Genomic DNA, 72089 nt, shown 5'->3' on the forward strand with positions numbered 1-72089 from the left:
GACACGAGTTAAGTCTGCAAAAAAAGCATCAGTGACGCTCTAATGAAAAAAGTTAGAAGGCTAAATACATTGCAAAGTTAAGGAATCTATTCTTTGGGTAGACAATCCTTAACGTTTCGAAAATGTCAAAGTTTATAATAGGACAGTGACTCAAAAAAGAAACAAAAGAGAAACATCTCGAGGTCAGAATATCGTTAGTTATGATGACCGTGCTTGGAAGTCACATGTAAAACTCTTTCTGCCGTGTTCTGAATTTAGATAACAAAAACGAAAATAAGCTTTCACGAGCGAACTTAATAGTATTGCATGCAAGTTTAGCGCACGAAATAGTAAATAGAAAGCATCTCACTGATACTAAGGAAAAGAATACGCATTTGCGTTATCACATATCTTAACCCTTACCATGCTGAGTTGTTTTCAGAAATTGTCTAAATTTCGAGTATTTGCAAGAATATGCAAATGATATGCAAATGAGCTGTAGCCTGATGCTGATGCATACTGATTACAATAAATCTAAAATAGGTGATCACGGGGTGGGGTGGTCGGGGTGAGGAGGCGGAATTTTTTTGGCGGGAATTTGCCCCAAAGTTGGTCCTCGGGCACAAAAAGCGTCAATTTTGACCTTTTTTCGTTCTTTTTCTCGACCTGTAAGTCCGAGAGATGCTAATAGATGCATCCATCTGTAGTTTACATGTAGCGTGTACACCAGTGAACACTTTTATCACAACAGTTGTTAGGTCGGAGTGAAACTGATCTGGGTTCATCAGTGTAAAGAAGGTCATTTGCACCAAAATTCACCAAATTTCGGAATTTTTCCAATTTTGAACTTTAACTGGACTTGCAACCGGAAGTAGTCATTTCCTCGGCGTATTTTGATAATAGACACGACCAGTCGTTATGTGCCTTTAGGTTAACGGTATTTGTCAAGGTTTCGGTCCTCTGAACTCCGTGATTCAGACCTTGAAGGTAAGCCCACCCCTCCAAAAAACCCAATTTTGTCCGATATCAAATTTTGAAGTTCGTTTTTGAGCTCAAAATGAATATTTAAAGTGAGAAACATAGTTGAATTCGAATGTAAAACGGCCTACATTGAATGTTTTGACTTCGGATTCATTGACATTGGCCTTTGACATGTGATCTATAAAGGGAAAGAATCAAGACGTGTAGACTAGTTGTTCAACACAATGAACACATTTTTTAAAACCGTACCATAGTAAAAATATGTAGATGCTATAATGTTAAACTTTGAAAAATTGAATCACAATTTTACAATAAACTAACGTTCCTGTTAGTAATCTTTTCCAATTTTTTTTTTTAGATATATACTATATAATATCAATAAACACGAACGTCAAATATTTGCGGATGGACATTGTATTTATCGAATGAATCTAAATCATAACATTCCACTATATATGTGAATATATTACTATACAAAATATAAGCAAAGACTACTTAATCCATACTAAAACAGTATAAAATAATCAACATTATGGTTGTAATTAAATTTTGTTGTGATTATTGTAAATTATTTTTTACGGTTGTTGTGAGCTGCAAAGATTTGAAATAATGCTTTATGTAATCTATTATTGAGAATACACAAGTATTTTTATTTACGACCGTTTAAAATTTAAATATTTAATAAATTCATCTTACTTTTCGTTTTATGGATATATTACAATACAAAAAAAAAAATACTAATAAAACCTATTAAATACTAAAACGGGATGAAATAATAAACGTAGAAATATAATAATTATTGTTTGTAAACATTTTTTTTGTAGGATTCAAGAATTTATTTAAATCTTATTTGTATGTTTCCTTTACAAATAAATATTTAAAAATATCAAAGCCGAGTATCTAGTCATATAAAATATTTATTCCTTAATTGTAGCTCTGAAAATATTCTGATTTCAATCATTGTTAGTTTCTTCAGAAACATAAATACAGTATATTAATTTGGTAGATATTTCTTTCATTCCGATTGAATTAAATAAGTTTGATTAGAATATCATCTTTCTGTTTTCTGATCTAATATAAATAGTATAACCAGAATGTTCTCCACGTAAGACTATGATGAAATGCACTGTCAGTATCCCGTGGTTAAATCTTCAAACATAATTAGTTTACATATTTTCGAGACAACGTTATAATTGACCCAGATATACACACAGTATACAGTGGTCGTTTTAAAACAAATATAATTGCTTCGTCAAGGGCCATCAAGGGACCATATAAAAGACGTAGATAACAACCTGTTTAGATCTGTATAAATGACCGAAAAATTTCGAGACGTTCCGAGAAACTTATTCTGACTTCCGGCTGAGAGATATCGAGTGGCCCATAGACACAATCCAAAACTCACCAATATATAAGCATGAACCCCTCAGGGGGTTCATGCAAAAATATGACAACATGACATACGCTAATTGGATAAACGCCGAGAAGATCGAAATGATTTCAAAAACACATGTACCTTTTGAGCAAGGGAAAATTCCAACAGGGACCCATTTCAGCTACTTGATGCAGGGAACTATTTTTAGAATGAAAGGACATTTCCAATTATAACAATAAAAATAGATTTACGCAACAAGTGAAAACAGATAAGGGTAAATAACGCAAACGGTAGCAAACAAAAGGGTTGAGAACTCATGGTTTTGGCATATAATTGGGTTTTCCTTTGAATTAATTGGGTTATTGAACCCTGCAATGGACAATTGCATTGGGTTTTCTATTATTTGTATTGCGTGATCACGCAATTACGCAGCTTATCTGGAGCTCTGCCAACACAGCAAGAATGGAGATGTGTAAAGGTCAATATATAAGAGATGTTTAGAGGTCAACATATAGGAGATGTGTACAGGTCAATATATAGGAGATGTGTACAGGTCAATATATAGGAGATGTATAAAGGTCAATATATAGGAGATGTGTACGGGTCCATTTATAGGAGATGTGTACAGGTCAATTTATAGGAGATGTGTACAGGTCTATATATAGGAGATGTGTTAAGGTCAATATCTAGGAAAGGTCAATATATCGGAGATATGTACAGGTCAATATATAGGAGAAAGAAAAATCACAAAAATACTGAACTCAGAGGAAAATCAATTCGGAAAGTCCATAATCACATGGCAAAATCAAATAGCAAAACGCATCAAAAACGAATGGACAAGAACTGTCATATTCCTAACTTGGTACAGGCATTTTCAAATGTAGAAAATGGTGGATTAAACCTGGTTCTATAGCGCTAACCCTCTCACTTTAATAACAGTCTCATCAAATTCCGTTATATTTACATGATGCGTTAAATAAACAGTCACAATTAATAAAAAAAGGTCAAAATATGGGTACATCAGTCATCATCGTATAAAATTTTTATTAGGAACAATTTAACAGAACACAAAAACATCTACTATCTACGAACACATTGATTGATTTGAGTGTCTGACGTCAGAACTTTTTTTATACGTCACATACATTTGTTGTTCAATGTGCATACAAACAATTTTAAAATATACTAGTACATAGGCAATGTAAGCATACAGGGTTAAAAAATCAAAAGTATGTAAGAATAAATTATTGACCCCCTAAGGAGTAATTGTCCTTTATAGTCAATTTTTAACAATTTTCATAAAATTTGTAAATTTTTACTACCGGTAACATTTTCAACAGAAGCTATTTGGCCAAGTTCATTATAGATAGTGATAATTGTAAGCAGCAAGAATGTTCAGTAAAGTAAGATGTACAAACACATCACCATCACCAAAACATTATTTTGTCATGAATCCATCTGCTTCCTTTGTTTAATATTCACATAGACCAAGGTGAGCGACACAGGCTCTTTAGAGCCTCTAGTTTTATGCATTAAAGACATATAAGTAAATAATTATAAAAATTCATCCAAATCTATCTAAATACGTTACTGTAAATAGTTTGAGCATGTCACTTTTTCTGTATGCTCCGTTCTTTAACGCCAATCTGAAAGTGCGTTAATTTAAGGGAATTGCAAATATTTGCCTTCACCTAGAGCGCTTCTATCCAAAAAGAATTGCCGTATATGTCCTATTAGAATCGAAATAATTCATGGGGGCTCGAATATATCTAGATTTTACCACGGGTTGTCCCTTTATGCCGATATATTGCTACTAAGGTGAGGGAAATTTATAATTTCAAAATTAAAATCATCTCGTTTGTCATAGATTCTGGTACTGAATCTATGACAGATGTACTGGAGATGTGTAAAGGTCAATATATAGGAGATATGTACATGTCAATATGTAGGAGATGTGTACATGTCAATATATAGGAGATGTGTACAAGTCAATATATAGGAGATGTGTACAAGTCAATATATAGGAGATGTGTACAGGTCAATATATAGGAGATATGGACAGGTCAATATATAGGAGATATGTACATGTCAATATATAGGAGATGTGTACAAGTCAATATATAGGAGATGTGTACAAGTCAATATATAGGAGATGTGTACAGGTCAATATATAGGAGATATGGACAGGTCAATATATAGGAGATATGTACAGGTCAATATATAGGAGATATGGACACGTCAATATATAGGAAAGGTCAATATATAGGAGATATGTACAGGTCAATATATAGGAGATATGTACAGGTCAATATATAGGAGATATGTACAGGTCAATATATAGGAGATATGGACACGTCAATATATAGGAAAGGTCAATATATAGGACATATGTACAGGTCAATATATAGGAGATATGGACACGTCAATATATAGGAGATGTGTACAAGTCAATATATAGGAGATGTGTACAGGTCAATATATAGGAGATGTGTACAGGTCAATATATAGGAGATGTGTACCGGTCAATTTATAGGAGATATATACAGGTCAATATATAGGAGATGTGTACAGGTCAATATATAGGAGATGTGTACCGGTCAATATATAGGAGATATGTACAGGTCAAAATATAGTAGATGTGCAAAGTTCAATTTATAGGAGATATGTACAGGTCAATATATAGGAGATATGTACAGGTCAATATATAGGAGATATGTACAGGTCAATATATAGTCAACAAATAGAAAATAACCTCATATGACTTCACAGGTCTACATTTTAATGTATCTGGCCTTAAAATTTAGGATTATTCATGTTAATGAAATAACTAAGAAATAATTCATGGAAGCCAAAGATTGTTTAAAATTTACACATGGCCTGGGCCGTGATATTCGAATTTTAGTCAGAGCCTTGGCGAGGGGTAAAATTGAAGAATATCACGCTCCAGGCCATGTGTAAATTTCAAACAATCTATGGCTTCCATGAATTATTTCGATTCTAATATGACAAATATGGTGATAAAAAACTGAAGCGAGGTTGGCAATGCTGTGTGTGGGGCTGTTCTTTTTTACTCCCTGTTTGATAAAGCTCAAACATTCTAATAAATCTGTAGCTTGCATGAATTATTTCGTGAATAACCACTTGAAAAAATCTTTTTAATTCTTTCAATTCTCAAACCCAACATTTGCCATTTTTAGCTCACCTGGCCCAAAGGGCCAAGTGAGCTTTTCTCATCACTTGGCGTCCGGCGTCCGTCGTCCGTCGTCCGGCGTTAGCTTTTACAAAAATCTTCTCCTCTGAAACTACTGGCCCAAATCAAACCAAACTTGGCCACAATCATCATTGGGGTATCTTGTTTAAAAAATGTGTGGCGTGACCCGGTCATCCAACCAAGATGGCCGCCACGGCTAAAAATAGAACATAGGGGTAAAATGCAGTTTTTGGCTTATAACTCAAAAACCAAAGCATTTAGAGGAAATCTGATATGGGGTAAAAATGTTTATCAGGTCAAGATCTATCTGCCCTGAAATTTTCAGATGAATCGGTTAACCTGTTGTTGGGTTGCTGCCCCTGAATTGGTAATTTTGAGGAAATTTTGCTGTTTTTGGTTATTATCTTGAATATTATTATAGATAGAGATAAACTGTAAACAGTAATAATGTTCAGCAAAGTTAGATTTACAAATAAGTCAACATGACCGAAATGGTCAGTTGACCCCTTTAGGAGTTATTGCCCTTTATAGTCAATTTTTAACCATTTTTCATAAATCTAAGTAATCTTTTACAAAAATCTTCTCCTCTGAAACTACTGAGCCAAATTAATCCAAACTTGGCCACAATCATCTTTGGGGTATTAAGTTTAAAAAATGTGTGGCGTGACCCGGTCAACCAACCAAGATGGCCGCCACGGCTAAAAATAGAACATAGGGGTAAAATGCAGTTTTTGGCTTATAACTCAAAAACCAAAGCATTTTGAGGAAATTTGACATGGGATAAAAATGTTTATCAGGTCAATACCTATCTGCCCTTAAATTTTTAGATGAATTGGACAATAGGTTGTTGGCTTGCTGCCCTCCAATTGTTAATTTTTAAAGAAATTTTGCCGTTTTTGGTTATAATCTTGAATACTATTATAGATAGAGATAAACTGTAAACAGCAATAATGTTCAGCAAAGTAAGATCTACAAATAAGTCAACATGACCTAAATGGTCAATTGACCCCTTAAGGAGTTGTTGCCCTTTATAGTCAATTTTTAACAATTTTCATTAATTCGGTAAATTGATGTAAATTTTTACCAAATATTTTTCTCTGTTACTAATGGGCAAGGTTCATTATAGATATAATTGTAAGAAGCAAGAATGTTCAGTAAAGTAAGAACTTCAAACACATCACCATCACCAAAATACAATTTTGTCATGAATCCATTTGTGTCCTTTGTTTAATATGCACATAGACCAAGGTGAGCGACACAGGCTCTTTAGAGCCTCTAGTTTATTTACATGTTTTTTACGTAAGCTTCCGTCAAATCCAAAGTTGATATTTTGTTACTAAGGAGTCACCATGTTGACTTGCTGAAATCAGTAAACCTGCAATTCATGCAATAGAATAGAAAATAAAACAAAACCTACCTCAAAAATCAGTTTTAATACAATATCATACGAATTTCGATGGTTCACACATCACACACACATTGATATGTTTATAAGAAACATTCATAACATGTACGATGAAGTATTTTTTAGTCATACTTCATTATTTTATATATATCGTGCTTACACAAGTAAATATGATTTATATTTATTTTTCACAGATGCTTTAGATGATGGTACAACCTTACTTATAAATTAGACTGACCTCAGAGGTACATAAGTATTTATCTTATTATTATGTATTGTATAATATATGTTTTTAAAGACAAATCAATTCATAAAAACCGCCTCATTGATCTTCAAGGTGTTGTGGTATTGTGTTCAACTTTAGTGTGGGAGGTGGTAGGTTTGAACCCTGGACAGTTCAACCAAAGACTTGAAAATTAATATTTGCTGCTTCTCCAAAATGAGGTAAATCAATACTGAGTAAGTAGTTTCCACATCTGTCATACACCCAGTTCCTGTTTTCACATCTGCCATACAGCCACTTCCTGTTTTCACATCTGTCATACAGCCACTTCCTGTTTTCACATATGTCATACAGCCACTTCCCGTTTTCACATCTGCCATACAGCCACTTCCTGTTTTCACATCTGTCATACACCCAGTTCCTGTTTTCACATCTGCCATACAGCTTCTTCCTGTTTTCACATCTGTCATACAGCCACTTCCTGTTTTCACATATGTCATACAGCCACTGCCTGTTTTCACATCTGCCATACAGCCACTTCCTGTGTTTAGTTTTAGTTTAAACATATTTATTTATAGTGGATTGGGAAACAAGTTTTGCAACTTATATTAATCCCTTTCCACTTTGCGGATGCGAGTGCTGCCTTGTAGCGGCATTAGCCTACTCTTTTTCGAAATCTACAAGGGTGTCTTTAACGTGCAAGAGATATGGCTCTCTCTTAACACGGGTCAGCCATTTATCGTCCCCGTCCGACGGACTATCATCGTTTCCTCAAGACCATACTCGCAAATGGTGTCAAGGGAGAGCCGAAAATTGAGTTCCTGAAATTTCCATCCCAAACGGGAATCGAACCAGGAACCTTTGTGATAGTAGTCCTATGCACTAACCACTACACCACGGCTCTCATACTTCCTGTGTTCACATCTGTCATACACCCAGTTCCTGTTTTCACATCTGCCATACAGCTCATTCCTGTTTTCACATCTGTCATACAGCCACTTCCTGTTTTAACATCTGTTATACAGCCACTTCCTGCTTTCACATCTGTCATACAGCCACTTCCTGTTTTCACATCTGTCATACAGCCACTTCCTGTTTTCATATCTGCCATACATCCACTTCCTGTTTTAACATCTGTCATACAGCCACTTCATGTTTTGTATCTGTCATACAGCCACTTCATGTTTTCACATCTGTCAAACAGCCACTTCATGTTTTCACATCTGTAATACAGCCACTTCATGTTTTCACATCTGTCATACATCCACTTCCTGTTTTTATATCTGTCATACATCCACTTCCTGTTTTCATATCTGTCATACAGCCACTTCCTGTTTTCACATCTGTCATACATCCACTTTCTGTTTTCATATCTGTCATACATCCACTTCCTGTTTTCATATCTGTCATACAGCCACTTCCTGTTTTTCACATCTGTCATACATTCACTTCCTGTTTTCATATCTGTCATACATCCACTTCCTGTTTTCATATCTGTCATACATCCACTTTCTGTTTTCATATCTGTCATACATCCACTTCCTGTTTTCATATCTGTCATACAGCCACTTCCTGTTTTCACATCTGTCATACATCCACTTTCTGTTCTCATATCTGTCATACATCCACTTTCTGTTCTCATATCTGTCATACATTCACTTCCTGTTTTCATATCTGTCATACAGCCACTTTCTGTTTTCACATCTGTCATACATCCACTTTCTGTTCTCATATCTGTCATACATCCACTTCCTTTTTTGATATCTGTTATACAGCCACTTCATGTTTTCACATCTGTGGTTCAGTCACTTCCTGTTTTCATATCTGTCATACAGCCACTTCCTGTTTTCACATCTGTCGTACAGCCACATCCTATTGGTTGATAGTTTGAAATTATACAACACTCATTGTACAATGAAAATTTCTTTTTCTTGGCTTCTATGGAAGGGAATGATTTTATATTTGATGAACAGCTTGAAAATGTTGATTTGTAGAATGTTAGCAATTTTTATGCCCCATTTATGGACATTATGTTTTTTGGTCTGTTCGTCTGATCTTCCGTCCGTTGGTCCGTCTGTCCTGCTTCAAGTTAAAGTTTTTGATGAACTTAAAGTCCAATCAACTATAAACTTGGTACACACGCTCTTTATGATATGATCTTTCTAATTTTAATGCCAAATTAGAGATTACTCCCAGTTCATGGTCCACTGAACATAGAACATTATAATGCGGAATGGGCATCCGTGTACTTAGGACACATTCTTGTTGTTTATGCTGTGCAACTTCTTCCTGTTACCCAATAGTTTGAAATTATTCAAATTCATTGCATAAAGAAAATGATCATGAAAGTTCATGTGAAGAATAACAATGATACACGTATCCCTAGACTAAAGAATAATGATATAAACAATCACAGTTTGTCCAAAAGCCTTCAACAAGGAGCAAAACCCATACCATATAATCATCTATAAAAAGCGTTGGTATGATAAAATGTGAAACATTTCAAAAGAAAAAATCGACAGCCTACTACAACAATGAAGGAAAAACGAATATGGTACACAGCTTCAAACTAAATCCACTATGTTATTGGTCCTGTCTTTCAACAGGCACATACAGTATAAAAAAATGATTGAATTTAATGTGACTGGTCTAGTTGATTATTGATAATGTTTTAAGAAACTGTTACTTGATATTTTTTATGTGTTTCTTAAATGCCGACCTTTTTATAGAAACGATCTCAAAATAAGGAGTTGTGGTATGATTAACAATGATACAATTATTGCTAGACCATAGGACAAAGATATAAACAATTATAGGTCGTTCAACAGCCATCAAAAATGAGCAAAACCCATACCATATAATAATTAGGAGATGTGATATGATTAATAATGATACAATTATTCCTAGACCATAGGACAAAGATATTAACAATTACAGGTCGTCTTATAGCCTTCAACAATGAGCAAAACCCATTCCATATAATCATGATAATCATCTATAAAAAGCCTTGGTACGATAAAATGTGAAACATTTCAAAAGAAAAATAAACAGCCTACTACAACAATGAAGGAAAAACAAATATGGTACACAGCTTCAAACTAAATCCACTATGTTATTGGTCCTGTCTTTCAACAGGCACATACAGTATAAAAAAATGATTGAATTTAATGTGACTGGTCTAGTTGATTATAGACAGTGTTTGGAGAAGCTGCAATATGATATTTAATATTGTTCTTTATGTGTGTCTTAATGCTGGTAAATAGAACTTTTGACATTTTTAGGTCTGGGAAAGTGCAATAGATGTTCTGGTGTTCGATGGAAAAAGTCACACCCTGCTTGTAGAATACATTTGTACCTCATTTAGGTATGTGATTAGATTTTTAAGGTTTTGAGTTCAGTTCATTAAACTTTAAATAGTGCAGAAAAGTTGAGATAAATGACTGTTTCAATGCTATAATATATTATTTGAATGAAATAAGAAGATAAAAATATTAGGTCAGTATTTTACCACTCATAGTGATCATGTTTCTATTGGCAATAACACAAATACCTCAATTAAAACTCAACAGTATATATTGACTATAATTCTTCTTTCCTATTTTTAGGCTATAATGGAACGTTGGAATAAGGTAAGATTTAATTAATAGTCTCCTTGTCATTTGTAGTTTTGTTCCCCATTAGGCCAAACAAAAATATATGTGTGGTTCCAGTAACCCTGCCGTCCCTACTTTTTCGGCTTAAAAATAGCCTACTCTAAAGATTTTATTGTCATTTTTCATTAAGCACTGTTAAAGTCAGAATGTTGCTCCCATAGACTCAATGTAAAAAAAAACATAAAATAAAAAAAAAACCCTGCCTACCTACCCTAACTTATTTTCAGATGTAACTGGAACCATACATACTTTTTTATTTGGCCTAAGTGTACAATTAGATACAAGTATGTGATAACTTGAGATAAAAACTAGTAGAATTCTAAGTGAACTAACAAACTACTTATTCCAAAAACAAAAACAAATACAAAACTGGGACAAAGCAAGGTGAACTCAAAAACATTTCTACTCATTACACTGGTGACACAAACAGCATTTGAATCAGTATTCAGTAACTAAACAAAACAAACAAAAATGAAGTTTAAGAAATTTAGCTAATATGTTTCAAGTATGAATGTACATGATGTAGAAGGGGATGGGCAGCTTTTGAGGGAGGTGGGAAAGGGGGGGGGGAGATTTTTAAAGTGGGAGATAGTGTATTATTTATGTAGTACTTTCAGAATCCTTGTTTATTTGTAACTCTAAGTAGGTCTATAGAGTTATTTGAAAAAAAATATTGGGACAATTTTTGTACATGAAAAAAAATAAAATACAGAAGTTATCTCCCCTTGCCATTGTTAAGTTCATGTGAGTTGAATAAGACTGACTGATGCAACACACTTTTTGTCTTGTTAGGTTACATTCTCATTGCCTTATTATATCCCACATCTACATTTATTCAGTCTACATACATTTATATATATGTATCTCTTTAAGTTAATAGAGAGATTTCCACTAGCTGATATGAAAAAGGATGAGAAAGTATCTAGGGGCAAAGTGAAGGAAACACAACTACATGTCTTTAAAAGGCAATTAAAGGACTTAGTAAATGAAAAACACAACTACATGTCTTAAAAAGGACAAAAGTAGGGGCAACTGAAGGACTAAGTGTAACACATGTCTTTAAAAGAACAAAGGTCAAAGTCCAAAAAATACTACTAGAAAGAAAAAATCAAGGATATGCCAAATCTAGTCCATGATTCTATAAAAAAAAATATTTTTGAAGGTTAACAATTTTGTCGAGGCTGCGACTTAAGTCGCAGAAAGCTCGACATAGGGATAGTGATTCGATGGCGGCTAACGTCTTAAAAGCTTCATGTTTTAGAAGGTTGAAGACCTGGATGCTTCATATTTTGTTACAGATGCCTCATGTTATGATGTTTCCGTCAGTCACATGTCCATATCCTTAACCTCATTTCCAATAAAAAAAAAATTTTTTGTAATGTTAAATTCTCTCTTATTATAAGTAATAGGATTACTATATTTGGTATGTGTGTACCTTGCAAGGTCTTCATGCCCGTTAGACAGTTTTCACTTGACCTCGACCTCATTTCATGAATCAGTGAACAAGGTTAAGTTTTGGTGGTCAGGTCCATATCTCAGATACTATAAGCAATAGATCTAGTATATTCAGTGTATGGAAGGACTGTAAAGTGTATATGTCCAACTGGCAGGTGTCATCTGACCTTGAACTCATTTTCATGGTTCAGTGGTTACAGTAAGGTTTTGTGTGTTGGTCTGTTTTTCTTATACTGTATGCAATTGGTCTACCATATTTGGTGTATGGAATGATTGTAAGGTGTACATGTCTAGCTGGCAGGTGTCATCTGACCATGACCACATTTTCATGGTTCAGTGGTCAAAGTTCAGTTTTTGAGTTTTGGTCTTTTTATTTAAAACTTTATGCAATATGTCAACTATATTTGTTGTATGGAAATATTTTATGATGTATATGTCAATCCCACAGGTTTTATTTGACCTTGACCTCATTTTCACAGTTCATTGCTCAGTGTTAAGTTTTTGTGTTTTGGTCTGGTTTTCTTAAACTATAACCAATAGGTCAACTATATCTGTTGTTTGGAAGAATTGTTTGCTGTACATGCCTTGACCTCATTTTCATGGTTCATTGGTCAATGTTTAGTTGTTATTGGTTTATGTGACAGTTGTGATAAAGCTTTTTATTTAGGACTATCATCATAATATCAATGATAGTAAAGAAGGTGAGACATTTCAGTGTGTGCACTCTTGGTGTTTTTCTTGATAATATAAAATGCATAAATCCCAACAATTATATGTTATTAAAAGAATTCCTCTCTGTCTGTTATTTGAAGGAAGGAAACTACTGATTTATGTAGTCATTGCTAAACAGAAGAAAACATAATTATTACCTAATTTAACAGTAAGGACATTCATTACAATCTATTTTTATTACGGTTTACTTACAGAAACTTACTACAGCTGCTGGGAATATATATATAGAAGCTTTAAAATTATGTCTACAGAATGGTGCAGACATTGATTATCAAGATTAAATGTAATTTCTATGTTATACTTACAGAAACTTCTTACAGCTGCTTTGAAGGGAGATATAGAAGCCTTTAAATTAAGCCTACAGAATGGTGCAGACATTAATTATCAAGATGTAAGTAAAATAGTAACATTCAAAACTACCTTATTTTAATAATTCATAGAAAAATCATTTGAAGATACAGCCTTTTATGGTACATGAACAAAAAAAGACACAGAAATACATGTAACTTAAAATTAAAGCACAGTGAAACAGTGAAAACTACAAGTAACTTCAAAATGTTGAATATTGTACATAAACACACGACAACAATTTACTTTAGAACTATAATAACAGAAGTATAAAAAATAAAAAACAAGTTGCTTCAGAACATAACAGATTGTACATAAGCAGTATAAAACAAACAAAGTTCTAAAAATTACTTCAGAACAGAACAAATTGTACATAAGAAATATAAAACACACAACTATAAATTACTTCAGAACATAACAGATTGTACATTAGCGGTATAAAACACATAACAAGTTACATCAGAACATAACAGATTGTACATAAGCAGTATAAAACACTCAACCACAGGTTACTTCAGAACATAACAGATTGTACATCAGCAGTATAAAATATACAACTGCAAGTTACCTTAGAACATAACAGATTGTACACAAGCAGTATAAAACACATAACAACAAGTTACTTCGGAACATAACAGATTGTACACCAGCAGTATAAAACACACAACTACATGTTACTCCAGAACATAACAGATTGTACATTAGCAGTATAAAACACATAACTACAAGTTACTTCTGAAATAATATAATAATATTTATCGCTATTTTGTGCATTTTTCCTTTGATATTTTTTGGTGATAATTTTCATACCATGCTACTCACTTGAGATGGAAATGTATTGCTAGAAACTAAGGAACCACGTGGCGTTGCTAATGAAATTGACATGAAATTGACAACGTTGTCATAGGTAAAATAGCGATAAACAGATTATCATTGGTCATCTCAACTCGATTGCTTTTCTTGCTTTCGCCGTGACTGGCTCAAGCGAGAAAATTAATCTTGTTGAGATAACCAACGATAATCTATAAATCTGTATGGAAACTGATATCTATATCATTATACTGAATTCGATATTAAATCAAAATCTGTTTTTAATTTAACAGTTTTAATGAGAGAAAAAAAATGCATAAAGGTATTTTTTTTCTCTCGTTAATTGTTTTTGTTTGTTTTGAATTATAGTTGATAAAGTTCTTTACAAGACCATTTTTTACACCAAGGTTTAACAGCAGAAGTAAAACAAATATCACACATGTATGTTATTGCTTCACTTTGACCACATTCCTTAATATATACAAAATTATATTGTTAATTAGACAAGAATCATATAAAGTGGGGTCTCATTTTGTTTGTCTCCTTGTACTAAATCAGGAAATGTAACTATTTTTCATATTTCTTTGAAAAATTTACTTTTCAAAAAATTGATCATTATTCTGAATCATGTTAATCAGACAGATTTAATCATTATATTAACAAATACTTGTTAGAATTATATAAAGTGAGATGTCATTTTACTCAGAGAATTGTAATGAATCCATTGATATAAATATTTTGTTCATTTCTTAAAAAAAAAAAAAATTAACATGACAGTTCTAATGGAAGTTTTGACATCTCACAAAAAAAACCAGTTGTTTATTTGTTGTTTATGTACAATATAAATACAAGTGTGACTGGTCATTGTATTCAGTTTTGACCACTGACTCATGTGATATATATTTTGTTTATATTTATTACACAACATTGTCCAGTTTATCAGACAAGTTTTGATGTCAGTTGTATTATTCCAGGGTAAAGGATGGACAGCATTAATGGAGGCTGCCAGTGGAGGACGCCTTGAGATCTGTCGTCTTCTCATTGATAGAGGATGTAAGATCGACATCACAGATGTATGTTATCTACTTAGTCTGATCACATTACTATTAATCTACACTAAAACATGTTGTTAATTAGACAGTTTTAATAAACAAATATTTGTAATAATCATATAAAGTGGGGTCTCATTTTGTTTGTTTTGTTCTACTGAATCCATTGATATAATTATTTTACACATTTCATGTTTCTTAAAAAAGATATTTTATTAAAATGAATAATTATACTGAATCTACACTAAACCCTGTTGTTAATTAGACAGTTTTAATGAACAAATATGTGTAAGAATCATATAAAGTGGGGTCTCATTTTACTTGTTTTGTTCTACTGAATCCATTGATATAATTATTTTACACATTTCTTGAAAAAAATATTTTTTTAAGATATCAGGTTTAATGGAAGTTTTGACATTTCACAACAAAGCATGTTTATTTATTGTTTATATACAATATAAATACAAGTGTGACTGGTCATTGTATTCAGTTTTGACCACTGATTCATGTGATATATATTTTGTTTATATTTATTACACAACATTGTCCAGTTTATCAGACAAGTTTTGATGTCAGTTGTATTATTCCAGGGTAGAGGAATGACAGCATTAATGATTGCTGCCAGTAGAGGACGCCTGGAGATCTGTAGATTCCTCATTGATAGAGGATGTAAGATCGACATCACAACAGTATGTTATCTACTTAGTCTGATCACATTACTATTAATCTACACTAAATCATGTTGTTAATTAGACAAGTTTAATGAACAAATATTTGTAATAATTATATAAAGTGGGGTCTCATTTTACTTGTATTATTGTTCTGAATCAGAAAATATTACTCCTTTTCATGTTTCTTGAAAAAAATATTTTATTAAAATGTTTATTATACTGAGTCTACACTAATTCCTGTTGTTAATTAGACAGTTTTAATGAACAAATATTTGTAATAAACATATAAAGTGGGGTCTCATTTTGTTTGTTTTGTTCTACTGAATCCATTGATATAATTATTTTACACATTTCTTGAAAAAAATATTTTTTTAAGATATCAGGTTTTATGGAAGTTTTGACATTTCACAACAAAACATGTTTATTTATTTTTAATGTAGAATATAAATACAAGTGTGGCTGGTCATTTTATTCAGTTTTGACCACTGATTCATGTGATATATATTTTGTTTATATTTATTACACAACAATGTCCAGTTTATCAGACAAGTTTTGATGTCAGTTGTAGGATATGTTGTATATTATTGATATTGATAACAAAGTATTGTACATAATAGTTACATGTTATTTGGTTATATTACAGAGCAGTGGATTCACAGCTTTACATTGGGCTGCTGTGAATGGACATCTACAGACCACAAGATGTCTGGTAGAAAGAGGTGCAAGTCCCTTGGTTACAACACTTACGGTAATATTTTATAGTATATGCCCAGTGTTTAACTATTAAGTAATGAATCACTAAAATGATGTACGAGATATGGTTGGATTCTATTTAAAGGCTATAGTTAAAAGTCATATGATTATTTAAATTAAACTTAAAATATGAAAAAGTTTTATAGACTTGAATGGCTAAATTTTACTATAAAACACATAGACTATCATACTGGCTGTAATTAAAGTCAGTGTAAACAAACAAATTGTTAAAAACACGTTCTCATCTAAAATTAGAAATTCTCATTAACGGTAATTTGTCATACTTCGTACTCAAATAGGTCGAATTATTGCTCATAAGACAATCTTATGCAAGAAAGAGAAAAATAAAGGAAAAAACACATTTTTCTTTTATCAAGCACTTGGAAATCGTGAATCTGGCATATTTAACACCTGGTGTATGCTAAACTGAATTGTAATAAATTAACTTGCATTTCTCAGGCCTGTATGCTAGCATACGTACCTGGTGTATGCTAATGTCTACATTTAATTAATACATTGCATTTCTCAGGTATGTATGCTAGCATACGCACCTGGTGTATGCAGAACAGCAAATATTGAATCAGATGTTGTATTTCACAGGTCTGTATGATAGCATACGAACCTGGGTGTTCAAAAAAATCCTTTGCGTCAGTATAGTTGTGGTTTTACTTTATTGCCGATTTCGAGTTTTAAAAAAAACTAAAAGCCTACCACTGACCTCTTTATTTTCTCCCGTTCACGTTGGTAAACAGAAAAGCGTTAATTTGCAAGGCAAACCGGTAAAGCGTTCACTGTTGTAAATCTATAAATGAAAACCAATTCTAAAGTTCCATGACTATGATCGCTTTATTGACCTGACAGTTATCTGTTTTGTTTGCAAATTAAAATTACGGAAAATGAGGCGATCATAATTTGTACAAGGTTCGAAGTTGTTGACAAAAATTTATATGACGTCAGGGACCTTCTGACGTAAGGCGGAGGGATATAGACGGATAGCCTTGACTTACACAAGTTACTTTACCAGTACACTTAATTAAAATAATAGCAATTGATTACAAAACAACCTGTTTTGTTTATACTTGGTATTGGTAATTATTAAAAAGTCAAAGAAAAAGGACTATTTATCTGCGGAGTCACGCACTCCATCTAGATGACGTCATTTATAAATGTATACAATTTGAATGATCAATGAAGGAGTTCCCCTCACGGAGAAGAAAATGGACAAAAATACGCTCTATTATCTTGATTTGAATAAACCAGAAGCAAACCAGAATGTCGGATGTATTTATGGTACGTAAACCTAGCTGTTTTTGTACATTTTTCACTATTTCCCTCTTTTTTGGAGGTCGGCTTGAATATGTAGTACGTACAGTCCGTACACATACAAGAGGTAGAATCTGAGGGGGTGCTATGCCAGTGCTTTGTGGAAAAACTTTAGTTGATTTATTGAGGGAAACAGTACTGAAGCGTCCATCTCTAAAGAAGTCATGCAGTGCCCTCCCTATCTCATCCCCCTTATGAAACTTCTGGATATTCATGCCTTATTCTTACAAATTTTAGGGAAACAACTGTCCCAGGTAAAAAAAAAGGGGGAAGCTGAGCGCTCACATGTTAAAACCGGCCACACTATAGTAGTCTTTATATGCCTGACTATTGAAGTTTTCATTGGTTCATATTTTTCCGGGTTTTCTTTTTCGTAAATTGTTTTGCTATACATTAACATTTCTTATTTTTCATGTTGGGTCCCATAGGCGGATACAAAGGGTACCTGACCCCACCCCCCTCCCCCCGCTTTTGTGGGAATCATTTGGTTGATTATATAGGAATTACTGAACCTTGGCTGGAACCCCCTCCCCCTTTATGAAAATATCTTAATCCGCCACTAGACTGTTTAAATCAATACTGTAACAGGGTAATTTATGACCATCTTTTTTTAAGATACTTCAGATACTTTATTTCACTAATAGTTGTGATAAGGCCCCCTTAATGTTACAACAATAGCACTAAGATTCATCCCTGTATTGTTAATGACCAATAAAACAAGGAGATTTCATTGGCAAACTTTTTATAAATCTACATATTATTACGTGTTAGTTACAATTTTAATAGCTGACTACTAGCATGTATACAATGAAAAAGAAAACGTAGCTTTGACCGTCTTTTGTTTAGCTTTTTAGTTTTTTTTAGAAAAGATGTAATTCAAACAAATTATACATAAATTTATTGCAAAAGGATTAGAACAGCACATTTCAAGAGTGTTCAAATTGGAAATATGAATGTTACTAAGGAAATGACATATTTTTAAAATCAGTAATTGTGATATAAATGTAACGCTAAACGGGTCTTTGTTCTGTGTATTTTTGACAGTCATTACTTTGGATATATATCTGGGATCTAATCCTTCTTGCCCGTTTACATAAGGAAATAGCTATTAAATATTTCACCATATATGTATATATAGGCTCACTTCAGTCTATATACTAGTAACGAAGTCTGTTTAATGTTCACATGTTTAATCATATAAAAGTACATGTATATATGATATATTTAAAAGGTTCACAACCCAGGTTCACAGTTATAAATTCCAATACAAAACGTTACTTAGTTCCAACTCTATAAAACAACATGTTACTTCATTACAATCTATATCGCAACTTAATTGTTACTTCAAGCTACTACACCAATATAAGTGATCAATACAAAAAGTTTCTTACAAAATCGTGCTATGAACCGCTGTCCTTAAAGCTAAATTAGATTAAACCTTGCTTTGATAAACGTCCAAATGTTATTACATTTCTACTGTGCAACTCATGTACCGTACAAACTGTCACATTTAATAATCAAGATGCAAGATCATTCAACAAATTAAGTATAATTGACCATCAAATCTTTGATGTAGTTGACCACGCCACATCAATGTTAAATTTGTGAAGTGTAAAATATTTACTCGCATATATATATGTATATAATATGTAGTTTCCATTTCTCGTTTCAGCATTTTTCAAACATTGGCTATACCTTTCATGTAACTATTTATGTGTTGCTTATGAATTTAATTGTAACACTTCTTAGTGACCATACCTGTCAACTGACCCGTATTTTGCGGGTGTGACCCGAGATTTTCACAATTCTGAGGGATCACCCGGGACACCCGCCGGGTCACTGAATAACCCGGGAATTCCGAAAGTGACCCGTTTTCACCTGGATTTCTAACCCTAGAGAATGATTTTATAAGTGATTCTCTTTGAAATACCGGCAAATTCGTAATTCTTTCATCAACAGAAGTTCAGCCAACTGTGTAGACTGTCAAATTAAGTAACTCATCAAGTGCATGGCTTCACTTGACAGCTTTGGTGTCAAACACACTGTTAATTAACACCAATTACCTTAGCTTTAGGTCGTAAATAAATTTCACTGTCGTCACGTTTTACAAAAAATTTTCAACTGAGTTACTTCCCCTTTTTTGTCACCATTCAAAATTGTTCCTTATATTTACGTTTTTTGGGGTAAAAAATATAAAATCTACTACAAATAGAATTTAAATACATATTGAAATATAACTTTTCATTCAATTCATACCTTAATACAATTATAAAAAAAAAGTTTAAAATTATTTTTTTCATCTATACTTCTTTTAAATGTTTAACTTTTTTTTCACTATACTCTAATTATGAAGGATAATGGGAACAGCTGATGAGCAAAGACTAAATAGCCAGTCACAACTTTCTAAAAATATGAGGGTGAAATACTATACATATCAGGGGCGGATGCAGGAATTTTCGAAAGGGGGGGTGCTAACCCAGGGCAAAGGGGGGGTGCAGGGGGTGCAAAACATATGTCCCGATACAAATGCATTGATCGGCAAAAATAAAGGGGGGGTGCGCACCCCCGGAACCCCCCCCTGGATCCGCCACTGCATATAGAAAATGTAGAAATGTCAATAATTACATTAACCAAAAGAAGAGGAGAAAGTGTCACAAAGTTATCAAAAGCTTTTCAAAGTGCAATGAAATAATGATTAATAAGGTGAACATGTTTTGGAAACTTTTATTTAAATTATAAAAAAAATGTCCCCTAATTACTGAAATTCAGCTCGAAAAAGTTTGTACGCGCTATGACCTGAGATTTCATTCTTCAATGCAGGTCATGACCTGCATTTTCATCGTCACAGGTTGACAGGTATGAGTGACTGGAGAGGTTAAACCAATGCCTTCCTAGAAAACTATGACACCAATGAACAACACCAGTCTTTTTGCTGTTCCTGCTAATAATGTATGCATGGCTTCACAAGAAAAGGCATCAATTCTTTGGCTTTCCTGGTTGAAGGATTTGTTTTTACAACTCCAGTGTATACACAATTGTTACCATAGTATATAGTTGGTTGACCGTTATGGAATAACCGTTTCACAGATGATATCGGATATGTTTCTCACGTCATAACTACAATCCCCTTCCCTTTTCATGAATTTGACTTACTGTAAAAAGCTAGTTATCGGGTTTGTAAAAACATGAGCAACCCGACGGTGCCACTGTTGGACATGTGGAGCAGTATCTGCTTACCCTTCTAGAGCACCTGAGATAATAGTTTTTGGTTAGGATTCGTTTTGCTCAGACTTTGTTTGTTTTTCTATGCTGTTTTTTGTGTACTTTAATTTGTATATTTCATGTCATGGTGTTGTCAGTTTATTTTCGATTTATGAGTTCGACTGTTCCTCTGGTATCTTTCGCCCCTCTTGCAGTCTATAACTTTGAGAATGATGAAAAATGATAGTTTTGCAATTCAAAATATGAATACAATATAAGGCTGGTTAGAATGCAAACCATTCAGCTTGCTTAATATCTAATAAGTGCCACCAAATATGCAGACATTTAAGACTGGGGGCAAACCATACACAATAACACAAGCTTACTGAACACCAGCTTGGTTTGACAATACTAGAATGTATGTAAAACTGCAATTCAATAAAACATAGATTGGTATACAAGCAACTAAAGCTTGTATGTTTCCATGCAAGAAAAAAAAAAAATTTTTTCACCGTACACCAGTGTTGTATGCAAGAATAACGTGAACTGAAAATGTCAAACAAATATGCAAACTTTTATGTTCCAATGGGTATAGGATTATATGTTGTTATGCCGACAATCAAACTCATGAAATCCATTGTTTTACAAGGGTTTATTGAAAAGCGGGTTGGTATACGAGAATAAACCCCTGAGTGTTGCAGTTAAGAATTAAGAGCTTTCTTTCAAATTCAAATTCAAATGAAGTCGAAGGCTATACATAAGTAATTCCTTACATCCATGGAATTCGACCTTTTCATTTCACTATCATACACATCTCCTTATTTCTAAGGGAGGTATGCAAACATAAGTAATAATAAATGTTACTACTCAGAAAATACTTAGCATTCAGGCATACAGTCTTGCCAATACAATCCAAAATAAAATTTTAGAATCCATGCAGGCAAACATTATAAAAAAATCGGTTTACATATCCCAGGTTCGTATACAGGCATACAGACCTTAACTATACCAAAAAAAAAATATATATAAGGTTCTAAATACACCAGATTTGTATGCAGGAATACAGACCTGACACATACTTATATACGCAGAAAGTGAGAGTTTAACATACACCCGGTCGGTATGCTAGCATACAGACCTGACAAATACTAGTATATATGCATAGAGTGAGAGTTTAACATACACCAGGTCGGTATGCTAGCATACAGACCTGACAAATACTAGTATATATGCATAGAGTGAGAGTTTAACATACACCAGGTCGGTATGCTAGCATACAGACCTGACAAATACTAGGATGTGCATAGAGTGAGAGTTTAGCATTAACCAGGTCGGTATGCTAGCATACAGACCTGACAAATACTAGGATGTGCATAGAGTGAGAGTTTAGCATTAACCAGGTCGGTATGCTAGCATACAAACCTGAAAAATGCTAGTATATGCATAGAGTGAGAATTAAGCATTAACCAGGTCGGTATGCTAGCATACAAACCTGAAAAATACTAGTATATGCATAGAGTGAGAGTTTAGCATTAACCAGGTCGGTATGCTAGCATACAAACCTGAAAAATGCTAGTATATGCATAGAGTGAGAATTAAGCATTAACCAGGTCGGTATGCTAGCATACAAACCTGAAAAATACTAGTATATGCATAGAGTGAGAATTAAGCATTAACCAGGTCGGTATGCTAGCATACAAACCTGAAAAATACTAGTATATGCATAGAGTGAGAGTTTAACATACACCAGGTCGGTATGCTAGCATACAGACCTGACAAATACTAGGATGTGCATAGAGTGAGAGTTTAGCATTAACCAGGTCGGTATGCTAGTATGCAGACCTGAAAAATACTTGTATATGCATACAGTGAGGTTTTAGCATACACCAGGGTTGTATGCAGGCATACAGACCTGACAAATACAAGTAAGAGAAAAAAGACTTAATTTAGCATTCTTTTCATTGAAACATCTGAAATAAAGATGGGTAAATGCTATGTTATGTATATATTTCAAAAATGACATAAAAGTATAACAAAAATGCAGAATGAGTATCTTTTTAGGGTTTATTTACTTGAACTATTTCCTTGGTGTTAAAAAAATTCATTCTAGCATCCTATGAAAAAGGTTTATGATAAAATAATGAAATTTTGGTTCGCATTTACAAAGAAAGATCACAAATCTTGCCAAAAGATGACAAACAAATATCATTAATGCTATACAGTGAGTTTTTAACGCGAAATATATCAATAATCACAAATGTTGTAGCCTTCTCACACAAAAATAAGTTAAGTGGCATATGAGAATTTCTAATTTTAGATGAGAACGTGTTTAAACAAAACTTACACCAATCCGTTGTCATGACAATTATAACAAAGACTAATTACTAGACAATATTTGTATGTTCAATAACGGGGAAATAAAAATTGTTTAATAATTCTATATTGTGTTGGCACTTTGAAAATAATTTGAAAGAGATGATCCTATAAACACTATAATTTTTTTTCTTCAAATTTCTGTATTTAAATTGTGTAGTGGCAGAGATACCTATCATCTTTTTCATAATTTATTTATTTCCTTATTTTAACAATATCAGTGATAACTCTAAAAACTATAAAATGCTGTAAAATAACAATATAAAGATATAGGAGGGTAGAAATAGGGTATACAAATAGAGGAGGGTGTGGATGGGGTATACACATATGGGAGGGTGGATAATTTGAAAGAGATGATCCTATGGAGACTGCAATATTTTTCAAGCTGTCTAGTGGCGGAGATAAATGTCATCTTTGTCATAATTTATTTATTTCCTTACAAGATTGATCGTTTATATAAATATACAGTGTTAATTTCCATTGTTTAACCCAAGCGTACATTTTAGATAAATAATTTGAATGAAAACTACGGTTTCTAATTTGTGCATTGGGATTAAAAATTCGATATGTATCATTACTTTCTTTAGTTTACAACTCTGTCTTGTATTGTTCTGGTCGTACTAATTCAAATATTCAATTTCATGACTGTAGCATGTGTTTCCATAAGTTTACCATAGTACTATCATATGGTTGGGTTAAAAATTAATGGTAAACCCTAGATTTTAGTGTTTGAATGTCTAAACTTACTGTTTTCATTTATTGACATAACTGCACGACTCGATTCTCAATTAACAGTGGTAAGATAATCGTTGCAAAGAATCATGCTCAAACTTAAGTGAAAGACGAGTTTAACTTTGCATTGTTGCGAGAGTTTATATTCTTTGTTGAAGGCAATTGTAGTGACCTGCAATACAAGTACCATTCAATTGAGTTTAGTAATATGTCTTCTGTTTCTGTCTTTGCCCTAGGTTTTCTATATTTTGCATGTGTAGTGCATCATGACATAAGACATTGCTACGTGTACCATAATGAGCTTTCGTGCAGGACTGCTGTGTGTATATTTTACATGGAACTCTTGATCAGACTTTGACTTTTTGACTCCTGACCTACATGTATGCACGTTGGGTGTGTCATCATGTTGCAGTGTGTTTCTCGGTATATTACCTTGACCTCAAAATATAGTTTTCAATTGACCTTGCTTTTGAATATGTGGCATGTAGATGTGTTGTCATAAGATGATGAGTCTATTGGCACGAGAAACTTCATGAGAGCTTGACCTTTGCCCTCAATGTAAAACTTGTATATTTTGTTTGAATTAAATGGAGATTTAACTGTATGATTGGCACTCGTATTACATCTTCTTATATATATATTAGATATATAGATATATTGATAGTTTTGTGTACCACGATGACCCTATTCTCAAAATCCGCTTTGTATTGGTTTTTTTGGCAAGGATCTCTTGACCAGACTATGACTTTTTGACTCTTGACCTTTGCATATTGGGTGAGTCTCTTGGTATGATTACTTTGACGTGAAGTCAGGAGTCTCTGGTTTTTGTTAGTCTTGTATGTTTTTAATTGTAAGTTAATTTTTATGATTTGGAGTTTGAACTGGTACACATATTGTTATGGGCCATCTGAAGCCTTCTTCTGGGCGAGGGATTTTCTCGCTTTGTTGAAGACCCATTAGTGGCCTTTGTCTGCTTTCTGCTATTTTGACATGGTTACTGTCTCTTTTACAGCTTCCACATTTCCATTCTCTATTTCTTAAAAGAATGTTTGGTTCAGATGAAACTAAATCCTTTAATTAGGGCCCCACCTTTAGGCGGGTCACCCTATAGTGATCAGTCTGTCCGTCCGACCGTCCGATGATTATGATTTCATACTTTATACTTTACATGTTTATTAACCACCACCAGAGGGCGTGTCATGATGTATGTACAACTTCACCGGACCTATTGTGCAATAGCAAGAAATCTTCAATTGCACAATATTGTGCAATGACAAGTATTTTCAATTGCACAGTATTGCGCAATGGCAAGAAATATCCAATTGCACAATATTATGCAATAGCAAGAAATTTTCAATATTCTTTGAAAATTTGAGTTATCTTTCTTTGTCCAGAATAGTAGTTGAATCAACTTAAATCATTGTTTTATACAATATACAATGTATATTCACTTTTACTACCAACTGATAAATTAAAACAATCTTTACCATTCAGTGATAACAAGCACTTTTTTTAAATTTATGTATTTAAATGAGTAGTTATTGTTAGGGGCCATTAGAAATTTTAATTGAGATCAGTTTTGGAAAAAGGGAAAGGGGGATGTGAAAAAAAAAATTGGGGGGGGGGGTTAAATTTTTCTCATTTCAGATTTCATAAATAAAAAGAAAATTTCTTCAAACATTTGTTTGAGAGGATTAATATTCAACAGGATAGTGAATTGCTCAAAGGCAAAAAAAATATTTTAAGTTCATTAGACCACATTCATTCTGTGTGAGAAACCTATGCTGTGTCAACTATTTAATCACAATCCAAATTTAGAGCTTAATCCAGCTTGAATGTTGTGTCCATACTTGCCCCAACCGTTCAGGGTTCAACCTTTGCGGTCGTATTAAGCTGCACCCTGCGGAGCATCTGGTTCTGTCTCTGCTTCCTTTTGTCCATACGTTCGTTCTACCGTCTGTCTGTCCCACTTCAGGTTAAAGTTTTTGGTTAAGGTAGTTTTTTATGAAGTTGAAGTCCAATCAACTTGAAACTTAGTACACATGTTCCCTATGATATGATAATTCCAAATTAGAGTTTTGACCCCAATGTGCAGTCGAATAAACATAGAAAATGAAAGTGCGAGTGGGGCATCCATGTACTTGTTGTTGTTATATATTATATTAATATTTGTATATAACATGTACAGTTACATATTTATATAATTTTCATCCATTTGTTTATCATTCTATTCTAATATTCTAATAATAGTGCAGTGCAAGTGCATAGTGAACACTCTTTTGTAATAATTCGAATGTTCTAATAGATTGAATTTGAGTACAAGGCATTCATATTTTCCTGCGAAACGTTCTTAGATATTCTTTCACATGCATTAACTCAAATTTTCGGTATTTTTGATTTGTTATTGATATATTATATATATATTTCTCACGACAAAACATTTTCATATCATTTATCTATGTTAATAAAAATTATTTTCATGAAATTGACATATATAATAATAATATAACAAGCGATAAGGAATGATATTTTGCGTTATGTTAACAGTCAAAGACGACAGTCACGTGAGTAGAAATGTCTGTGGCAACAACGAATACACCGCCGGATGTAAAAACAAACATAACTTAAATTGTGTCTCTGATTTTAATCTTAAATAAAAATGTATTTGTAGGAATAATCCTATGTAGAAATTTATATTGGAAATTATACAAATATTTTTCAATGTTAGTATGCAGTTCATCCTTCCATTTTAAAAAATGACAATAACTTGAGGTTAAAGTATATGAATCTCTACGAAATTATAGCACAAGGTTCCATACCAAAATAGGACGGATGGTATTGATTTGGGGGGTTATTGTTTTAGTTGTTTAGAAATTAAGGGTCATAAAGGGGCCGAAAATTTGTCGCTTTTTCCACAGGGTTCTATACCTCAAAAGGAATGTGGGGATTGATTTTTGGGGGTCATGGACAAACCGCTTAGGAATTAGGGGCCAAAAAGGGGCAGAAGAACAAACTTGGATTTTCTTGTTTTTGGACAATAGTTTGAGTATAAGTTTATGGGTCACAATGAAATTATACCACAAGGTTCCATACCATAAAAGGAATGTCATTTTTCATGAAACTGAAGGCAAAATTAATTCTTCCTTTCTAGACATGCTAGATGTCTTGTATAACAATTAATAAATTATTCTTTTTTGTCATTATCTCCAGAGTTCTAAGTCTAATATTTTTAAAGAGTTTTGTACATTTTTTTATCAATCTTTTTTATACATTTTAGAGTCAAGAAAATTTTGACAAATTTATAATTTGTCATATTGTAGAAATGAATTTAAAACAGCAATGATTTTTTGCAGCAGTACATAAAAGGTGACAAAACCGCGCATTCATAATACAGTGGAGATCAATCTTGTCGCTAATACTACCCACACACATTTCAATCACCTCCCTTTTGATTGCATAAAAGACTTTAAATTAGTTTGTATATGAATTGTTAATTATACAGAAAATAAGTGTAGGTTGATGTAAAAGTCCGACAACACAATCAGCTGACTTTTGAATTCACAATGACCATGCTATTTCTAATTGAATATTAAAAAATACCAATATCTTATAACTTAAATTCGGTCGGTAGTTTTCTGCAGGCACTCCGGCTTCCTCCACCAATAAAAACTGGCCGCCACGAAATAGTCCAAAAGCGGTGCTTAAAAGTGGTGTTAAAACACCAAAAATCAAATCAAAATTATAACTTAAATTCAGCTTCGCCTTTGCAAATTTATGTATAACCACCTTTAAATAAAATCTCTCAGGGTTACGAAGATATTGTGCTGAATTCAGAGGAAAGTTTGTTCGGAATGTTTGTTCCATCGGAAACAAGTCATAACTATGTTGTAAATTGATCTCCTTTATATTTTTTTCAAATGAAACACCATAGAATGTGCAAGTGATTTATTGTCTTCTGGAACTGTAATGTGTTAACAGCTTTCCTGCATGTGGTCATTTTAACCATGTCACAATTCAACAGGAATTAGGCAATTTCACAGTTAATTTTATTTTTTGTCAATAATTGCGCAGTATTTGCAGCATCTGTTGACGGTGCCAACTTTCCATTGATTTGTATTTAGAGCACATTTTAGCCGAATCATATAAAGTACTGATGAACACCGTCTGAATATTGTCAATATAAAGTAAAACACCACTCAGCTGCTACTGGTCCTACTAATTGTAAGATACTTGTTACAGAAGTCTTCTTTGTTGCTAACAGATGAAAGTAATATACATATTTGTCTGTATTTCAGGGTAAGACTCCATACGATCTAGCAGCAAAAGAAGAAAAGGGGCAGTATAAGGAAATGATGGAATACTTACAGGTACACATGCTTTAGAAATACAAATGCTTACACTCAGAATAAAACAATATAAAGCGATTTACAAAATGTAGAGATAAAAAACTAAATACCATAAAAAGGGAAGACACACAAAACCATCTTAGGTGCAATAGAAGGGTAAACTTAGAAATTTTACATTTGATAGTCAAAATTTCTCATTACCGAATTAAAAGACGAATTCAAAGTACACTAGATTTTTTTTTATGATATTTGAGGTATCTCTGGGTCTGGTAGTCATCAAACAGTGGCTATTAACACTGCAGTGAAAAAGTAACAACATACTGATGCTAAGCCTCTTTTTTTAATGACTTTCCTTTTTGTCGAGCCTTCGACTTTAGTCGAAAAAGCGAGACTAAGCGATCCTATATTCCGTCGGCGGCGTCCACAAATATTCACTCTGTGGTTAAAGTTTTTGAAATTTTAATAACTTTCATAAACTATCCTTGATTTGTATCAAACTTGGACAGAAGCTTGTTTATGATCATAAGATAGTATCAAGAAGAACATTTTGTAAAAATAAATTTCCACTTTTCCATATTTTACTTATAAATGGACTTAGTTTTTTTGCCAGAAACAAAACATTCACTCTGTGGTTTAAGTTTTTAAAATTTTTATAATTTTCTTAAACTATCCTGGATTTTTTACCAAACTTAGACAAAAGCTTGTTTCTGATCATAAGATATTATTCAGAAGTATTTTTTGTGAAAAAAAAATTCACTTTTTCCGTATTTTACTTATTAATGGACTTAAAATTGAGAATGGAATGTGTCAAAGAGACAACAACCCGACCAAATAAAAAACAACAGCAGAGGGTCACCAACAGGTCTTCAATGTAGCTAGAAATTCCCGCACCCAGAGGCGTCCTTCAACTGGCCCCTAAACAAATATATACTAGTCCAGTAATGAACGCCATAGTAATTTCCAAATTGTTAGTTTTTCTTTCAGTTAACATTACATACAGTCTGCAGTTAAAGTTTATAAAACATTTATTAGATTCATAAACTATCCTTGATTTTTTTACCAAATTTGGAAGCTTCTTTCAATCAAAAGACAGTATCGAGAGGGAAATTTTTTATTGATGTTTTTCCTCATTTTTGTTGAGTCTGCAATTAACAGCAAAAGTAGGCGAGACACTGGATTCCGTGGAACCCTTACGAATTTTTATATTTGATCCTATATACATGATATAGAAATAGAATATAAATTAATTGGTCCACACCCCAAAAGTTTAAATTGTATAAAAAAGAATTTTATTAGAAGCAGCTTAAGCTTTCCATAAATAAGTTCTTACAATGTTTGATAGATAGGGGCAAAAGGAAGCTAAAAGGAACTGATCCATTTGTTTAAGTCGGATTCTTTTGCAGCCTTTAGAATAATAAAAAAACAAACTTTGTGAGGCCTTCATAAAACAACATGATACCGTTTTCCATGTGTCAAAGATATGTTTCTTTTCTGCCTTCATCAGGTAAGCCAGGCAATACAACTTCTGAAAGCTTAAACAATTGAGTGAATGAAAATCAATAGGACCCGTAAAACAACAGCCAAGCTCATCTTTACAAAGGATAAATAATCTTAATCTTTAAAATAAATCGGTGCCTTCTTTATTTTTTCTTGAAAATTATTCTGTTTAAACCAAGTAAATATCTTTTTTGTTGAAAAATGTTTTACAAGGAACAGAATCAGGAATAAAGTAAATGTACTTAACATTTTAATAGTTCTTAAGTTTTATGACGTCAATTTCTATTATTTGATAGTATTTTCTGTTCACACCACACATTATATATTGATACTTCATAGCCCATTACTAAAAGTTGAAAACCTAAAACTATAAAATGTGTGAAAGTATGGAGATTAAAAAAGGTTTAAATTGCCAGTGAAAAAATCCTGATAACTTTGCCTGATGGAGTTGTCACCTTAAGGTTTACTTTATCTTCTTAAATAGATAAAAGGAAACCTGAGCATAGGTTATTCACATTGGGAACATAATGATTAGAAAAAATTAAATACAACACTTCCATGACTTCATAAATTTCATGGATTGCAGGCAATTTTTATACGCCCGTCAAAATTTTGACGGGACGTATTATCGTATACAAATGTCCGGTGTCCGTCCGTCTGTCCTTCCGTCTGTCTGTCTGGCGTAAACATGTCACACCGTAACTTGAGAACGACTTATCTAAATTTCATGAAACTTATGATGGTCAAATGATCTGTATACTTTTTGGTGAAAATAAGATTTAAACTTTTTTGAGTTACTGCACTTTGTAACTAAAACAGGGGGGTGTTTTTTTTTCACATGTTGCACCGTATCTCAAAAACGATTCTTGATTATTGCTTAAAACTTTACTCACTTCTTAGTTATATTTATCTCAATATCTATATACTTTGTGGTGATGATTCAACATTTCATTTTTGAGTTATTGAGTATTTTGTAAACGAGGGGGAGGTTTTTTTTACATGTCGTGCCGTATCTCAAAAACAATTTATGATTATTGCTTAAAACTTTACACACTTCGTTGTTATATTAATCTAAAGATCTGTATACTTTTTGGTGATGACTCAAAATTTTATTTTTGAGTTATTGAGTATTTTGTAAAAAAGGGGAGGTTTTTTTTTACATATCACGCCGTATCTCAAAAACTATTTATGATTATTGCTTGAAACTGTACACACTTCTTTGTTATATTAATCTAAAGATCGGTATACTTTTTGGTTTGATTCAAAATTTTATTTTAGTGATATTTAGTTTTTTGTAAAAAAAAAAACAAGGTGGGGGGGGGGGGGGAGGGGGGAGGGTTGAGGGGTTCACATATCCCACCGTGTCTCAAAAACAATAAATGGTTATTGCTTAAAACTTTCTCAGAAACTATTTATGATTATTGCATAAAACTTCCACACAAGATGTCGGGCGTATCATGCGCTCATGGCGCAGCTGTTTGCTGGATTTATCTTCATCAGGAAATTTCAAAGCCAAATAGTTGAAAGCCAAGGTTGTATTTAGGAACCGAAACAGTTTAAGAGGTTTATGACCAAAAAGGACCTAAAATAATTAAAGCTTACTGTGCATGTTGTGATTCTAACTTTTTTGTGAAACAATATTATAGGACAGCTACAATGTTTTCATATTGACTTATCATAGTTACTCAATACCAACATAAGAATAATTTAATAGACTTACACTGTTAATTACGTTTCTTAATTTAATAGGAACTATCAAATCCAATTTTGACCAAACTCAGACAGTTAAATAGAAATGAGTTCCAGGATCTTGTAGCTCTCGGAACATTTGCTTCCTATGAAAACAGGGTTTATTTGTCTGGGCCTTGTAACATTGGGAAATCGTCGCTTGCAAGTATTCTTATCGGCGAGGAAATTCCAAAGAAGTGGTTTTCAACTGATGGACTAATTATTCATTTTGGAAGAAATGGCATCGACTTACAACAACGAAAGATGATTCCATTGGAAAGAGGTCTGTATTATATGTTTAACCACTAAACAATTTGCTCACAGTCTGAAAAGACCATATTTTGTGCTCATTGACAATCAATGACTTGACAAAATATCGACAGTACTGAACTTTAGTATCTACTTTACTTAATAAATCTAATTAGGTACTTGATAATTGTGGTAAAGTCTAAATATGTTCTCGACCAGTCTTGGCCTTTTTCGTCCTGCCTCGACATGTCTCGTCTCAGTTTAATTATTGTTGTTGAATTTGGAGGTTTGTTCTTCCAACAGACTATTGGAATCCCAATGGGTACAAATTGAGCCCCTCTACTTGCAGATTTGTTTTTATACTCCTATGAAGCAGAATTTATCCAAGTGCTTGTACAGAAAGGAGAAAAGAAATTGGCCCAGTCTTTTAATTTCACCTTTCGGTATATTGATGATGTACTGTCTCTTAATAATAATAGATTCAGTGATCACTTACATTTAATATATCCAAGTGAACTTGAAATTAAAGATACTACGGACACAGACAAACGCGATGGTTTTAATTTTCCTATAGTCAACTTTCCATTTCTGTGTAGCAACATTCCCACAGCATCGGCATATAGAGTATATGTGTCTCAATTGATAGGTTACTCTAGAGCTAGCTCAAAGTACGTTGATTTTGTTGAATTAGGAATACTACTTTCTCAAAAGTTGCTAAGACAGGGCTATGAATCACTCAAATTAAGGTCATCACTCGAGAAATTTTATGGTCGCCATCATGAGCTGATTGGCCATTATGAGCTGATTGGCCATTATGACAAAAGTGTGTCAGAAATCATATCTGATATTCATCCTCAGTCATAGTAACCTTAGGTCATTACCGAACTGAACAAAGAAATAACATGACGGGTGCTGTATACGGTGCTGGAAATGCTTACCCTTCCAGAGCACCTGATTTTACTCCCAGTTTTTAGTAGAGTTCGTGTTGTTTCTTATTTATTATTTATAACTGTTGATGTAAATGTCCTTTTGTTTTATGAGTCTTTGTTTACTCCTTGGTTTTGATTGTTATATTGTCTTTCTATATTTTTTTCAATTCAACTTGAATTCTCAGCAAAATCTACAGCTACATGTATATTTATTACCGGTATCTATTAATTATCTATTGATCTTACACATTGCTAGGTTATTTTGGTAGTTTATTTTGTTGCTGTCAAATTTAAATATTATAATTATAGGTACATGTACCTCTCTAAATTTAACCAAACTTAAATTTAAGCTTTTTTTTTACCTTCAAATTTCATCTTTATTAGTTATCAAAGGTATCAGGATAATAGTTGAGTACGCCACATGCGCTTTTTGTCTACGTAAGACTCATCAGTGTCGAAAGAACAAAGTTGAAGAGCATTTAGGATCCAAATTTCAAAAAAATTGTGCCAAATATGGCTGAGGTAATCTATGCCTGGAAAAAGACAATCCTTAGTTTTGTGAGAAATTTGAAAAAAATGACCACATAATTGATATTCATGTCAATATTCAGGACCATATGAGTATTTGGACCATACGCGTATGGTAATGACTGTACTGGTATATACTAGTACGCATATGGTCCGACCATAGGCGTAGTACTCATATGGTCCGACCGTACGCATATGGTCAGGATAATCAACAAGTTTACAGTTAATATTTATCTCTTCATAAGGTATGAACCTTCTGGTTGTCACGTCAATAAAAAGACAATATCAAGGGTCAGAATATTATATTATAATGATAAAAATTAACCAGTTTTATGTATTTATTTTACTCTCTAGTCACTATAGTAAACACCCTTAATACATTACCGATTTGTTATGACAATTGAATGGCAATATGTCGACTTGGGGAGATATTTCCAAAATTTCCGAATGACTGTTATGTATGTCTCAGGACCTAAGTACCACTGCACGAAGCTGCTACACATCCTTAAAATGCTTTTTTTTTACTCGAAAGCAAAAGGTTTAACTGCAAAGGATCGTGCAGAATCAAGACCTGCAGAAAATTTTATAGTACCATGTGGAAGTAAATGTCATCCTAAATGCAAGATACAATTAGCGATGAAAAATAATTGTGGCATCAATATTTGGTCACCGTGTTATGTTGCCTTTGCATTATAATATACATTTTCATGTAATCTCATTGGTTTATTTTTTAGATAAAGTAAATTGTATTATTGAAACGTTTCTTATAAAATTGAGAATGGAAATTTGGAATGTGTCAAAAAGACAACAACCCTACCATAGAGCAGACAACAGCTGATGGCCACCAACAGATCTTAATTGCAGCAATAAACCCCTGCTCCCGGATGAGTCCTTTAGCTGGGTCCTAAACAAATATGTATACTAATGCATATTTGAAAAAAAATGCCTGTATGGCTAAAATTTCATATGGTCCAATCCGTGAATAAACAAACAAGTATATACTAATATAGTCTGATCATACAAGTATGGTTGGAACATATGCGTATGGTCGGACCATATCATTATACGCATATGGACTTGACCAATCACATATGGTTAAAATACTCATATGTTCTGGAACATCAAAACCGAAGTGTTGACTACTGGGCAGGCGATACTCTCGGGAAGGAAACGTCGGTCAGTAGTGGCATCGACCCAGTGGTGTAAATAAGATCCAGGATTAAAATTGAGTACACCAGTCGCGTGTTTCGTCGACATAAGACTCATCAGTGACGCTTATATCAAAATAGTTATAAAGCCAATCAAGTACAAAGTTGAAGAGCATTGAGGATCCAAAATTCCCTTGGATAGATAAATTATGTGCAACACAGTGGACATTTGAACTCAGTTATTCTAATATCTAGGTGTCATTAAAATAAAATTATTTTGTAAGGCTTTCAAGAATAGGTTGACATCTATTTATTTTTAAATGTCCAGGGTCAAATTATTGCTTTTCTCATGCCTCTTCCTTATATTTTTAACCTTGTTAGGTAGTGGTGATGTTTTAGCAAAACTACTTCTCGGGAATCCAGAATTAAAGAAACAACCAAGTCTGCAAGATGAGAGTATAGAAAAAAATCCAGGTGATCCAAAGTCTCATGTTAAAACAAAGGGAAATCAATTAAATCTATCGAATGTAAATCTGGGTCCTTCAAATCAGGAACACATGTCATCGAAATCCAATCAGGAGACATCAAAAGACTTCAAGGAACAACCAATCCATACTGCTAATTCCATTCAAGATGACTTATTGGTAAAGATTAAGAAAGGTACAAATATCATGAATATAGCACCATCAGATCTGGTCGATTTTGGTGGACAAAAATCATTTGATATGACCCATCAGTTATTTATCCAGCACAGGGGAACGTTCATTCTGATGTTTGATGGACGTAAAGGCCTTTATACAGAATTAGAAGAATATCCGCAAGGAGATGTTACTGCAGCATGTAAGTGGCTTTGAATAGACAATTGGATTTTGAAATACTCTAAGAGATTATAATATAATGTAATTAATTGGACGTTTCTGTATTGACCCTGATATAGATTCGAAGTTATGTGTAGTAAACAAGATACTGAAGGGCCAATATAGGAGATCGAGAATCTATAACATTTACAATACAGAAACACCGAGTTCATAAAACTTTTATTAAATGAGTTTGATTCACACTTTTCGCAGTCACGATTGATATATTGTCAACAGTGTTGTCATTCATGATTCCTAGTCCAAATTCGTCAGTCTTAGAGTAGCTAGATTGTGTCTAGCAAATTAAAAGGAGATGAAAAGAATAATTCAGACAGTTTAACCATTTATTCCACTGCATTCTGATAATGATTGATCTACGGAAATGAAACAGTGATAATAATCAAAAGTTTAATGTTAAAGGCTGTAAAATATTTCCGTCCTAAGACATTACAAAACAAGAAACATCATTTAATTTATTTGTGCTATTTTAAGTCAAATTTCAAACTATATCTGTATATAAAACAAATGTATTGTATCCAGAATGATAAGCAAAATGTTATTTTAAGAATAAAGCGCTTCTGCAGCAATCAATAATATTTGTATTTCAATACTATAGTTAACCAATTATTTGATTAGTTTTTAAGAGAAGAAAAGTAACATGAATTTGAATCAATGTAATCATGGTTAAAATGGCAAGCTTTATACAGTTATATATATCCATCATGATAAAATATATTATTGAGAAGTCTGCAGAAAAATCAGAAAATAGGTTTGGAAAACCTCTGTACTGTTAATCATGAAAATTCAAGCAATTTGAAATAAAATGAATCTTTTGGAAACATTTTATTACTTGGTTTACTGTTGTAGCTATTCTGGAGCATTGGATTAATTCTGTATTGACATACTGTAACAAAACTGAAGATAAAATGCCAAGAATTTTGTTTGCTGCCACTCACAGTGATAGCTTCTCAGAGGTTTGTCTGCCTTTATTATTCATTTTCCCATCTTACTTTTCAACACACATATGCAAAATTTCAGTGACAAAACTGTTTCTCCTGCCCTATTTTTAAATATTTAACAATTGAAACAATCAGGCACTAAACTTAATTCTTGTTTTTCAAGGACCAAGTTTAAGTTAAGGGCCCAACCTATATTGGTCATATTAAATAATACTTAAATGTACTTTTCATATACCAAAAACAGCCTTTTTATGTAATCATATATATATATATAGATATAGGAAGATGTGGTGTGAGTGCCAATGAGACAACTCTCCATCCAAATAACAATTTAAAAATTAAACCATTATAGGTTAAAGTACGGCCTTCAACACGGAGCCTTGGCTCACACCGAACAACAAGCTATAAAGGGCCCCAAAATTACTAGTGTAAAACCATTCAAACGGGAAAACCAACGGTCTAATCTATATAAACAAAACGAGAAACGAGAAACACGTATATATTGTACATAAACAAACGACAACTACTATATATATATGAAGCCCTTAAGCCTTAAAAAAGATAATCTGTAATAATTTTAAAATTTCGAAGTCAATGCCATTAGAACTACATGAACTACATCAGAAGGCAATCATCCTTAAGCATACATTACAACTTTGATCTAAAATTTCCAATTTCTTGTATACATTCCAGTGAAAACAGTACTAAAATACTCTGAATTAATAGATATAGGAAGATGTGGTGTGAGTGCCAATGAAACTCTCCATTCAAATAACAATTTAAAAAGTAAACCATTATAGGTTAAAGTACGGCCTTCAACATGGAGCCTTGGCTCACACCGAACAACATGCTATAAAGGGCCCCAAACTAACTACTAATGTTGATTTAACAGTTTAGACGAAAACACTAAACACTTATAAAATAATATTTTGAAAAAACATGACTTTGCATTGAAAACTTAGTCCTTCGATCAAGTTATGGTTATTGAAACGAATTCTCGCTTTAATTTTTCCACTTTGATAAGACAAATAAAGGCAAAAGTAGTATACCGCTGTTCAAAACTCATAAATCCATGGACAAAATCAGGATAACAAACTAAAACTGAGGAAAACGCATTAAATATAAGAAGGTTTCTGTTGTGGGACACTTTTTGGTTATATCGGCGGGAAACAGAAGAAAAAGTATTCATTTCAAAATAGTTTGCAGTAACCAATTCAGCATTCAAGAGGATAAAATAAATTCATTTGCATAGTCTAGAATCTGAAATACGTTTTAAAAGAGCTAAAACTGAAGATTTTGACTCATCGGTTAAAATATTTTATTTAATTGTTTACAGTGTTTGAAAATATTATATTTATTTTTGTGATTTTAATTTTTAAATTCAGAGCTGTCCAAAAATATTTTTGTTTTCGTGAAATAAAAAAATGTATTCATTTCATTGTTATGATTGACAGGATGAGAAAAAGAAACTGGTCCTTAAATTCAAAGAAGATCTGCAGAAAATGTTTTCCTTACACAAGCTTCATGAACATATCATGTATGACAATGTCTTTTTCATGAATGCAACCGATGCAGCAGATCAAGATATTGAGCACTTGAAGGATACATTAGTTGATATCGCCTTTCAGCAGTCAACATGGGGACAACAGATGCCGATTGTTTGGGTGCCTCTTGATTTACAAATATCAGATATGAGAGCAGATGGAGTAAAGCTGATAACAAAAGAAAAACTTTTAGAGAGAAACAAATCTAATAAAGAATTTGCTCTGAATGAAAGAAGAGTAGACGATTTCTTACTTGTTCAGCACTCAATCGGAAAGCTGTTGTATTTCGATGAACCTGCTTTAAGAGATTTCATTGTCATTCAACCTTCAGCAATGGTCAATATCCTGAGAGCCTTTGTTACAGACAAAATGTTTTGGCCAGAAAAAGGACCCGTCCGAGACATACTGGAAAATTTATCATCTACTGGAGTTCTAAAGAAGACAGACCTGTTTACTCTTTGGTCACAACCAGCTTTCAAAGAAATTTTGACGGATGTCAGAACTAAGGAATATATAATCCAAGTCCTCCTTCATCTAGATATCCTTGTAGAACCTAAACGCTACACTGAAAAAGACGCTGCTGCAGACTTATTTCTAGTACCCTGCATTGTGAAGCAAAAGATTCCAAAACAAATGCAGAGAAATGCAACAGATGACAGAACACTGTGCATAGCTTATCATCTTAAGGAGACAGTGGTTCCATCTGCTTTGTCGTTCAAACTTATAGGGGCTGCAATAAATATCTGGTCTCTGAAAGAAGAGGACAATCGTTTTTGTCTTTATTTTCAATCTGCGATTATGGATGCTGACAACAGAAATGAACTTCATATTAAGGTTGAAGGTCAGAGATTATTTGCATACCTCGTCAATGATGTGTCAAAACAGCTCATATCACCAGATCTAGCAACAACAACACAGGAATGCCTGACTTTGGCACTTGAACGAATTCTTCAGTTTTACCCACGTTGTTTTGGTAAACAAAGTCACCATTCCATATCAGATCTGTTTGAAATAGAAGTTGGAGAAATGTGCAACGGTAAAACGTGTTTAGTACCTTTGACAGATGCAAGAACAAAAGAAAATTGGATATGCAAGAACAAGAAAATACATAAAACAAAATGTCCTTTGAATTGGGTTTTTGAAAAGGTTAGTAATATCTTTATGCATCCTCCTTTTTTAGAAGTTAATTAATCATGTCTGACAAACTAATGAAGCTTCCATATGGTTCCTGATAATAGTTTTACCAATATTAGTTTTACTTGCCAGTATTCAGTATTAATTCTAATTTGTGTTCAGTACTGTTTTGATGTAATAAATGACAGCACTAATAGTATATGCTCTCATGATTTCAAGAATACGATTTGTCTGATCACTTGTGCTGTTGGGTTCGAGAGCATCTTGTTGATATTTACTGATCATATCTCGTTATGCATAGATATGTGAGGCACTTAATATTAAAAAAATAAGTAAATTATGGGGAGAGTTGCTTTAATCAAAGTTGAAAGTGAACAAAACACTCTATAATCTACAGTACAGTATGCATACAACTGCAGTAGTCATCATCAAATCAAAAGCTTCTTTATTAGATTAAGGAAATCCAGCTTGTCACAAAAACAGTGGTTAACATAACTAGCTGGATGATGAAAATGGTATGTGTGAACTTTAAAGTTTTGTATTCCTGCAACAAAAAATACTAATGAAACAAGGGATACCATTGAAAATCAAAGGGTTGAGTAAATATTTACCAAAACATGCTGGTTGCAAACTAAAAGCTGATCAAGTGTATTTGTTTATTTTCAGAATAAGAAGCATTGTGACTCAAATTGTAAAGGTAATAGAATAAACAATAAAAGATAACATTATTCTAGATATGGTCTGAGACCACAATTATTTCGTAGTGCATATCTTTTAGAACATCAATGAAAATTTTAAAAATCCCACCTACCCTTTCTCAATGAAATTTTGACAGTGTGTTGTACTACTTTTGGGACAAATTATATGAAAACTTCATCGGCTCTAACTCAAAGTAAAGACAATTTTATGTTTAAGGTGTCTTGCAATCTTTTGACAGCTTCCGAAGTTGTAATATTTAACCTTTTTCAGCTGGACCAAATCACTACTTTCCTTAAAAATTCAGGACCAAATTTTTTTTACAGTTTAATTTCACCCCCTTACTTGCAATTTGAGGCATTACACATGGACAAATTAATTTGGAAGGTGTATAAAAATTAATGGCAAGTAACTCTCTGTCAACTCTAGGTACTATATTTGTAGACAACGAAAATCAAGGGACGACAATTGTGGTCTCGGACCATATAAATAATAAAGCAAGATATAAGATATATTTGGTGTGGTTCATATTATTGAAAAACTGTCGTTTTATAAATAATTGAATTCTATTAATTATGTAACAGTGTTGTTATGACTTTGATGCACAGGCATTTTCTTATTTTGGTGTTTTTGATTTTTTTATGATTTTTGATTTTTTTTTATATTTGGTTTGAAAAATATTTAAATCAAAACACTGCATGTACTACTGATGAAACAAGTTTTGCAAAAAGAGCAACTTTCAGCTAAAAACATTTTACTAAAATAATGAAAAAAAAAGTAAAATAAAGACACAATGTCAACATTATTACTATAGCTATTGTATCCTCATTTAGCTAAACAACTAATTTACTCTTCCAGGTCCTGAAACAAAAACACTGGACTTGAAACCAGATAATCATCATTTCGTGCAACTAGCAAGAACAATCGGTATTGGGGACTTCTCCAACTTCTTTATAAAACTTGGAATGGAAAAAAATGATCTGGAGAACTTAAATTTTCGTTATTTTTCAAATCCTATGGATTTTATGTTGATGGGGCTCTTTGAATGGAGGGATAAAACAGAAAGTAACCAAATGAATGCAACATTCAGAAAACTGCAGATGGCACTGACGGCTATTAAAAGACAGCACTATCTGTGTCAGGTTGGATAAATAAAATCATTTTTTTTTGTCTGACTTAATTTTGTTACACTGTTGTGTTACTTCTGTGTGTACATTCATCCGCCCTTCCAATGACGTTCATTTTTTGTTGCATGTTTCTCAGGAACTACAATACCAGGATTTCTGAAATTTGGTTTCATATTTTATGTAAGTCACATATACTGTGTGATGTGTTTTCAGATTAATAACTTATACATTCCTGTTTATCGATCATTTGTATCATTTAAAGATGTTAACCAATTTGAAAATGTTTGTCACATTTTACTCGGAAACTACAATACAAGGATTTATGAAATTTTATTAAGTCACCTAGTATACCGTGATTCTCCGCTGAACAAATTTTATGTTTACCATGTTCTTTTAGTGGCAGGATATCAATAGTAAGAGGTAGCTCACAGATTCACTTGTTATATTTGTTTGTGACGAATAAAGACTTTTTCACCAATCAAATCATATGGTTAAGTAGATGGTACATAAACATTTATAAGATAATGCTAAGGAAAAAAAAAGATCGAAACGTCAGGTAAATACATATTGTATAAAACACATCACACCGCCTGCAATGAAGTAATAAAGCTAAACAATGCAAGACTGGTACAATGTGTTTATATTTCATGAAAATATAAATTACACTTTATTAATTGTGTTTCTAAAGCACTTGATTTAAGAATAGTGTATAGACTTAAGGTAAAAATGTAACAATTAAAGTCCTTGCAACAGTAAAGCAACAATAATATCTTCATATATGTGTAGTGTTTTACAAAAAAGTACATCAATTATTTCTGCATTATATGCAATGTCATTATGTTCCTGCATTTCAATACATATATGCGTTTGCCTATGAATAATAATATGCCTTGAATCCTATAACACCAATGTTCCTATTTGGCATCACAGGACAACATGACAATTTACATTTTTATAGAATATGTATCGGGTTTTTCTTGGTTTTATATTTGATTTTGATACTATTAAAGACTTTAATTCAATTTTACCTCTGACATATTTCAGGTACACAGAGAGGATCAAACTTTAACAAGTAGGTGTATTTGTATAATTGAGTGGCTGATTCATTACAAAAAATATTTATCTTTAATTTATGGCTTCGAATCTTGCTTTATATAATTTCCTCAGTAATAGATTAACGTACCTGCATTTGGCAAAATTTAAGGATTATTTGGTCTTCAATGCACTTCAACTCCATACTTTATTTGCTCTTATTAATTTATTAGAGCCTTTCTGGTTATTTTAATCATTGCATATATGGTGAATTTATTTCTACTACACACAAACAAAATGAATCATTACATTTAAGTTTCATGTATGTTGATTTATTAACTAGATATATTCGATCATTTTTTATTGTAATACTTCAAAATAAGGATAAAAGATTGTTAATCCTGGTACCTTTAATAACTATTATGTCTTTGCCGCACGTTCCAAAAATGGTTTCTGTTCTCTTAACTTAATGTTATGAATCTTATTTATAATGCTCATTACCACTAAAAAAATCAATTTTGAATTTTGGTGACCAACGTATGCATACAAAGCTTTAAAAGTTTTGCATTTCGTTTTCTTTTTTACTGTGCCACAACCAAATGATATGAAACCGAATATTTATTACATGTACCACAAAACACATATCAAGTTTGAAATGGGTTATTTGTTTTGGCATTACTTTTGCTGATTAAGAGTTATGTTCCGTTAAAGAAGATACATTGCCAAATGCTTTGTTTCCTTTCTCTAACTTCAGTTTCCCTCAACATGTTATAAGCCATTTTCATGTATAGAATGCTAGAAAACTCAAATCAGGAACAAATTTTGGTAGTGTTACTGTTAACGTTCTTGATTTATGTCCCTTTATAATGCTTTATAATGCTATATGCAAATGGGGTATCATCTATGTCCCATGGACTATTCCACATGATAATATCATGTTTTGATATGACATTCAAAAAATTCCAGTTTCTTTCTGTCTTTTTTTGTTACAGAAATAGCTAATGTTGGCCTACAAGATGAACCTTCAGATGACGTAATTAATAGTTTGACAGAAAAACAATTGATAGGTGATTGCATTGTTCACTTAGGCATTGAATTAAAACTAAGCATTAATAGCATTAAGGCGACAATAAAAAACAATCCAAGGGATGTTTATGGTCAATTTCATGATCTTCTCATCAAATGGAAATCTGGCCAGGTAAAGCCAACAATCTACAGACTAATGGTAGCACTGAAAAATGTTAAAGCGTCTGATGGACTAGCTTATGTGATGAAAACGTATGATGTTGAGCCAAACATTAATGCCAGTTTGGTAAGTAGATAAACACATATACAGGAGAGTCTTAAATTGGTGAAATTAGCAAAAAATGTGTATTAATATCCCCATAGAAATGGAAAAGGTTATATCAGGGATTCAAAGCAATTTGGAAATTTATCTGCAAGACTTGTTTATACTATAAAGCTTGATCTCATATGTTTCATAAATTCATTTACTACTAGTAAAAAAATCATAAAATATCTGCACTCATATCTTGCTATGATACGTTCAGAAAAACTATCAGTTACAGACAAAAAACATTAAGAGGTACATAGACGTATTCTTAGTACTCAATAACTCCAAAAGGTCATAAAACATGTATTGATTGCTGTTTTAGATGACTTCAAATTATGTGGTATGATTGCCAATGATGCAGCTCTCCAACAGGGACTAAATGACATTATACTTAACAAATATAGTGCAAAGTGCAGCTTTCAATAATGAGCAAGTTAACCTTTATCTGTCCTTTACCTTGAAATATAGCACTTTTAACTCATCATATATGTAAATTGTGATGTGCCCGTTCTAAATTGTTTTCTTATTTGTGGTCCAAACGCACATAAAGTATTTATGAACAAAAACTCAAACATGAGAAATAGCTCGCCTAGACAAGTGCAGCAAAGTTCCATTATCTTATAATACAACTATCTTCAAATCGCTTTGCCAGCACACTAAGACCGCTGCAGCTTACATGTCTTACAAACATATCTACAATGAAAAATAATGAAATATAATCTTTTAAATCAGAAACAAGCATAATGTTCTTTTTAAGATCTGCAGAAAAAACGTAATGCGTAAAAACATACAGTAATTATATACTTATACAAAACATGTTCACAGGGTGGAGGGAATTAAAACTTTACTGCACTAAGACTGAGCTTCCAAAGGTCAAGCTATGAAAATAGTAAAATCACAAAAAAAACTGAACTAAATTGAAAATCTAATCAGAAAGTCCATAATCACATGGCAAAATCAAATGACAAAACACATCAACAACGAATGGACAAGAACTGTAATATTCCTGACTTGGTACTGGCCTTTTGCAAATGCAAATGGTGGATTAAACCTGGTATTATAGCACTAAACCTCTCTCTTTGAAGACAGTCTCATCAAATTCCGTTATATTTACAATGATGCGTGAACTAAACAGACATGATAAATAAAATAGTCAAAAATGGATTTTCAACGTAAACTTTTACCGCGAATGACCAGTCTGTGTTGTCATATAAAGAACTTTAAACTCTTAACTTTATTAAGGTGACTTATTGTTATGCAAAATTAATTTAAATATTATTGTAAACATGAATAAATATGCATAATATAACAACAAACCCATGTGTTATCGATAGTTAGTAAATAAATTTATGTTTGCCAAACTTTCAATTATTATTATTAACTTTAACCTAAAACCCAAAGTTATGTCTTAGTGTTTTGGTCTACAAGCATACTCACCTTTATTTGTTGAGATTAATTTAAGGTGTATACCGGTATGTCTATCTGGTAGATATCATCTGACCTTTACCACATTGTCATGGTTCATTGTTTGATATAAAGTTTTTATGGTTAGAAATAATTTCTTGTCTCTAATTCTATGGAAATATATCCCTTTCCAAACCAATTGTATAAAACAAATTAACCAATGTGTGGTTGCCTGTGATCTCAGAAGATGATTGGCTGAGTTTTAGGGTCATAACCTTTCTCAGCTCATTGAACGAATGAAAATGTTCTAATAGGTGTTAATGAAATTGACAACTTCGTGGAAAGTAGAAGGGGATTTTTTTACAGAAAAAAAAGGAAAATGTAATCATTAGAGAAACAGATTATTACATAGTTACGCGTGGATTATCGGATTTATCCAATCTCGATAGTTAAATTTTAATTTTTAAAGTCCTCGCCAAGGCTTGGACTTTAAAATTGACAATTTAACTATCTCAATTGGATAAATCCTATAATCCACTGGTATCAATGTAATAATCTATAGGTATACTATAGGCAAAAGGTCTACTATAGTTGGTGTATGGATTCAAAAGTGAACATGTATTTCCGACTTTGTTTATCTGACCTTGACCTCATTTTCTTGGTTCATGTAAATGTTATGGGATACTTGTCGTAAAACTGTATATTTAGGTCTATCAAAGTTTTATAGTAGAAAACACATTAAGGAGTCTTGGGTCAAACTCTATGTATGCTTGTTTATTCTACAGGAACAGGAAAAAAAGCAGTTTGACCCTAGTTTATCAGGTAAGTTTGACATTTTATTTATTTAATTTCTTTGATTTTAGTTTGGTTCAACGAAATTTATATTTGGTCTACAATTTGATTCAGAAGAAACATCGACATAGCTAGATAATACAATTCATTCTCTAATTACCACCACAATTTGATATTAATAAGTATTGTAATTTTCATTGTTATTAATAAATGTAATATACTAGAATACGCATGCAAAATCACGGTCATTCAGAGCGCGGTTGAAAGTATGTTTAGTGTTGTAGAATGATTTTTTGTACAAACAAATAATGACTGGAGAAATCCAGGAAACATATCAAAAGTCATAGGTACTTGGGGAGAGGAAAACTGTTTTCTACTCTTCCTTTTTTTCCAAATCCCATTTTTGTGTTTTCTATTAATTTCAATATGAACATACGTTAAGTATATTACGAACTTCCTCTTGTGTTTTTGGTCATCTGATGAGTTAAGCCTTTTTCAACTGATTTTTATAGTTCGTTCTTATGTTGTACTGTTATACCAGTGTCTCAGGGTAGGGGGAGTGTTGGGATCCCGCTTACATGTTTAACCCCGCCACATTATTTATGTATGTGCCTGTCCCAAATTAGGAGCCTGTAATTTAGTGGGTGTCATTTGTTTATGTGTTACATATTTGTTTTTCGTTCATTTTTTTTACATAAATAAGGCCGTTAGTTTTCTCGTTTGAATTGTTTTACAGTGTCTTATCGGGGCTTTTTATAGCTGACTATGCGGTATGGGCTTTGCTCATTGTTGAAGGCCGTACAGTGACCTATAGTTGTTAATGTCTGTGTCATTTTGGTCTTTGGTGGATAGTTGTCTCATTGGCAATCATACCACATCTTCTTTTTTATATTCATTACTATAAATAAAGTGTGTTTGCTTTTTACTATCAACCTCAGTTTACTTATCAATCCACGGTGGTCATTGTTTATTTATATAGACCCTCTCTATTAAATATATTTCGTGATACGATGAAGTTTTGTGAAAGATTTTATGACTTAAGAATTTCAGAAAAAGGTATCAATAGTCATGGGTACTTTGAAACAGGAAAATTGTTTTTCTAGCCCGGCTCCTCCTTTTTAGCTCACCTATCCCGAAGGGACAAGTGAGCTTATGCCATCACTTGGCGTCCGTCGTCGTCCGTCGTCTGTCGTCGTAAACTATTTCAAGAATCTTCTCCTCTGAAACTACTGGGCCAAATACTTTCAAACTTTAACTGAATGTTCCTTAGGGTATCTAATTTATAAATTGTATCCGAAGTTTTGATCTATCAACAAACATGGTCGCCATTGCTAAAAATAGAACATAGGGGTCAAATGCAGTTTTTGGCTTATAACTCAAAAACCAAAGCATTTAGAGCAAATCTGACATGGGGTAAAATTGTTTATCAGGTCAAGATCTATCTGCCCTGAAATTTTCAGATGAATCAGACAACCCGTTGATGGGTTGCTGCCCCTGAATTGGTAATTTTAAGGAAATTTTGCTGTTTTTGGTTATTATCTTGAATATTATTATAGATAGAGATAAACTGTAAACAGGAATAATGTTCAGCAAAGTAAGATTTACAAATAAGTCAACATGACAGAAATGGTCAGTTGACCCCTTTAGGAGTTATTGCCCTTTATAGTCAATTTTTAACCATTTTTCGTAAATCTTAGTAATCTTTTACAAAATTCTTCTCCTCTGAAACTACTTGGCAAAATACTTCCAAACTTTAACTGAATGTTCCTTAGGGTATCTAGTTTGTAAATTGTATCCGAAGTTATGATCTATCAATAAACATGGTCGCCATTGCTAAAAATAGAACATAGGGGTCAAATGCAGTTTTTGGCTTATAACTCAAAAACCAAAGCATTTAGAGCAAATCTGACATGGGTAATATTGTTTATCAGGTCAGGATCTATCTGCCCTGAAATTTTCAGATGAATCAGACAACCTGTTGTTGGGTTGCTGCCCCTGAATTGATAATTTTAAGGAAATTTTGCTGTTTTTGTTTATTATCTTGAATATAATTATAGATAGAAATAAACTGTAAACAGCAATAATGTTCAGCAAAGTAAGATCTTCAATTAAGTCAATTTGACCAAAATTGTCAATTGACCCCTTAAGGAGTTATTGCCCTTTAAAGACTTTTTTCACAATTTGTTCATCATGTTGACTTACTTTAAAAAAATCTTCTCCTTTGAAACTTCTGTATCAATTTCAGCCAAACTTAGGCTAAATGAGTTTCAGAGTATCTAGTATAAATTTTATATTTTATTTCCTTGTATGTCAAGAAACATAGCTCATATGGCTAAAATAAAACATAGGAGAAAATGATTATTTTTTTTGGCTTTTGGAGAAAATAGGACGATCCAAAAAACATTTAAATAAATTGAAAAGCCAAAATAATCATTGATGAGAAATTTAACCAAAAGAATTAAGGTGAGCGATTCAGGCTCTTGAGAGCCTCTTGTTTCTTTTCCAAAATGCCCTTGTTTCTTGTTTTTTTTTATTCATTTCAATAACGCTAGCGTTTGTCTGTATATTATGAACATTCATTACTATAAATATATTTTCTTTTTACTATCAATTCCCCGTTTACTAATCAATCCACGGCGGTCATAGATATATTGTAGAGAACCTCTCTATATAATCAACTCTGTGATCGCCGTGGTTGGTAACCTTGAAATTCATAGAAGATAGCAAATGCACTTTATTAGTATAGGTATGTTCAAACACAGAAAAATGCAAACTGGAAGTCTAATCTCACTTAAAATTCCGTCCAATGACGGAAAAACTATCCAGACACATTTTTTCGTTTTCCTCCCAAAATAACCCATACGGAACTTATCATAAGCAAGGATGACAAATGCGACTATGGATGGTACATATAGGACATAGAGGTATAACGATAAATTTAGTGTGGAAGGAAGAGAAATGACACACAAAATGAGGTCTCCTCATTTAATAGTATAGATAAAAAGATTCACAAATATAAGCGTGTATTTCAAGCTTTGCAAGTACAGTATTGCCAACTTTGAACATGTTTGTCTTTTTGACTATTTTGATCAGAGCGTTATTCATGAGTCTTAAGTAGATGAAACACGCAAAATCAACAATAAGCAAAACCCATAACGCATAGTAAGCTACAAAAGGGCTAAACATATCAAATTTTAGTCGTGCAAACGAGATTATTAACGGTCTATTTTGCTTCAGTGAACATCATATCTCTGTTTTTTTCGGAATCATTGTCAACCTCATCAAAAGTCTATAGTTGCATAATATGAAATTTGAATAGGGGGAATATTTGCTCTAATGGTCAGATCAGAAGTATTTTTTTTAGCATTACCAAATATTTGCTGGATTGTTGCCCCAAAAGTAGTCTTCTTTGTGATACAAATCATGTAAGCATGCTGTTCAAATCATGTCTAAGACAAGAATATACACTTATTTAAAAAGAAATTTGCTTATCACAAGTAACTTGAAACCAGACAAACAATAGTACACATGAGTCGGTGACATGACACAACATAGAAAACTAAAGAATAAACAACACAAATCCCACCAAAAACTAGGGATGATCTTAGGTGCTCCGAAAGGGTAAGCAGATCCTGCTCCACATGTGGCACCCGTCGTGTTGTTTATGTTTAAAGTAGGTACCAGGACTTTGAATTTTCTTCTTTTGAATAGTTTCACATCTTCTGATTTTTGGGATTTTTTATACTTTTCTGTTTTGTTAATTACCTGTATTTAAGGCCTTGCTTTGACCTGTAATTTTTTATCTATTTGTCCTTTGGTCGATGAATAGTTGTCATATTAACACATATGACCACATCTCCTTATTCTCTATCATATCTATCATTAATTTTCAATGTGTTATCTTATATCATTTCATATTCCAAATTAGACCTGAGGGATATTTTGGATCAAATGATGACAAAGTTAGTGATATCAGTGGATGACAGACGCAGCATTGAACAAAATACTGATCAGGAAAACACCATGCTAGATATAGTGATCAAAAGGGGAGAGCCTAATAAATCTATGTGTATTGATGTTTTAATGCAAAATACTGGATACGAAGATCTAGCAGAAAAATTGATGTCTGATTCATCCAGCTCAGTGCCACCACCTTATAAAACAGGTAAGATCTGTATGTGTCATCATTAAACATTAGAGATCCCTGGTGTGCATTTGATCCTTTCATCAACATTAGAAATAGCTGTTTATTTGTTACACTTATGACAATACAAAAAGAGTCGAATTATTGTAACATCCTACAAATTATATTTCATCTCGGCTTGCAATTTATAATATTTTACCAGATTTGGAATATTTTTTAAAATAAAATCAATTTGCATTTGTTCATGTGTACACTATTTGTTCATGGTACAATGCATTTTCTGTAGCATATTTCAGACTATTTTAAAACAGTGTTATTTATCACTGTTTATGTAGTACTGTTCCCCAATTGTGTGGCCAACAAATTTACAATATTAAAAGGAACCTTGTTCACTAATTGATAGTAAGTGCTACTGCATCCAGAATGCTGCTCATTCTACCTTTTTAGCTCACCTGGCCCGAAGGGCCAAGTGAGCTTTTCTCATCACTTGGCGTCCGTCATCCGTCGTCGTCCGTCGTCGTTAACTTTTACAAAAATCTTCTCCTCTGAAACTACTGGGCTAAATCAAACCACACTTGGCCACAATCATCATTGGGGTATTTAGTTTAAAAAATGTGTGGCGTGACCCGGTCATCCAACCAAGATGGCCGCCACGGCTAAAAATAGAACATAGGGGTAAAATGCAGTTTTTGGCTTATAACTAAAAAACCAAAGCATTCAGAGGAAATCTGACATGGGGTAAAAATGTTTATCAGGTCAAGATCTATCTGCACTGAAATTTTCAGATGAATCGGTTAACCTGTTGTTGGGTTGCTGCCCCTGAATTGGTAATTTTGAGGAAATTTTGCTGTTTTTGGTTATTATTTTGAATATTATTATAGATAGAGATAAACTGTAAACAGTGATAATGTTCAGCAAAGTTAGATTTACAAATAAGTCAACATGACCGAAATGGTCAGTTGACCCCTTTAGGAGTTATTGCCCTTTATAGTCAATTTTTAACCATTTTTCATAAATCTAAGTAATCTTTTACAAAAATCTTCTCCTCTGAAACTACTGAGCCAAATTAATCCAAACTTGGCCACAATCATCTTTGGGGTATCTAGTTTAAAAAATGTGTGGCGTGACCCGGTCAACCAACCAAGATGGCCGCCACGGCTAAAAATAGAACATAGGGGTAAAATGCAGTTTTTGGCTTATAACTCAAAAACCAAAGCATTTTGAGGAAATTTGACATGGGATAAAAATGTTTATCAGGTCAATATCTATCTGCCCTGAAATTTTTTGATGAACTGGACAATCGGTTGTTGGCTTGCTGCCCTCCAATTGGTAATTTTTAAAGAAATTTTGCCGTTTTTGGTTATTATCTTGAATACTATTATAGATAGAAATAAACTGTAAACAGCAATAATGTTCAGCAAAGTAAGATCTACAAATAAGTCAACATGACCTAAATGGTCAGTTGACCCCTTAAGGAGTTATTGCCCTTTATAGTCAATTTTTAACAATTTTCATGAACACGGTAAATTTATGTAAATTTTTACCAAATATTTTTCTCTGTTACTAATGGGCAAGGTCCATTATAGATATAATTGTAAGAAGCAAGAACGTTCAGTAAAGTAAGAACTTCAAACACATCACCATCACCAAAATACAATTTTGTCATGAATCCATTTGTGTCCTTTGTTTAATATGCACATAGACCAAGGTGAGCGACACAGGCTCTTTAGAGCCTCTAGTTCATTTGTATGGTCTCAGCTGCTGGTTTATTTTCTAGCAACAAATGTTGTTTGCACAGACATCTTACAATTGCATATTTTGCATTAAAAGACAGTAGGAAAGATAGGTTGACTGACCAATTTGTGGCCTAAATCATAAAACACTCTAGATGGGTCAAGACGATGGATAAAACGACAGGACAAATGAATTGTTGATTACAACTCTTTTACTGACATCAATATTTTCAATATTTCCGACAATCATTTCTGTTAAATTGTTCCTTTTAAAATTGTTACACGATGTGACTGTTGTTCCCATATTTTGGCTATTTTATTTGTCATGTCTGTTTAGTTCACACCTCATTGAAAATATAACAGAATTTGATGAGACTGTCATCAAAGTGAGAGGTTTAGCGCTTTAAAACCAGGTTTAATCCACCATTGTTTACATTTGAAAATGCCTGTACCAAGTCAGGAATATGACAGTTCTTGTTCATTCGTTTTTGATGTGTTTTGTCATTGGATTTTGCCATGTGATTAGTGACTGTCCGATTGGATTTTCCACTGAGTTCAGTATGTTTGTGATTTTACCTTTTGATAGATTAATGGTTGATGATTTTTTATATTGATAGCATCTTTATAAACCACAAAAATAATTAAGGAATGACTGTAATATATTTTCTGTCTATGAAGTAATAACATACAAAATGTGGGGCACACTGAATAACCCGCCACATTTGTTATGTTATTTCGAATACGCAAAAAAAATATTACAGTCATTTCTTATAATTTAGTTCTTAATTATATTTTGAACCGTAGAAAATCACGAAAAAACTTTGATGACGTCACGGTCACATGACATAATTATGTCTATGAGCTGATAACAAAACGACGTCAGCCAATCAGAAGACGCCTTACATCCAAAATTAAATAATTCAGGAATATCAAAAATGAAAACAAAATTAGGATTTAAACTACTGAATGCTTTCTTTGATGGCATATTACTTATCTATTGAACTATATAACATGACATAAATTTGTAAATGGTTTTAAAAATATTATTGATTACTTACATTATGCATTATCAGATAGATACTATTAAAATAAAAACATGACAAAAGCAACAATTCCTTTTTTTTGCAGAAATGTTCCCCTTAAATGTCATTGGTTAAAATAGTAATTGGTTTAATTTATAATGGGAACTTATTTTTAATTGTAGTGAATTAGACAGCAAACATTATCACCGAAGAACTGATGTATAATATAAATATGTATATTATTTTAGAATTACAAGATGTTCCAGATTATAAAATACGTCTACAGAAGAATTACCTAGAAATAATCAAGACGTTAAACCACGACCAGTAGATCTACAACAACGGTGAAAGTGAAAGTACAGAAAAAAGGCAAACAAAAAAAAGGAGGAAGAACATGTGCTTTAAATATTGTTTTTATTTTCCATAAACAAATATTACCTAACAGATAGGCTCGGAATGATAAGATAGAAAAATGAATCTATCAACCCTTGAGACATTTTTCAATCAATGTGAAAAGTGCAATGAAAGGATATTTACAAACTGCAGTTTCATTTTATGATAATGATTTAGATATAGATTCATCTGTAATGGTATAGGTAGATGTAATTTTTGTAGATGTTTGTATGTTTTTGCACATTTGTACATTTTCTAGGTCAATTGACTTTTCACCAATAGATTGATGCTTCATGCTGAAGTTCCAAACATTCTGATACTGTTCCGTCGAATGTGATTGTTCAGTGCATTTCAGTGTTGATACTTTAATATTTGTTTTCTAATGACATGTAAATTTATGAAATATTTTGGGTAGCAGTACAGTCTAAAAATGATTTTCTAGTGAAATGGTTTTTATCAGATAATTTCAACGTACATATGTATGTATGTGACAATGTCCAAAGACAGGAGCCTGTCCCAAGTCAGGAGCCTCTGGCCTTTGTTAGTCTGGTATGATTTTTGATTTAAGTTTCTTGTGTATAATTCAGAGTTTAATATGACGTCCATTATCACTGAACTTTTATGCATATTTGTTTAGGGGTCAACTGAAGGACGACTCCGGGTGCGGGAGTTTCTCGCTGCATTAATGGCTTTCAGTTGGTGTAAATTGTCAAATTAAAAGCCTGGTTCACTTTACAGTTTTAGTGTCAAATACACTGTTAATTAACAATAACTACCTTAGCTTAAGGTCATACATAATTTGTCTCTTTAAAGTAATTTGACAATAAATTAGAGTAACTTCTTGATAGAGATCAAGTCTTATAACATATTGAGTATAAATACATACCAACATATTTTTCTATCCGAGAACAATAAAAAAACATTTTGAAAAGTATTTTATTTATCTCTACTTCCTATAAATGCTTAATTATTTTATTAAATGTTAATATCAGCAATTCTGTTTGGTCAACAGTGCGAGGGATTTAGAGCCAGTAAAGAACTTTTAAAACCCCTATACGTAAGTATAGTTTGCACTTTATGATACATGACCCAAGCACTAAAGTCAAGTTATCTATAGAGATATATCTTCACAAGAAGTAATTTATTTAGAAATGTAAATAGTAATATTGATTTTATAAAACTGTTTAAATACACTTTACACAACTAAAGGTGTCATTGCATTAACTTTTTCATTATTGTGATGATGTCTTTGTCATTTTACTTTTAACCATTGTTTTGTGAATATTTTTTAATGTTATGTTATATATCTATTGTATATAAATGTTAAATAATTGGATACAGATTAAAAAAAGACAATTTCAGCTAATTTTCACTTAGTACTTCACCATGAGAACTTGTTCGGGAAAGTGCAGGGGCGTAGCTAGAAAGAAACGACGTGGAAGCAAGTTCTGCCGAGCGGAGCGATGCGAAAAAATTTTAGGACCCTATTTTGCAGAAAAATGTTTCTTTTCGGTTTTTGGTCATAGGACGGCTGAAAGAGGAGCTACATGTATATGTAGATAAAAATTTATGAATGTAAAACTATTAATAAATCTTCTGAATAGAGTAACAAATAAACAACTCATATTTTTGATAAGAATTTACTCAAAATTGTCCAAAATCTGCTCTTTGGGTCTTGGAAGAAAGAAACTTCTCTTAGACTATTACTTTGTCAATATTCTCACTGAAATCCCGATGAATATGCAGTAATGCTATGTAACTGTCGTTGTTCATTGTTGATCGTATATTTGTTTTCAATTACATATGTAGTACCGTGACTGAAAGATCTCCATCATGGTATGGTAGCACTCGCGAGATGTTATAAACCAGCGTACGTGTCCGGCATCGAGCGACCTTCCCAATTGAATTCATCAAAATTACATGACAAGTCAGTTTCGGATGTCTCAGACAATATTGAGATTTGTGATATTTCCTACATTATGATGAAGCAGATACAGCGCAAAGAAGATAATACTTGAAGCGACTCGACTTTCCAGTTCCCTTATCATATGGTCTAAAAACGCAAATAATCATAAGAATTTCCAATACTGTTTTGGCGTGGTTGCAGGGTGATTGGCTCCGGTAGTCTGTCGACCACTTCGCCTCGGCATATTTTCAACGATATCGAAGGGATCTAATAATTCTAATGCCGATTGGTACATTTCATTCCAAACGGATGAACTGTACACTGTGAAATATTCTCCAAAACTACATGTCTTAGACTGAATATAAATTCAAATCTTGTAAAAGATACAAGTTACCTCCTGATCTTGTCATTTTTTTTATTTTGAAACCAAATGTCGTTATTTAATGATATTTCATTAATTAAAAAGGTGACAACATAGTTGTTTCCTTTAACATTCAATTTATAAATTTTGATTTGCCATTTCTTTTTTGCATGCCAAATCAATGTACACGCAACTGCGTGTAAGTGTATATGGAGCCACGATTTTTTTCTACATGACTCGAACAGCTTCATCAACACTTATAACTATGGGTTGTCAAACTAATATCCGGGACACCAACAGTCTCCGACGTTAAACAAATATTATAATCATAATAGTCTAAGATATTACATGCATCACGCGTCGCTGTCCGATTCCGATTGACAACTCATTGGACATTTCTCTCTCTCTCTCTTCATTTCTTTTTTTTTTTTTCTTTTTTTTTTGTGAAAACGACGTGGATGCACGTGCTGTCGTGCCTCCCGGTAGCTACGCCCCTGAAGTGTTCAATTTGAATAAAAAGAAATGTACCCTTAATACTTGAATTAAACTGAATTACGTATGCATTATGATCTGAGATTTGTTTCTTCCGTGCAGGACATGAACTGAATTTGATTTTTTATCAGTTGATGTTATATATTTATAGTAGTTCGGGGATATTCAGTTTAACGGTAATTTTATAAATATTTTTCCTCAACATTGTTATAAATAAAGGCAAAAGTAGTATACCGCTGTTCAAAACTCATAAATCCATGGAAAAAAAACAAAATCAGGGTATCAAACTAAAACCGAGGGAAACGCATTAAATATAAGAGGAGAACAACGACATAACACCGAAACGTAACACACACAAAAACGGACCAAGCATCAGACAAAACACCACGAGAATAACAAATATAACATGAAAACCAAATAAATGAATTTGGGATAGACAAGTACCGTGCCACGTCTTATCTCAATATCTCAAAAATAAGAGAAAACACAAACGACTCAATGTTAAATTGCAACACACACTTAAACGAACAATAATATAACAATGGCCATCTTCCTGACTTGGTACAGGACACTTTTAAAGGGGAATACAAGTGGTGGGTTGAACCTGGTTTTGTGGCATGCCAAACCTCGCACTTTAATGGCAAAGTTAAATATAACATTGAGATGACAACATAATATTACAGGACTACAATACAAATAAATAGGAGAACATATTAGACAAAGAAAAACATGATTAATAGATAACAAAAAGCATCAGGTTTAAAATTCAATACGCCAAAAACGCGCCTTGTCCACACAAAAATCAACAGTGACGCCCAGATATAAAAGATCGAAAGTGAAAAAGGACAAAGTTGTACAGCACTGAAGATCAAAAGTTGAAAAGGTTTCGCCAAATACGGCATTGATTTTATGCCCCGGATAAAAACATTCTTATTATATAGAACAATTCATGCTATTGCAAACAGTAAATTTGATCAAATGTATATGAAAGAGTTAACATAAAGAAACTGAGGTATTAACTAATTACAGAAAACTAAATCCGAATACATAACGCCAAGATATAAAAGATCGAAAGTGAAAAAGGTACAAAATTGTACAGCACTGAAGATTAAAAGTTGAAAAGGTTTTGCCAAATACGGCATTGTTGGTTGGTTATAAACAAATGAAAATAGAAAGTGAAAGGGTATCCCTCTTGTTTTGGCTTTAATATATATGATTAAAGCCAAGTGTACAGTACAAAACAGTTCGAAGAGCACCTTTTCTGACATTAATGATGTATATTATTTCTTTTATTGAAGTGGTATTTTTTTAATTTTGTTTGTTGAGTGTTGTAAATGGTGATTCTTAAGTTGATCGGAGCCTTTAACGCGTTACGTGTTGCTGTTTTCTTTAACTTAGCATTTACAACACCTGTTTTCATCCTAAAATCCAATTGTTTGAATTTCCTGTTTCAACAACTCTTTTCTTTCTTTTATTTTTGCTGACAAAGCTTTATTTTTGGTTTCTTTATCGATGCTGATATGTCTTAATTTGGAATCGAGTTAAAATGTAAATACACGAGTAGTTGACGGATGTCAAGTTGGTTCAAAATTCAACATTCAACATTCAACATTCATTTTTTTTCTTGCATCCATTTTCAACATTTAACATTCGATTTCAATATTCAACATTCAACATTCATTTTTTTTAGCTCACCTGGCCCGAAGGGCCAAGTGAGCTTTTCTCATCACTCGGCGTCCGTCGTCATTAACGTTTACAAAAATCTTCTCCTCTGAAACTACTGGGCCAAATTAAACCAAACTTGGCCACAATCATCATTGGGGTATCTAGTTTAAAAAATGTGTGGCGTGACCTGGCCAACCAACCAAGATGGCCGCCATGACTAAAAATAGAACATAGGGGTAAAATGCAGTTTTTGGCTTATAACTCAAAACCAAAGCATTTAGAGCAAATCTGACAATGGGGGTAAAATTGTTTATCAGGTCAAGATCTATCTGCCCTGAAATTTTTCGATGAATCCGACAACCCGTTTTTGGGTAGCTGCCCCTGAATTGGTAATTTTAGGGAATTTTGCTGTTTTTGGTTATTACCTTGAATATTATTATAGATAGAGATAAACTGTTAACAGCAATAATGTTCAGCAAAGTAAGATTTACAAATAAGTAAACATGACCAAAATGGTCAGTTGACCCCTTTAGGAGTCATTGCCCTTTATAGTAAATTTTTAACCATTTTTCGTAAATCTTAGTAATCTTTTATAAAAATCTTCTCCTCTGAAACTACTGGGCCAAATTAATCCAAACTTAGCCACAATCATCTTTGGGGTATCTAGTTTGAAAAATGTGTGGCGTGACTTGGCCAACCAACCAAGATGGCCGCATGTTAGGTTGCTGCCCCTGAATTGGTAATTTTAAGGAAATTTTGCCGTTTTTTTAAATTATTTTGAATATTATTATAGTAAGAGATAAACTGTAATTAGCAATAATAAAGAGCAAAGTAAGACCTAAAAATAAGTCAACATGACCAAAATGGTCAATTGACCCCCTAAGGAGTTATTGCCCTTTAAAGTCAATTTTTAACAATTTTCATAAAATTTGTAAATTTTCACTAACATTTTCCACTGAAACTACTGGGCCAAGTTCATTATATATAGAGATAATTGTAAGCAGCAAGAATGTTTAGTAAAGTCACAGTGTAGATACTATTCTGTACGCTATCCGGAAGTCGCGATTTTCGAAGCGAGGATTTCAAACTGGCTAACAGAACGGTTTTGTTTTGGTGCATTTTCTCATCATTTGTTTACTCCTATATCTATAAAGTGTTTTGCACATCTTAAATGTATGTATAGCATCATAAATATTAGTAACTGTAACAAAAACATGCAGTAGAATATAAAGTATACGTGTGCATCACACCAACTTCATAGAAAAAAGTGAAATCGATGGACAATTTTGCTCCCGTAGTACAAATCAAATGATCTTTTATTGCAAATATTTGCATCAGTTTACAGTTAAATATATACTGTTTCAATATTCTTACCGTATATAAGTAGAATGTTCGTATTTCAAATAAAAAATATGCTTTCCGTGAGGATCCCAAAATAAATTACTGTACGATCAGTCTAAAAGTAACTGTATTCTAGTAGCGATTTCATATTTTTTGTCTGTATGACCAGTCGTGATTTTGAAGAAAAAAAAACAAAGGCATTTTGAAGGTATATACGTGTCTATGTGATATTATGATTGTGTCCATGGAACTATAACGTGTAATTTCTTTCATCAGACAATACAAATATATTTCTGATGATTTTTGTAGACTGCAAAATAATTATATTTTGTTCCGTCAGTCTTATTTAAAATCAAATACATAAAAAGCGATACATGATTCGCTTGTGGACTTCGTATTAGTGTGTCGTTGCAGTAATCTGTTTAACTATTACATTTTTAAAGACACCGTCTGCCGTTGACCAATTGGTGATAACATACATCAAGCTTTTCTCTTTTAAAATGACAAAAAATAGAAAGAGAAAGCTTTGTTTAAAAACTTTAGGTATTGAGCAAAGAATTGACGAAATTATATCCCGCCACTTCTATAGTCCATGTTTTGGAAAAAAATAGACCACCAAAAAAACTAAATTATAGGTGCACAGGGGCATCATTCAAAAACGAATATGTGGAAGTTTTATTAATATATGGTAAGTTTTTGAAAGTTGCGTATAGTAAATTGGTATCACCCAATAAAGTAGTGGAAAAGTCCTTATCATGGAACTAGAAAACTGCTGAATTTTCGAAAAATAAAAAAAAAGAGGTGCACAATTTAATTAAATGATAAGGAAAATGAAAAAGATTAATTAAGTTATGACAAGTGTCTGAAGGAAGTTGTGGATATAAAATAGGTACGCCCAATATAAGGTTATGACAAAGTCCGTATTTTAGATATAGAAACATCAAAAATATTTTAACCAAAAATTCGAAATAGAAGGTCCATAATACATTAATTGATTAAAAATGGAGCAATTTTAGATTAGTTTAACAATTGGTTTTTGGGGTGACGCCACGGTTGGAAATACCTGCTGGGTGCCCCCATATAATGCAATGTTCAAGTCCGTATCTTATACAAAGAAACCCCATAAAAGATTGTTAATAAAATTCGAAATACATTCCTTTTTTTTATATAAATAAGGCCGTTAATTTTCTCGTTTGAATTGTTTAACATTGTCATTTCGGGGTCTTTTATTGACAATTGGGATCCGGCGGTTTGAAAATCATTTTTAACTTTCAATGCATTTGTATGTGAACATATATTTGTAATCCTCTATTCTCCTGGATTGGACACCCTCTCCATTTAAAAATGTCTGGAAACCCAAATGTATATTAAGTGGTTTATAGGAGATGCGCTTACAAAACCGCGAAACATGTTGTACTGGTCCAACGGACGAACGGAAAGACGGACTTCATTATCACTATAAACCACCGCTTTACAAAGAAGTGTACAATTGCGTGTGAAAGAGACAGATCTACATCCAAAACAAAGTGAAGGAACTGTAATCAATTATAGGCTACATTACGGCCTCGAATGTTTGTATAACAATTAAATCTGTGTGTTTGTACAATTTTAAGTATAACGGAGGACATTTCTGGAACTTATATAAACAAACAAAACTTCCTCTTATCTCAGCAACATTCAAACATCATTATACTTAATGAAGTAAGTCGAGTACACCCTATCAAGCTTAAACATGATTCATAAGTTTTTAGGATGTGAATTTAGTGAAATATATTTGTGTTATTTATAAAAATTGCCCCCTTCTAATGTATCGTAAATAACTTTGAAATCACCACTAGAATACAGTGAAATAACGACTGATCATACAGTTTCAAAATATACAAGCGAGACTGATCGTACAGTGAGAAATTCAAACAAGTGTAATTTTCTTATTTCTGGCTTCAAAGATCTGGCTGAAACTTTTACCACCACTTAAAATATACTTTATTTAGTTAATTAAGTCTGGGTTTTACGTTAATTTGTACAGTAAGGGTGCCAAAAGATTGTTTTTAGGTTCACCGACTGATTTTCCTTAGTGATGCACTTGAAAATCTCTTGATTAAGGCAAAGATACGAATAATGAATGTGCTAAATTTAATTATAAACCATTTGTGAATATCGATGTCAGCTGAATTAAGCATTAAGCAATGTACAGATGAACATCTTACCGTTTAATATAGTATATCCAACAAATTTAGAATGTGATCCAAAAAGTTCTCGCTTCGAAAATCGCGACTTCCGGATAGCGTACAGAATAGTATCTACACTGTGAAAGTAAGATCTACAAAGACATCACCATCAATAAAACACAATTTTGTCATGTGTCCTTTAATATTCACATACACCAAGGTGAGCGACACAGGATCTTTAGGGCCTCTAGTTTTTCTTGTATTCATTTTCAACATTCAACATTCGATTTCAACATTCAACATTCGATTTCAACATTCAACATTCGTTTTCAACATTCGATTTTCAAATTTCAACATTCGTTTTCAACATTCAACATTCGTTTCCAACATTCGTTTTCAACATTCAACACTCTTTTTCAACACTCAATATTCGATTTCAACATTCAACATTCGTTTTTAACATTGGATTTTGCGTTTTAACTTTTATCATTCTACATTCGTTTTCAACATTCAACTTTCGTTTTCAACAGTCAACATGCGTTTTCAACATTTGATTTTCAACTTTCAACATTCGTTTTCAACATTCAACATTCGATTTTCAACATTCAACATTCGTTTTCAACATTGAACAGTCGTTTTCAACATTTGATTTTCAACTTCATTATACGTTTTCAGCATTCAACATTCAACTTTCGTTTTCAACATTCGATTTTCAACTTTCAACATTCGTTTTGAACATTCGATTTTCAACTTTCATCATTCGTTTTGAACATTGAACATTCATTTTTAACATTCAACATTCGATTTTCATCTTTCAACATTCGTTTTCAACATTCGATTTCGACATTCAACATTCGTTTTCAACATTCAACATTCAACATTCGATTTCATTATATAATATTCGTTTTCAACATTCGATTTTCAACATTCAATATTCATTTTCAACATTCGATTTTCAACTTTCAAGATTCGTTTTCATGATTCGATTTCGACATTCAACATTCAATATTTGTTTTCAACATTCAACATTCGTTTTCAACATTCAACAGTCGTTTTCAACTTTCAACATTCGTTTTCAACATTCGATTTTTAACTTCTATCATTCTACATTCGTTTTCAACATTCAACATTCGTTTTCAACAGTCAACATGCGTTTTCAACATTTGATTTTCAACTTTCAACATTCGTTTTCAACATTCAACATTCGATTTTCAACATTCAACATTCGTTTTCAACAATGAACAGTCGTTTTCAACATTCAACATTCGTTTTCAACATTTGATTTTCAACTTTTAACATTCGTTTTCAACATTTGATTTTCAACTTCATTATACGTTTTCAGCATTCAACATTCAACTTTCGTTTTCAACATTCGATTTTCAACTTTCAACATTCGTTTTGAACATTCGATTTTCAACTTTCATCATTCGTTTTGAACATTGAACATTCATTTTTAACATTCAACATTCGATTTTCATCTTTCAACATTCGTTTTCAACATTCGATTTCGACATTCAACATTCAACATTCAACATTCGATTTCATTATATAATATTCGTTTTCAACATTCGATTTTCAACATTCAATATTCATTTTCAACATTCGATTTTCAACTTTCAAGATTCGTTTTCATGATTCGATTTCGACATTCAACATTCAATATTTGTTTTCAACATTCAACATTCGTTTTCAACATTCGATTTTCAAATTTCAACATTCGTTTTCAACATTCAACATTCGTTTTCAACATTCAACACTCTTTCTCAACACTCAATATTCGATTTCAACATTCAACATTCGTTTTTAACATTGGATTTTCAACTTTCAACATTCGTTTTCAGCAGTCAACATGCGTTTTCAACATTTGATTTTCAACTTTCAACATTCGTTTTCAACATTCAACATTCGATTTTCAACATTCAACATTCGTTTTCAACATTGAACAGTCGTTTTCAACATTCAACATTCGTTTTCAACATTTGATTTTCAACTTTTAACATTCGTTTTCAACATTTGATTTTCAACTTCATTATACGTTTTCAGCATTCAACATTCAACTTTCGTTTTCAACATTCGATTTTCAACTTTCAACATTCGTTTTGAACATTCGATTTTCAACTTTCATCATTCGTTTTGAACATTGAACATTCATTTTTAACATTCAACATTCGATTTTCATCTTTCAACATTCGTTTTCAACATTCGATTTCGACATTCAACATTCGTTTTCAACATTCAACATTCGATTTCATTATATAATATTCGTTTTCAACATTCGATTTTCAACATTCAATATTCATTTTCAACATTCGATTTTCAACTTTCAAGATTCGTTTTCATGATTCGATTTCGACATTCAACATTCAATATTTGTTTTCAACATTCAACATTCGATTTCAACATTCAACATTCGTTTTCAACATTCGATTTTCAAATTTCAACATTCGTTTTCAACATTCAACATTCGTTTCCAACATTCGTTTTCAACATTCAACACTCTTTTTCAACACTCAATATTCGATTTCAACATTCAACATTCGTTTTTAACATTGGATTTTGCGTTTTAAATTTTATCATTCTACATTCGTTTTCAACATTCAACATTCGTTTTCAACAGTCAACATGCGTTTTCAACATTTGATTTTCAACTTTCAACATTCGTTTTCAACATTCAACATTCGATTTTCAACATTCAACATTCGTTTTCAACATTGAACAGTCGTTTTCAACATTTGATTTTCAACTTCATTATACGTTTTCAGCATTCAACATTCAACTTTCGTTTTCAACATTCGATTTTCAACTTTCAACATTCGTTTTGAACATTCGATTTTCAACTTTCATCATTCGTTTTGAACATTGAACATTCATTTTTAACATTCAACATTCGATTTTCATCTTTCAACATTCGTTTTCAACATTCGATTTCGACATTCAACATTCGTTTTCAACATTCAACATTCAACATTCGATTTCATTATATAATATTCGTTTTCAACATTCGATTTTCAACATTCAATATTCATTTTCAACATTCGATTTTCAACTTTCAAGATTCGTTTTCATGATTCGATTTCGACATTCAACATTCAATATTTGTTTTCAACATTCAACATTCGTTTTCAACATTCAACAGTCGTTTTCAACTTTCAACATTCGTTTTCAACATTCGATTTTTAACTTCTATCATTCTACATTCGTTTTCAACATTCAACATTCGTTTTCAACAGTCAACATGCGTTTTCAACATTTGATTTTCAACTTTCAACATTCGTTTTCAACATTCAACATTCGATTTTCAACATTCAACATTCGTTTTCAACAATGAACAGTCGTTTTCAACATTCAACATTCGTTTTCAACATTTGATTTTCAACTTTTAACATTCGTTTTCAACATTTGATTTTCAACTTCATTATACGTTTTCAGCATTAACATTCAACTTTCGTTTTCAACATTCGATTTTCAACTTTCAACATTCGTTTTGAACATTCGATTTTCAACTTTCATCATTCGTTTTGAACATTGAACATTCATTTTTAACATTCAACATTCGATTTTCATCTTTCAACATTCGTTTTCAACATTCGATTTCGACATTCAACATTCAACATTCAACATTCGATTTCATTATATAATATTCGTTTTCAACATTCGATTTTCAACATTCAATATTCATTTTCAACATTCGATTTTCAACTTTCAAGATTCGTTTTCATGATTCGATTTCGACATTCAACATTCAATATTTGTTTTCAACATTCAACATTCGTTTTCAACATTCGATTTTCAAATTTCAACATTCGTTTTCAACATTCAACATTCGTTTTCAACATTCAACACTCTTTCTCAACACTCAATATTCGATTTCAACATTCAACATTCGTTTTTAACATTGGATTTTCAACTTTCAACATTCGTTTTCAACAGTCAACATGCGTTTTCAACATTTGATTTTCAACTTTCAACATTCGTTTTCAACATTCAACATTCGATTTTCAACATTCAACATTCGTTTTCAACATTGAACAGTCGTTTTCAACATTCAACATTCGTTTTCAACATTTGATTTTCAACTTTTAACATTCGTTTTCAACATTTGATTTTCAACTTCATTATACGTTTTCAGCATTCAACATTCAACTTTCGTTTTCAACATTCGATTTTCAACTTTCAACATTCGTTTTGAACATTCGATTTTCAACTTTCATCATTCGTTTTGAACATTGAACATTCATTTTTAACATTCAACATTCGATTTTCATCTTTCAACATTCGTTTTCAACATTCGATTTCGACATTCAACATTCGTTTTCAACATTCAACATTCGATTTCATTATATAATATTCGTTTTCAACATTCGATTTTCAACATTCAATATTCATTTTCAACATTCGATTTTCAACTTTCAAGATTCGTTTTCATGATTCGATTTCGACATTCAACATTCAATATTTGTTTTCAACATTCAACATTCGTTTTCAACATTCAACAGTCGTTTTCAACTTTCAACATTCGTTTTCAACATTCGATTTTTAACTTTTATCATTCTACATTCGTTTTCAACATTCAACATTCGTTTTCAACAGTCAACATGCGTTTTCAACATTTGATTTTCAACTTTCAACATTCGTTTTCAACATTCAACATTCGATTTTCAACATTCAACATTCGTTTTCAACATTGAACAGTCGTTTTCAACATTCAACTTTCGTTTTCAACATTTGATTTTCAACTTTTAACATTCGTTTTCAACATTTGATTTTCAACTTCATTATACGTTTTCAGCATTCAACATTCAACTTTCGTTTTCAACATTCGATTTTCAACTTTCAACATTCGTTTTGAACATTCGATTTTCAACTTTCATCATTCGTTTTGAACATTGAACATTCATTTTTAACATTCAACATTCGATTTTCATCTTTCAACATTCGTTTTCAACATTCGATTTCGACATTCAACATTCGTTTTCAACATTCAACATTCAACATTCGATTTCATTATATAATATTCGTTTTCAACATTCGATTTTCAACATTCAATATTCATTTTCAACATTCGATTTTCAACTTTCAAGATTCGTTTTCATGATTCGATTTCGACATTCAACATTCAATATTTGTTTTCAACATTCAACATTCGTTTTCAACATTCGATTTTCAAATTTCAACATTCGTTTTCAACATTCAACATTCGTTTTCAACATTCAACACTCTTTCTCAACACTCAATATTCGATTTCAACATTCAACATTCGTTTTTAACATTGGATTTTCAACTTTCAACATTCGTTTTCAACAGTCAACATGCGTTTTCAACATTTGATTTTCAACTTTCAACATTCGTTTTCAACTTTCAACATTCGTTTTCATCATTCAACATTCGATTTTTAACTTCCAACGTTGGTTTTCAACATCGAACATTCATTTTCAACATTCAACATTCGTTTTCAACATTCAACATTCGTTTTCAATATTCAAAAAAGTATTACTTAGTCCAAGTAACTGTCATTTTCAAAATATATTTGAAAGAAATCATTATCCTGTGACCATGCAAACCTTCATTATGCATGTGTCTGAACATCCTCTAAGCTGCAGTAGAAGGTTGCTTGACAAACAATGTATCCTTGCCCGGACAAACGGTGGACAGAAGGACGGACGCAATGGGGTAAATTAGTATGCCCCACGACATTCATGCGGGGGCATAACACACAATCCTATCTTGCAGAAGCAAGTTATGATGTTTTAGATCTGAAACGTTCGTTAAAGAAACTTGTAGTAGGCCTGTACACTAGTGTATAACAGAGTAAAAGGTAGAAAAATCGTCGAATTCAACCAAATAGAGATCGGGTATTTGTCAAGTTTGTCTGGGATACAATATAGTATTAGTCGTTTTGATTGGAAAGCGATCAGAAATTGGTAGAGTTAATCTGGATCACAGATCAAACAAGATTTCGATGATCGGTTACCGATCGGATTAGTCGAGCAAAGATCGAAATAATCGAAAAATGATCGGTAAAATATTTGCATTCCGACCAAACTCGACCTCTACACGATCCTTTCTCGATCAATTCGATCGCTACTCAACGAATTCCAGATCTCTTTTCGAGTGACTTGCTTCTCGAAACTTTCTAGATTTTTTTATACGACCGCTAACAATTGTGGTCGTTTATTGGTATCACTTCGTCGTCGTCGTCGTCGTCCGGACACTTAGTTTCCGGACAATATCTTTAGTTTAAATGAATGAATATCTTTGAAATTAAAACACAAGGTTTGAAACCACAAAAGGAAGGTTGTGATTGATTTTTGGGTTATAGTACCCGAAAAGATTGCATATCATAAAGGGAATGATGGGATTGAGTTTGGGACCCTGAAGGTTCAGAAATTAAGGGCTTAAAAGTGGCAAAAATCAAGCAATTTTCCAGTTTCCAGACAATAATTTGTGAAGTGTATGGGTCCCTCTAAAATTGTAATGCAAGTTATCCCAACACAAAGGGAAGGTTGGGATTGAATTTTTGGGGGTAAGTGCCCCAAACTTTCAGGAATGAGGGGTCAAAACAAGCATTAATACTGATATGACTCAGGAGATACACGCCAAATATTATGTGTAAATTATTATATAAAGTATTGTGCAATAGCAGGAAATCTTCAATTGCATAGTATTGCGCTATAGGGCAGTATTGCTCATAAGCAATAAATCTCTCAACTGCACAGTATTGTGTGATAGCACAATATTTGCACCAAAGCAAGATGTCTTTAATTGCACAGTATTGCGCAATATCAATAAATCTTCAATTGAAAATTGATACAAATATTTTAACCCATTTTACAATTTTTTAGACCTTTCACCACATTCGTTTTGTGTCAGAATCCTAAACTACATGTATGTCAAAATTAATCACAATCCAAATGTCTTATCCTAAGCGGATATAACCACTAAAAAATTGAAAATAAAAAAGCGTAAACGTCCCAACACGGACCAACTTTTAGAGTCAGAAAACAATATTTCTTTAACCAATTGATATACTTGCAACTAGTTGAAGTATGTTATTAATTAATAAGAACAGACATTAATGCTTTCATTTTGTTTTTCAAAAATTCTAAATATCTAAATAAGTAGATTTCAAAATAAAACTACTGTATATTCAGTAATTATTGCGTGCATTTATCATTGCGATTTTGTCATTTTAGACTAAAATGCAATTCTAATTTTTAGGATATTGAGAAAAATCCTGTTGAATTCATATTAAAATTTCAAAATGCGAGTTAAATTATTGCGATTATGACCTGTCGTTTTTTCGCAATGATAAAAACATCGCAATAATTTCTGAGTTTACAGTACCTACAGTAGCGTAACTTTTTGTAAGTAAAAGTATATGTGTATCTGTAATGCTTAATGCATCCCTCATGTATATATAATTGCATGTGTACGCATTTGTTTTTAACTTAGTCAGAAACCTGTAATTCAGTGGTTGTCGATTGTTACATAAATTTGAAAATGGCAATACGGAACATGTCAAAAAGACAACAACCCGACCAAAGAGCGGAAAACAGCCGAAGGCCACCAACGGGTCTTTTCTGCAGCGAGAAACTCTCTCTTCCGCAGGCATTCTTCACCTGGTCATAAACAGAAATGTATACTAGTTTAGTGATAATGCATGGACGTTATAATACATTCAGAAATATATACAAGAATCGTACAAGTCTAACAAAGGCCGGAGGCTCCTGACTTGGGACAGCCGCAAAAACGCTGCGGGGTAAAACATGTTTTTTAGATCTCAACTCTCCACCTTAACATCTAGCACATGTAGGAAAACTAACACACAACAATACATATTTGCTTTTCGTTTATTATTTTCTACATAAATTTAAAGGGTTAGTTTTATCACTTGGATTGTTTTACATTTGTCATTTCGGGATCTTTTATAGCTGACTATGCGGATGGACTTTCCTCATTGTAGAAGGCCATACCGTGACGTATAGTTGTTGATTTCAGATTCATTTGTTCTTCTGTGAAGAATTGCCTCAATGACAATCATACCACATTTTTTTTATACTTAAAGGGTTGCTACCTTCAGTTTAAATAAGCGTTCTTCGTGTGTATATCGTATGACAATGTTGGGCTTAATCGTGACTGCGCTGACATACAGTAAATTCAGAAATTATTGCGAGGTTTTTATTATTAAGATAAATGCGACAGAGTTGTAACCGTAATAATTTAAACTCGCATTTTAAAATATTTAATATGAATTAAATATGGACGCTATTTTTACTCAATTGTTCGATCACCTCAGTCTGTTAAGGGAGTTTGCTTCTCAGTTTCAAAATAATAAGCTTTTCAAAACACAAGTTAACATTGATAGATGATAAATAAAGGAATCAAAAGAGCATATATGGTCAATGTGCTTGTCTTCGAGATATAAGCTGTTGACATTTTTGCGGGAAATGTTCTTTCTTAACTTTTCATAGCCTTATCATTGACAAGTTTAAGTTCTCAAAAAGTATTAAAAAAATGAATAAAATTTTACGAGCTTTTTACAGATGGCTTACGTAACAATTTTACACTATAAAAAGAAAAATTGCGGTTAATGGGCTAATAGATAAAACTGAATTTTCGGCTTTCCCTTGACACCATTTTCAAATATGGTCCTGAGGAAACGATGATAGTCCGTTGGAGAGGACGACAAATGGCTGACCCATTTTAAGAGAGAGCCATATGTTTTGCACGTTAAAGACACCATTGCAGATTTCGAACAAGAGCAGGCTACAAGGCAGCACTCGCACCTGCAAAGTGGGAAGAGAGTAATATAAGTTGTAAAACTTGTTTCCCAATCCACTGTAAATAAATATGTTTAAACTAGATAAAACCAGAGGATTCCGTAAAATCTGACAAAAATGCCATAGCATGACAAGCGAACATCTTAGCTATTATATATCTCATTATATCAACTTAAGGAGGCTCGGGGATACAAAAGTTTCAGCAAAAAATTAAACCTTTTGTTTTATCATTACAAATTTTATTTACTATGCTATTACTTGTTACTGTATGATATGGTACAAAAATCAACCAACAAAATTGATACGTTTTGGCCCCAGATGAATTTTTAAATGTTTATATCATTTAAAAAGCTCTAAATTATCTGCATTTGGTATTGGAATTGAAGTATCTTTTTTTTTACTCATCGGGTACATATATTTTCTTTATTTATTTAAGCTTAACACTAATGTCAAATTTAAGCATTTTCTGTAATTTAGTTCTTTGTAGTCTCGATATTACCGCTACTTCTCCTATTAGTTCAACAGATGAAAGAACAAACATGCATGCTCCGTAGACAGCATGGATTGTGAGCTTCAGTGAACGGTGACCCCATTTTTTTCTTTTCTTTTCTATTAAGTATAATTATGATAAAGTTCATTAATAGAAAAATATACCGAAATCCTACATCTACAAAAAAGGATTTTGTTCTGGAACATTTTTACATGCTTTCCGTAGATACTTTTTATGTGATTATCTTCCTTAATCAACACAACTCGTGTATGCTCACTTGAGAACATTGGATCAATTTCTGTCGTGTTATTGTCAACCACACTGCAAGTTGTGCTATTTTTGTATTATCATGTATATTTTGATATGTTCCGTTGGTTCCATAACGATTTGAAGTAATTTCACGTGAAAGCTTTTGCAAAAATTAGATTTTGATTATCTTACATTGTATCAGTTTTGGGACATTCGCGATTGAATGAGCATGATGTCCAGTTCAAACTGTAATTTTGCCGATTAGGTTCTATTCTCAATCTTTATTTGTATGCTAAATCAAAACTTATGAAGGACGGACAAATAGACTAATATTGCTATAAAGCACTTAGTCGTTGCGGTACTATCAGATCTAATGGATTAAATGAACGATACTAGCCCTATTCACCCCAAAAAAGTTAACCTGAATGGGTCATTTTATTTAATGTAATAGAAATGTCGAGCAGCAGTCTGCCTTTTGTAGTTTTGTAAAATAAGTTTACTTTTCAACCTTGATTTTTCTTGAATTATTTATCATAATGTTTAACCTTTTGGCAGCCTTTTTTTTAAATAAATTTGTCCGTATATTTCTTTCTATTATATTACTTATTGACGTAGCAAATGCCATTTCGATAAGATTTCACCGCAAGATCATATACCAGAGCTTTCACGATACCTGACTACCGTTAGTATGTATAAAAAAGAAGATGTGGTAAGACAGACAATGAGACAACACTCCTCAAGAGACCAAATGACACAGAAATTAACTACTATAGGTCACCGTACGGCTTTCAACGATGAGCAGAGTCCATACAGCATAGTCAACTAAAAAAGGCCACGAAATGACAAATGTAAAAAATATCGAACGAGAAAACTAATGGCCTTATTTCTGCAAAACAAATTAACGAAAACAATAGGTAATACATCAACAAACGACAACAAGTGACTTACAGACCCCTGACTTGGGCAGGCACATACATGTGTTCAATGTTGAAAACGAACGTTGGAATTTGAAAATCAAATGTTGAAAACGAATGTTGAATGTTCAAAACGAATGTTGAATGTCGAAAACTAATGTTGAAAGTTGAAAATCGAATGCTGAAAACGAATGTTGAATGTTGAAAACGAATGTTGAATGATGAAAACGAATGTTGAATGTTGAAAGTCGAAAATCGAATGTTGAAAACAAATGTTGAATATTGAAAACGAATGTTGAATATTGAACACGAATGCTGAATGATGAAAACGAATGTTTAGTTGAAAATAGAATATTGAAAACAAATGTTGAATGATGAAAACGAATGTTGAATGATGAAAACGAATGTTGAAAGTTGAAAATTGAATGTTGAAAACGAATGTTGAATGTAAAAAACGAATGTTGAATGTTGAAAACGAATGTTGAAAGTTGAAAATCGAATGATGAAAACGAATGTTGAATGTTAAAAACGAATGTTGAATGTTGAACACAAAACGAATGTTGAATGTTGAAAATCGAACGTTGAAAACGTATGTTGAATGTTTAAAACGATTGTTGAATGTTGAAAACGAATGTTAAAAGTTGAAAATCCAATGTTGTAAACGATTGTTGAAAGTTAAAAATCGAATGTTGTAAATGAATGTTGAAAGTTGAAAATCGAATAATGAAAACGAGAGTTGAATGTTGAAATCGAATGTTGAATGTTGAAAACGAATGTTAAATGTTAAAAACAAATGTTAAAAAATGAAAATCGAATGTTGAAAACGAATGTTAAATGTCAAAACCGAATGTTAA

General features: G+C 32.5%; 2 protein-coding genes and 1 long non-coding RNA gene across 3 annotated transcripts in view; all 3 read left to right on the forward strand.

The window, feature by feature from the left end:
* The window catches only part of LOC139497228 (uncharacterized), a 10625-nt gene extending 3045 nt beyond the window's left edge, over positions 1-7580 (forward strand). Inside the window, exon 3 of the long non-coding RNA XR_011657723.1 lies at positions 7146-7580. This is a non-coding gene — a long non-coding RNA (uncharacterized lncRNA). The remainder of the gene's footprint in view (positions 1-7145) is intronic.
* Positions 7581-28360: 20780 nt separating this feature from the next.
* Positions 28361-37175, forward strand: LOC139497860 (uncharacterized). The gene is made up of 5 exons (XM_071286101.1): positions 28361-28641; positions 31867-32128; positions 35081-35539; positions 36424-36530; positions 37107-37175. The coding sequence occupies exons 1-5, from the start codon at positions 28624-28626 to the stop codon at positions 37173-37175; spliced, it is 915 nt and encodes a 304-aa protein (XP_071142202.1). The 5' UTR covers positions 28361-28623.
* An 803-nt stretch (positions 37176-37978) lies between these two features.
* Positions 37979-54230, forward strand: LOC139499190 (uncharacterized). Its single transcript, XM_071287869.1, has 8 exons — positions 37979-39205; positions 39860-39890; positions 40748-41031; positions 42061-42088; positions 43041-43360; positions 45571-45607; positions 49506-49742; positions 52725-54230. Exons 1-8 carry the CDS (start codon positions 38018-38020, stop codon positions 52805-52807), a joined length of 2208 nt encoding a protein of 735 aa, XP_071143970.1. The 5' UTR covers positions 37979-38017; the 3' UTR covers positions 52808-54230.
* Positions 54231-72089: the final 17859 nt, after the last annotated feature.

Source organism: Mytilus edulis, chromosome 12 (genome assembly GCF_963676685.1).
Source record: "Mytilus edulis chromosome 12, xbMytEdul2.2, whole genome shotgun sequence".
NCBI classification, from domain to species: Eukaryota; Metazoa; Mollusca; class Bivalvia; order Mytilida; family Mytilidae; genus Mytilus; species Mytilus edulis.

Coding starts and splice junctions, on each gene's coding strand:
- LOC139499190 (XM_071287869.1), top strand. CDS start 38,018: ATGTTTTCCTTACACAAGCTTCATGAACATATCATGTATGACAATGTC. Junction 39,206..39,859: donor TGAATTGGGTTTTTGAAAAG/GTTAGTAATATC, acceptor GTTTATTTTCAG/AATAAGAAGCATTGTGACTC. Junction 49,743..52,724: donor GCCACCACCTTATAAAACAG/GTAAGATCTGTA, acceptor ATATTATTTTAG/AATTACAAGATGTTCCAGAT.
- LOC139497860 (XM_071286101.1), top strand. Junction 35,540..36,423: donor AGGAGATGTTACTGCAGCAT/GTAAGTGGCTTT, acceptor TTACTGTTGTAG/CTATTCTGGAGCATTGGATT. Junction 36,531..37,106: donor ACAGTGATAGCTTCTCAGAG/GTTTGTCTGCCT, acceptor AAAATTTCGAAG/TCAATGCCATTAGAACTACA.